The sequence below is a fragment of the Populus nigra genome, chromosome 2 (genome assembly GCF_951802175.1).
Source record: "Populus nigra chromosome 2, ddPopNigr1.1, whole genome shotgun sequence".
Classification (NCBI taxonomy): domain Eukaryota; kingdom Viridiplantae; phylum Streptophyta; class Magnoliopsida; order Malpighiales; family Salicaceae; genus Populus; species Populus nigra.
In genome coordinates this window covers 39,505,539-39,574,680 of record NC_084853.1, presented here as the reverse complement: position 1 = coordinate 39,574,680, position 69,142 = coordinate 39,505,539, and the positions used below count along the sequence as shown (strand labels likewise).

Below are 69,142 nucleotides of genomic sequence, written 5' to 3'. Positions count from 1 at the left end.
GGAACTACTTCTCTAGGAAGAGGTAGAGGACTTGAGGGATTTCAAGGCAGAGGCAGAGGCAAAGGACGCTAACTTCCCTACAATCAAGGAGTACAATTTAATAAGACGAGTGTGGAATGTTACCATTGTCACAATCTTGGCCACTATTAGTATGAATGCCCTGATAAAGAGAAGGAAACCAAGGTAAATTTTGCTGAGACTGAAGGAGAAATGCTCTTGATGGCTTACATCGACAAGAAGGAGAATTCATCAGGTGATACTTGGTATTTAGATTCGGGTTGCAGCAACCACATGTGTGGAAACAAGTCTTTGTTTTATGACTTGGATGAAACATTTAGAGAAACTGTGAAACTTGGGAACAACTCTTGCATGTCTGTCATGGGGAAAGGGGATATCAAATTCCATATGAAAACAACATTGTGCAGACAATTACTAGTGTGTTTTATGTCCCAGATTTGAAAAGTAATCTCATTAGTATGGGCCAACTGCAAGAGAAGGGTTATATCATCATCATCCAACAAAGCCAGTGTCAAATTCATCATCCAGATAAGGGTTTAATAGCAGAACCAAAAATGACAACCAATCTTATGTTCCCTTTGCACTTTCAGGATGACATCCAGAAGTGTCTCTCAACAAAAATGCAAGATTCAACATGGCTGTGACATCTTCGTTATGGTCATTTGAGTTTCAAAGGCTTGAAAACCTTACATGAGAAAAACATGGTGGAAGGACTGCCTAAAATTAATTGTCCTACAGAAATGTGTGAAGATTGTATTGTTGGTAAACAACATCGTGATTCTTTCCCGCAAGGAAAAGCATGGAGAGCTGAGCAAATCTTACAGTTGGTTCATTCAAATATTTGTGGACCAATCAATCCAACATCGAATGGAAACAAAAGGTACTTCATTACCTTTATTGATGATTATAGTCGAAAAACATGGGTTTATTTCTTGCAAGATAAATCTGAAGCTTTTATTATTTTTAAAAGCTTTAAGGCTCGTGTCGAAAAGGAATTTGGCAAGTATATTCAGGCCCTTCTTACGGATCTTGGTGGTGAATTTAACTCACATAATTTTGCAAGTTTTTGTGAATTACATGGAATACACAAGCAACTTACTGCTGCATACATACACACCGTAACAAAATGACGTGGCAGAAAGAAAGAATCAAACGATTATGAACATGGTACGAAACATGTTGGTAAAAAAAAGTATTCCAAAGACTTTTTGGCCAAAAGCAGTCAATTGGAGTGTTCATGTACTCAACCGAAGTCTTACCCTTGCTGTAAAAAACATAACGCCACAAGAAGCTTGGAGTAAAGTCAAGCCATCAGTTAATCACTTCAGAATCTTCGGGTGTATAACATATGCACATGTTCCAGATAAAAGGAGAACAAAGCTTGATAATAAAAGTGTGAAGTGTATCTTTATTGGGGTTAGTGAAGAATCCAAGGCGTACAAGTTATATAATCCCATTACCAAGAAAATAATCATTAGCCGAGACATTCTGTTTGATGAAGAAAACACATGGGACTGGAGCAGTACCGAACAACAATAAAGTTTAATTGATCTAGAGGAAGTTGGCGGAGAAATTAAACAACCATTGCAATCTCCTCTTGAAAGTCAAGAGCCTGAATCACAATGGCAGCTTCCTAGTCAGTTCGTTGGAGAAGTCTCACCAATGTTCTCAGCAAGTGCTTCAATTCTAAATGAAAATTAGGCGTCTAACTCAGAACCACAATGGCAAGGAAAAGACCATTTTGGATGACAGATTATGTGAGTGGAGATGAATTATCTGATGAAGAAACTACTGTTCATTTTGCTTTATTTGCAGGCTCCGATCCTATATTGTTTACAAAAGCAGTGAAAGAAGAAATGTGGAAAAGAGCCATGGATGCAGAGATCCAAGCTATAGAGAAGAATGAGACTTAGGAGTTAACCGATCTTCCTGAAGGGCAAAAAATCATTGGTGTAAAATGGATTTATAAGATAAAGCTGAATGAAAAAGGAGAAATTGACAAGTTCAAAGCAAGGCTGGTTGTGAAAGGCTACAATCAAGAGTATGGAGTTGATTATCAAGAGATTTTTGCACCTGTTGCAAGACAAGATACAATTCGGCTGGTTGTTTCATTAGCTGCACAAAACTCATAGCCTATTTTCCAACTTGATGTGAAATCAGCTTTCCTTAATGGTGAACTAATTGAGCAAGTTTACATTGAGCAGCCCCACGGATATCTGATAAAAGGTGATGAACATAAGGTTTATAAATTGAAGAAGGCTTTATATGGACTGAAACAGGCACCTCGAGCCTGGTATAGTTGTATAGAAGCATACTTTGAAAAGGCAGGTTTCAACAAATATCCATATGAGCACACTCTATTCATCAAGTCTAAAGAAGAGGGTAAAATTTTGATAGTTTGCATATATGTTGATGATCTTATTTTCACGGGCAATGATGAGACTATGTTTATTGATTTTAAGAATTCTATGATGGCTGATTTTGACATGACTGATCTAGGAAAGATGAAATATTTTCTTGGTATAGAAGTAACACAAACAGTTACCGGATTCTTTATTGGGCAAAAGAAATATGCTCAAGAGGTTTTGGAAAGGTTTCACATGGAGAATTGTAATCCAGTTGGGACTCCAACTGAACCAGGATTGAAGCTCTCAAAAGATCTTGATGGAGAGAGGATTGATAGTACCTACTTCAAACAAATTGTTGGAAGTTTAATGTATTTGACAGCCACCCAACCTGATATTATGTATGCGGTGTATCTGATTAGCAGGTATATGGAAAAACCAACAGAGCTGCATCTCAAAGCTGCTAAAAGAGTGTTTCATTACTTGAAAGGAACTACATATTTCAGTATTTTCTACAAGAAAAATGAAGGATCTATTCTGTCTGGTTTCACTGACAGCGATTATGCTGGTGATTTAGATGATAGGCGAAGTACATCAGGCCATGTGTTTATGATGGGTTCAGGTGCCATATCATGGGCATCAAAGAAGCAACAAGTTGTTACACTGTCCACAACTGAAGCAGAGTTCGTAGCTGTAGCAACTTCTGCATGTCAAATAATTTGGTTGAGAAGGATTCTTGAAGAATTACAGTTTTATCAACATGAGCCTACTGTGATTCATTTTGATAATAGTTCAACTATCAAACTCTCCAGGAATCCAGTTTTACATGGAAGAAGTAAGCATATAGATGTGAGGTACTATTTTCTTCATAATCTTGTAACCGAAAAAATCATTGATCTGGTTTATTGTCGAAGTGAAGATCAAGTTGCAGATATCCTGACTAAATCTCTAAAACTGAAAGCATTTGAGAAGTTGCGTGGATTGCTTAGAGTATGTTCAAATCCTTTCTTTAAACTGACTGCATAGATAGCATTTAGTTTAAGGGAGGGTGTTAAGATTTTAGCTGTTTTTTGTAATTCAATAAATTCCTATCAGTTAAGAAGACTGTTGGTTTTTTTTTTCTTATTCATTAGGAAACCCTTGATTATTAAGTGCTGTTAATTGTGGGAATAAATGTCATTTTATTTTCTAGCTTTCAGTTACTTATATTTTATATTTAACTGGAATTCATGTCAAATGAATTATACCGCATAATTTCCCTTTACTCATTCTGCAAACTTAATTTTACAACACCCCCAGGCACCAAGCACTGCTGGGAATGCCATTAATTGTTGGTAAGAAGAATGAAAAATGGAATCAATACTGAAATAAATAATAAAAGAGGCACGAAGATTAAACAAATATTCGCTTCACAATTGAAAAAAAAAAGGAACATATGCAACAACGTAGACTTTAGAAAGTCTATTTGATTTAATAACACAACCATCATCTCATAATAGCAAACAGAATAGGGTATGCCCTATGTTGTTGATCCTCTTGCACCAAGAATACTTGGGAGCTTGAAATGCAACGCCACACAATAGAAGAAAACAAACATGGCCTGCATAGAAACAGGTGCTTATGCAGGCCTCCACAACATATATAGGTAATTCTCTCACAATTACGAAACCCATCTCAATTTATTCATCCCACCATACTCTTAAACGAAAGTCAAGTTGCCCAAGTCTCCATCTTGATCTTCACTAAAAAGAGTTAAGACTTTCCACCGCCAATACTTGATGTAGTTCTAAGCTTAACCTTGGCACGGTTAATGTAATCCGTGAACTTATCTTGTCCTGGACTAGCATGTTGTTTTTCATGCCCAGCATTTGACAAAGTCCTGATCTTAATCCTTGCGCGTTTGATGTAGTCGGTGAACCTATCTTCAATGTGCATCCCTGGTTTATCATTACCTTCTTCCAGCTTATTATGTTGAGGTGATTCAAGCTTGGGATGATTGGCCCTGTTTCCTTGGCTTGGACTCTGTACAACAGCCATGCTAGATGTTTTAGCTTCAGGTTCAATAACCCTGGAAGCGACTTGGGTGGTCTTTGGAATGGGAGGATGTGGAGTGGTTGACTTGGATTTCCCATTTGCTGGAATACTCTGGCTTTGAAAATCGAAGTTGACAGGAACCGTTTCTGCTGCTTCTCTATTTCTAGGCGTGTCATGCCTTTTGGCACTTTCTGCTGACTTGCGATGTTTTTTTGGAGAATATGTCTGGGGTTGGTTATCAATGATTTTCTTAGAAAAAGGTGGTGGTGGTGGTGGTGGTGAAGAATTTGGAGCAGGGCTATCAGGCCTGGGATCTCGTGGGCGACTTGAGATGCGGCGAACTGCTTGGAAAGCTGGAGAGACAGTAACAGCTTTGTATATTTTTTCATACACAACCTTAGGGCAGCTGTTGCTGTTGCTGTTCCTTTCCATGGTGTTTGTGAAAGATACCAAATAAAGAATAAGGTTTCCGTCCACAGATATGAGTTAAAATGTCTCGAGACAACTGCAGTTTAAGTGGGTCGAAGGGCTTGGATTTTATATCAGCATAAACTGGAATCTGAAGGAGAAATTGAGGGCTTGAAGCACTTTAGTTTGGTCTGCAAATAATAATATCTAGAGCCCTATCCTTGTGATTCTCGTGTGAAAACATGTTGCACTTGCAAGAAAATTTGAGGCCAGAGATTCCTATCAATTGCAAAGAGAGAGAACTTTCTAAATTTTTCAAAATGATGTGATGGTGAGGGATCATATTCCCTTCTTTTTTGTTCTCATTTTTTCTCTATAAAGCTAGAATCTGACTGGCACAGCTTATATGAGACTTTCTAGCTGTTCCACACATTCCGATAATGATAGTGCAGTTCGAGGACTTCATAAGCAACAAGTAAGGCATCAGATTCAGCTTGATGTCCATTTCTTAACTTTGCTTGCAAGTTCAGGACCGCTACAATGCCGATACTCCTTGCATCTCTGCAATATGTCTATGGTCTAATGGCCGTTGGATTTGAATCCAGTGAATCTTTTATTATATTTTATTCAAATTCGATGACAAAAATATTCATAAGTATTATGTGAAAAATCAGAATCAACATTTCAGACTTCCTTGAAAGTTCATGTTTTATCATAAAACCCACAATTTTTGAACCAGGTGCAAATTCTTCTAAGTCAGTTCACATGTATGCCCAAGTTTGCATTAAAATGCTTGTTGCTGTAGCAATTAGCATGATCAGTACACATGCGCCAATTAATATGTTGACGTTTTGATCACACGATCACAGACCTGCTTAACATACAGGCGCAACTTGGAAGTGCAAAAGCAGAAATGGGAAAAACTCAATAAATGGGATAAACTCATGTTAAGAGCCTTCCTTGTCCCGTCGTTCTCTGTTACCCTCATGCTTTTCATGGCTGCCTTGGTACGAAGCTTGCTGTGGTTGGGTACCCATTGGCCCTTCAGACGACAATTTTTATTTTATTTATTTTGTTGTAATCTTGATGCTCTCCACAGTAACTTAGGCATCTTTCTTCCATTGGTTTTCATGCCTCTGGTTTCCTGATAATCTTTTTGTCTTACAGGAAAAAGTTGAGAGATAAACTCTCATTACTAGAAGGAATATGCTTCCAAAGCTACAAAAGAAGCTCGACGAAACTCCATCTTAAAAGCTATAATGTCGGGTGGGTAACGTGTTTCATAAAAGCTCCTTTTCCATTCAGTAAAAAATGCATTTTTGCTAGCACCTGCGATTCTTTTCTTAAACTAGTCGACCCCGTCGGTAAACGTTGAAGTTCGAAAAAACTTCACTGTATTTGGACTTTCTTTACAAACAATAACAGGTTGGATTGGGTGTTACCTGTAAGAAAAAATCTTCCATTGCTAAAGTTAATTTAGGGTTTTTTTTTTATGTAGATATTATGTAAAAACAATGGGTTGAGAGAGTTGGGTTTTTTTTTTTTTTTTTTTTGTCTTGAGATGAGAAAAAAAACCCCTCCCTTAAGCTAATTACCTGGAAGGCAACAACAATTCTACTACATAGTGTACCCCGTCATTATGATATAGCATGAGCCCTATAGTAGGGTGGTGATTATAGTTGAAGCATAAATAAAGCTATAACTTGTATAGCTCCACTTGATGGAAAAATAGAAAAATAAAAAGAAACAAGTGATAAAACATGAGGAGAAAGAGAAGAGAAAAAAAATGTGATGGGTAAAGTGAACAAATCCAATAAAGCTTGGTTAGGGCTTAACATAAAAGTCATTGGAGGCCTGATTCAATCGTGGCCTAACCGACTTGGAAGTCTCTATTAAATATTATTTATTTATTATTATCATTATTATTTTTTTCTAAGTAGATTTTTAATATTTATATTGTTAAAATAAAACTTTATTAGAAAACCAAATACGATGGAAAAAACACATATTCAAATATATGGAAAGTATGAATTTATTGTAAGCATGTGAATGTTGTTGACATGTGGTACCATGTTGATTGATATTGTGGCATTCAAACTTGACAATTTTAGGAGAAAAGCATGTTGCTATGTTAGGAATCTTCAAAAGTTTTTCATATACCTAAGTATATGACTATACTAGAGAATCTTAGTTCACCAATGTAATAGTCATGTCACGAAACTTGGCCCACCTTTTATATGGTTGTGCCAAAACTATTCCATTATTATTATCATTGTTATAAGTGGAATCACTACAATAAATACATATTTTCTCTACCCATAATGTGCAAAGAGAAAGGTGATGAACTTGCTCTTCTTTTCTTGATTTCTATTTGCTTTTAAATATGTTTGGTTGGATAAGAAAATCTTTTGGTAAATAAGACTCTCGAGCTCTTACTTTTACCAATGAAAGTAGGGAAGTCAATACTTCCCGTCATGTTGGCGGGAGTAAACGCATTAAATCTTTTCATCGGTGATATTTGTCCTCTATAGCTGCACCTAGCCAACCTTAACCCCATGATTCTTATAAGAGCATTGTAACTACTGATGTTGTTACTTAATTAACCTTAAGCATGAAAAAAAGGTATAACATTAGGATTCCACTTCCTCATGAAAGAATGAGTAGAACACCAGATATAACAACTGGAAATTTTGAGATTATAAATATGAATGTTTAAATTTAGATACTTTTTTTCATTGTCTGTTTTGTTAAATATGTATTTTCCTATTATAACCTATTCGTGAATCAATTACATCCAAATAAGTGGATGACCGTAGCAACTTTTAACAAGTATTTAAAAATTAAGGGTCAAGTTCTCACTATTGAATTGTTTAAATTTTGTTATAGCTTGTGTAGTTTTCCTCAGGCTAAGAAAGGTATGATATGGTTTTATACTTTTTCTAATAAAAGGACACAAAATTCATTGAAATACATTTTTCAATGTAAATCATTGTCAATGAATAATTAGAGAAGTGATTAGGTTATAATGTGTTATAGTGTTTCTATAACCTCTGCTATAAAAATATGGAGATGTTCTTCAGTTTGGAGAGTTTGTTATAAATAACAATGCTCTTTTTTTAAGCCCAAACGAGGTGAATGTATTAAAAAATCTTGGTGATAAATATCAATACTATCTCTTTCGGCTGACTAAAGGATATTCTCTATATGGTAATATTTATGGTATGAGAGATAGTTGCAGTCTTCCTTGCTTTTTGACAATATAATTGTTATACTGATGTTTGAATATGTTATTTACAAGAGGGCTCCACTTTTTTAGACAATGGAAGAAGAATAAAAAAAAATAAGCTTCAAATTCCTCATCATCATCATTATTCTCTAAAGAAACGCAAAAGGAGGGAGAGTCTTAGGAGGATGAATCTCATAAGGAGGAATATGAGGATGAGGAAGCTTATAAAGAGAAAGAGACTACAACAAAAAAACCTAAAGTAGAGATAATAGAAGAAACTCAACATAAGAATGGTGAAACACACACCAATACTGACATGAAAATAGTTGGAAGTAGATATGCTTTACGCCAAAGAAGTAAAAAAAAAAGGTGTAGTTCACAACCTATAGCTTTTAGTTATCCCATGAAAATAGCACCCACACCAAGTTCGGTATTAAGCTTTGTACATGTTATTACCCCAAATCCTATTGCACCAAGTCCTATTAACATTCATGAAGATGTAAAACTATATGGTAGTACCATGTTTAACACTTCTTCTTCTCCTTTTCTTTGGTTTTATTATCCATCCACCTTAAATCTATAAACTATATAACTCCTTGTGTTATTAGTCCTTGATGGGATTCCAGCCTCTTTGAGAGGTAGTCTAAACTCATAGAGAAAGGGATTTTATAACTTTTATATTTAGGGATCATCCTTCCTTCGTGGATGGTATTGATCAAAATATAAATATTTTTGCTATAATATCTCAGTTTTCTCAGGATATAGAACATTATAGAGGTGAAAGTCTATCCCATTAATTAATCAACAACTTGAACCCGTGGGAGTATGAAATACGTTGACCTTTTTATTATCATTTATTATCTTTCCACTACTAATAGATTATTTTTTTAAAGAATTTTCAAATATAGGTATTAGCTCTTCAAAGATAATAAGGACAACATAAGCAGAAAACCAGATTTTTAATATTTGTTAATCAGGAAATTACAACTTGTAAGAAGAAACTTAGATAGAAAAGAGTTTTCGTGAGCTAAAATCAACTTATCATTTCCTGCGTACAAAAATAAAATACTTTTCATATAGAGCTTATATCTTTTCATATTATCATGATGGAGTCCAAAGAAAAAGTGACTAGTTGTAAGAAGATAATTGAGGAGCTTGAGAAAATATCTTTCGATGCTCAAAATGTACTAGCTAGTGTGTAAAATAAACTGGTATATATATAAGATAAGGTGAATCAGTTATAAAGAGAATGATCATGTTTGCAAGCAATAGGAGAAAATCAATCATCTAGAATATATTTGGATTTATCAAATTAATCAAGTAATATCAACTCAACCTTCATATGATTTAATTTTATATTAAAAATATTAGCAATGCTTGGATTTTTTTTACGTTACAAAAATTAATATAGATTGATAAAAGAGAACCCACAACATAGCATGGATCAAATAGATCAAATACAAGTGAACCCACAATATAGCATGGATCAAGTATCATGGATAGAGTATCTAGTATATTTATATTTCTCAAAAAAATTCAATCCTCACTCCTCACTTGTGTTCCAATCCCTAAAACATGCTTTCATGCTGTCACATTAGGGATCAACCGAAGCAATCCCCAATCAAGTTATAATTATTTGATGAGTAACTATTGCTATAGAGTGGCAGACTTCTAAGCAAAATCCCAACTGAGAATTGCGTTTTTATATTTTGGACTAGATGCTTGCCATGAGCATTTTTGGATTAGATCCTTGCACTGACAGAAACGTATTGTTATTTGGTTATTAGCACTGGTAGAAATAAAAATGGCAGCAGTGATGATACAAACAGAAACATTTGTTCAATATTTGGACACCATAGTATACAGAACTGGCTAAGAATCACGTTGGATTACAAAGGAAATCAGGATGTTAATCTTCTTTCTAGAAGAGATTTTGTCTAAGATAACCCAACGACCAGCTGTCTTGAAAATTTCTCCAGATAATGAATGAGTACATTTTCTAAACATGTACATGTACACTGCCAGCTGCAGCACGTCATTTGGATGGCAAGGAATATACAACTAGAAGACATTGCTGTGAAGAAGAGGATTTTTTTTACACCTTCGAAATCTTTGCATGCGCAGAGAATTCATCTCCCAAGTCCCAACCATGCAAGTGTCCCCATAGTACTCGTGCTATTAATCTTGGAAGGAATACTTCAATGGCGGAAAGTCTTCACTACCTGCTCTATCCGTCTTCGACAAAGAGGACAGTTGCTCAATTGCAAACAACATGTTGTACAGCAGCACATATGACCACACCTACAGATCATAATGAATTTGAAAACTCAATCGCTCTGAAATTGAAAAAATTGATGTCTACTCCTGCGAAAAAAGAACGCCCCTTGTTCCTCTTTCCCTTACTCCCGACATGCAACATAAAACAGGCCTGTAAATAAGTAAGAGCCTTCTATTTTTATTTTTTTAATATAGTTTTTTTGGGGGAAGGAGATCTGAATTTAAAACCTCCCAGAAAAAAGAAAGTTATGGCTATCAATTAGGCTATTTCTCAATCACAAGTGTCTTGTATGGAGTATGGTGATGTACAATTTATGATGCAATACCCCCCAATGCATGTCACACTCACACAAAGATGTTATAGTACCAACAAAATAATAAAGATCATATAATCGGGCACCAAGAACTGTGTTAAAGTGCATGCAGCTAGCAATCTCCAATAGCATGAGAAAAACCAAAGAAGTGTCCATGAATTTCGGACACAACTAGATTGCAATTACGTGTGAGAAAAATACAGTTGGTATGAAAAAGCCATTATTTCCAATAAGTAATATAATTTGCAATCTGCAGATGCGTGGTTTTTTTTATGAACAAGTAATTGGGAAAATGCAGCACTTTATACAAGTAATAAGATAAAAATTGAGAAGAATAAGAAACACCTGGGCAGCTCAAGCTGCATGGCAGGTGAGAGAGGGGTGAGTTATATATAAGGAGCGGTACTTGGTTCGGGGGTGCATGTGCATTTAGCGAATGGTGTAGCTGTTGGCTTGAAGTGCTAAGTTTTGGTGAGAGAATTTAGTGAGGAAGAGACTATACCTATAAAATGTGAAAAAATCTCTTCACTGAGTGGAGGTATTCCTAGTCCAGTTACCAATCAACAACAATCGTTTATTAATGAGATGCTTTGTTAGTACACAGATTCAAATGCTCTGATCTGTCTTGACAAAAATTTTCATGTTGGCACTTATATAAGAATGTTAAAAATATTGCAAAAGGTACCATAATCTTTACAAGATTACCAGACTACAGATCTTGAATATAATGTTGGACCAATGTTAACAAGTTGATTGAGGTACTAAATGAGATCAATTCACCAACTGGTTTTGCTTTTTTACTTTGTTTTCAAAAGTTAGTTTGAACAACATTTATATGTGGAACTTTAACTTAGTATTGCTCTATGCATGTAGAGCTTGTTTGGCAGTGTGGTTGCGGGTGCTTTTCAAATAACTTTTCATGCCAAAATGCATGTCAATGATGTTTTTTCATTTTTTAAAAATTATTTTTGACATCAGCACATCAAAACGATCCAAAACGTACAAACCATATTAAATTTTAGCCAAAAAAAAATTTCAAATTTTTTGGGAACGCAGGTTGAACCGCGTTCCCAACATGCTTGTAGTATTGCTCCTCTATGCATGTATGCTCACTGTCTATTCCTTGAGACACACGCAGACAAATCAATAGTGTACTTACGGGAGAAAAACAGCATTGTACTCCTGCTCAAGGCATATCACACATAGATCTGGAATTGGACGTTCTCTCTTGGCACCATCTGAACCGTTCTCAGCCTTGCCATTTGAACCTGAAAAAAAATTCAAAATAAAAGATATCGCATGCAAACTATTTTTCCTTCAAAAATGGACATTATGAGCAACTTACCCTCGTTATCTTGGCCTGATCTCTTAGCAGCGGCAAGAACCCTGCAAGAACCATGCTTTTCAGCTCTATTTGTTACAATCACAAGGAGAAGTCCATATGATAATTCATTCTAAGTATGTTTCAGAATTAATTTGAATAAGGCAATGTGTATATCGCCCTGAGCACCATACAGGCTGGAATCTGGCAAGGAATAGGACAAAATTTCTATTTGGGAATTGCATGCATATAAATATTCAGACAACTAGCATGTCCCTTCCCTTGAAACATTTTGTCATGAATGCCTTCCACCAAAGAAACATACCTGCTCTGCAATTCCCAACGGCGCCTTCTCTCCATGATATACCGTATAACATGCTTGGTGATCAGGAAAGCACCAAAAACTGTCAAACCCAATGAGGCGTACTTATACCACCTGGTACAGAAATATAAGTTCTTTTTTTCAATGGTTTAATGCACAATTAACGTAAATATAAAACGATAAAGCATTATGAGCAGTTAAGAGTGCAGGCAACCTTGCCCACTTCCCCAAATTCCCAATGAGTTCATCAATTGACTTTGGGGATACATAAAAAGGTCCTTTATGAGGACGCTGAATCCGAACTGTTCCAATATCATCTTTGACAGCCTGATCATAAAATGAAGAGCTAAAAAATTAGATGACAGTAAATAAAATAACAAGATACGTTAAATATATAACATGATTGGTTTTCAAATCAAATGCTCAGACACTTCAAAACTATAAGTAAAGGATATTTTCAATACAGCAGGCCATCAAAAATCCACATTCACATGATAACTATTGAGCCTCAACATTGATGCATATTTTCAACATAGAAGCTGAATATCCAGCAATTCTAATATTCACCAGTAACAACAGAGGGAAACCTCATGAACCATTATATCGGATGTATTGTCTTAGCTACCATAATCATTTTCACATTACCATACTGCACGCTGCTGGAAATGTTTGACACCACTTATTGCAATAACAACACGGGTGTAAATAATTTTAATTAGTGAGCAATCGTACCTCGCCAACCACAGTCAATGAAGTACCAGTTGGAAGTACCCTTTCAATTCGCTTAACTCCAAGCATCTGAAATAACAATCATGATAAAACAAACTTGACCCAACAGTACAAGTTCTGATGCATAAATAGAAAAACATAGAACAGGGCAGACCTTGAGGCCTTGGAGATAGTCTAATGTTCCTCGTACAAGTGATCGTCCTGACTCTTCAAACACTTCGCTTCCAACAGTCAACACAAAACCAGAAGCACCTCGGGCCCCCACAACATACACTCGGTCAGTGCCGTCATCCTAATAATGGAAATCCAAAACGGCATGAACAGATTTTCTCTATCAATGATACTCCAGATGATACTTATTCCAACATTTAAGCTGTCATCTTGTTTCCAGAGGCAACAATATAGTTAAACAATCGTGCTCGATCGAGGACTAAAGGCACAAGAAACTATCTCTTACCAGGTACCATGGGACCTCTTTACTCATTGATAGCATTAAGGCTGAGTCCTGAATCCAAGATCCAGCATCATTGTGCTTGAGGAAATGTTGTTCAGCCTGAAATTATAACACAAATAAGAATATTAAAAAAAAAAACGTCAATTGAGCAGTTATACCCTTTCAAATAATGATTATTTAACATTACCGTCTCCTCTACTATAACACCTCTCAACCCGCTAAACTCGCAACTTATTGGAGACTCAGCACCAACTCTTCCAGAGATTGCAACAACCAGTGGTAAGACTTTGCTTTCAATATCCAGCAACTTTGCTGAAAGATGAAAGATTTCAAAAACCCATCATTGCAGATGCAAATGGGCATTCCCTAAACATTCTATAAGACAAAATTAAGAGAATTAAATCAGTTAGTGGTGCATAAGACATACCCAATTCCTTCAGCTGATTGACTTTTGCAACTGACTTAAGAACCTCCGCATCCCTGTAAGCACGCACATAATTAATTATTAACAAAATATAATAAGGAAAAAAAGAGGAATCAAAGAAGGGAGGTACCTGCCGCTGCTCCTGCCAAGTAAATAGAGAGCAGCTCCGCTCAAACAGCAACTGATTCCACCCCATGGGATCATCATCTTCAATCGCCTACCTCAAAGAAAAACCCAAACTAACTAGCTAAAATCATTTCCGTATCAAAGGCAAGGAAATGCGAGAATTGGTGGAAGATTATTATTAGGCGGAGACAAAAGAGAATTAGATGCGAGGAGTAAAGGAGAGGGACAAGGAAAGGAAGAGATTTTTAACAGCTTTTTTTTTGGCCGTGTCTTTCTTCGTGATATCCTAATGGTTCCTAGGGCATTATACTGTTAACTTAAAACGCTTGGGTTTTTTTTACCGTAGAAATCTATAAATGTGGATGACAACGTGCTACATTGTATATTTGTTAAAAATTTATTTTTGTCCTCAAATTTATTTTTTTCCGACGATTTAATTTTAATTGAAGATTAATTAATTTCACCCTGTATTTATAATCTGTACCATTTATCAACCTTATACTCGTCATTTTATTTCAGTAATTTATAATTTGTGTCCTATGTCATTTATATTCACCCATTAATTGCCTTAGTGTTATTTTTTTTTAGTTTAACGTGGGTGTCTGGGCCAGCTTTTATGCACCTCGATTAATCCCACGAACCCTGAAGTTAACGACCATGTAAGCCTCTAGTGGTCATCATATGAGCAACCACATGGCTCGAACCTGAGACCACAGAGGGAGCAAACCTTTTAGTCCCAAACTCTTACCACTGGGCCAGAACCTAGATGATTCCTTAGTGTTATTTTTGCCAAATCCCAGTTGATCGATATTTTTTCATGTACCAAATTTTTTTATTAATTCATCCATGTTTCCTACTGAATTTATCCATCACCATTCATGATGAAATCTCTCTAAATTTTATTGTTTTTTTATTGATTTAAAATTTCACCATTAAACGTTGTTTACCTCTACCGTCAATATTTTTTGTGCTCCAATTTAGAATTTTCACATCAATTTACCAAGACTTTTCATTTTTAATCACAATAATTCCCTCATAATTTTTACTAGTTTGGATTAAAATGACTCGAATTAACACTGATAAACCTGACAAACCCTCGATTCAAGTCATTAGAATGAAATAACCCTATAAAAAGCAAATTGAAAAAAAAATGAATTTTAATTCTTAACTAACGCAATGTTGAAGGACGAAACTGAAAAAAGTCAATTAAAAAAAACAAGTTAGATCATGAAAAGGGGATAACTCCAAAGAAATAAAATTGAAAAAAAAAAATGAAATTCACTCCCTAACTAACACAATGTTGAACGATGAAACTGAAAAAAATTAGACAAGAGGACTAAAAAATAAAATAGTAATCAAAATAATAAGGATCACACTTGACATAAGAAAACAAATGATGGGATAATTTGTTATTTTAGAGAGAGTCGGCATCATAAACCGATGAGAGGATGAGGGAAGAGAGAGGAAATAAAAGAAAAGAAAAGAAAAGAAAAATGGATTTCCAGAGCCACATAGAAGCTAAAAAAGAACATCTATCGCCTCATGAGAATGCAATGTCCAAAACAATTCTAATGATACCAAGAAATGTTGGTTTCGAAGCACATAATAAGTCGTATACACCACGACAATGTGGCGGCCTCACTCATATGCTAGTGAGTGGAACACACGTGCTGACCATTTTTTCCTTTTCTTTCACTTTAGTCTTTGGTTTGTCCTTGATTATAAATTTCACTAGAGTAATCAACAATAACTATAAGTTTTTTTTTATCTAAATTGTCCTTGATTTTTCTTCAATTGCAGTACTATATGATCAATTTGTTAAAATTTATTCAAGAAAAATAAAATTCAATAAAAGAGGACCAAGAATAAAACAGAGAAATCTCATGACCAATCTCAAATTCATGTGAAAAAGTATTTTTCAATCCACGAACTTTTCTTTTTTCTACTTTTATGATCCTTATAGTTTTTAAAATTTTTGTTTTGATTTAAAAGTTTTTTATTTTAGTCAATGGGTTCAAAAGAGGAGAGAGAAACTCAAGGATATAAGTGAAAGAGAGAAAAAGGTCGTTGGTTGGTTATGTTACGGCAACAAAAAAATCAATATTGGCATCAACAAGTTTGATTTAACAAGAGGATTTCCATTAAGATGTTTTTTTTTTTACTTTCAACATGTCTTAAAAAGTGGATCAGATTCAAGAGAGAATTTGTTTTTATCTTGATTTTGTGTTTTAGAACTAATTTAGGGGTGTTTTGAGTTGATAAATTGATTTACTGGGGGTACTAAAAATGCTTATTAGATTTTTTTGGGTCAAATAAGTTAAAAATAGATTTTTGATACCAAAAACCCACTGCTAGATTTTCCAACCACCTATTTAGTGGTTGGATCCTAGGCAAACAGATGACGCATTTTTAATTTTTTTAAAAAAATATAAAATCTGACTTTAAAAGTAATAAGAAAAGGCCAACCATATGAGCCTAGGCTCCCAAACCCATGCGAGGCTAGCCCTTTGTCCAATGGGCCACGAGCAATACAGTTTTTGGTATAATTTTAGGTTTTTTTTAAGACCATGATGGATTTTTATTTAGAAAGTAATGCTTTTAATTTACAAAACATCACGATATTAGGTCAATCATCGATTTTGCGTTGCTAGTGTTTGTTTTTTTTTATTGTATTATTAAATATAAGATAGTTTCAAAAAACACAAAGTTATTAAACTCAATTGAATTCATGACCCGTTGAGCGAGTTTAGCAAGTTAACCAAAGTTATTAAACTCATTTGAGTCTCGAGTCGCGGGTTTGGCAGGTTAACCCAAGTTATTTTTTAAGAAATTGCTTTTTTATTCAAATTCATCCTCCAACGCGGGGTTGATTGGAAATTGAACTGTGTAATTTGTTTTGGTTTGTTTCCTATAGGGTTATCGTGATCTCTAACAAACATCTTGATATTGGGTTGGTGCTTGATTTTGCAAGTATTTTTTCATATAATTAAATAGAAAGTAGTTTCACAAAAAAAAAACAAAGTTATTAAATCCAATGGGACCCCTGACTCAAGTCACATGTATGATAAGTCAAGCAATGTTTACTTAGGTTGATCTAATATGTCATTTTATCAAAGTTTGAAAAAAAAAATCTTCTTGATTATTATTTTTTGTAGTCATACCACTTATTTACTGATCGTTTGAGCTACTTTTACACTTATCAAGTTGACTGGATCACATCAAGAAAACTCCAATGTGATTTACTTTGAAGCCCGGCGAGTCAAGTAGGAGTTGGATCGGGAGGTTTTAAAGTTAACCCTCTATGTCGGGTTTAATGACATCGTCAAATAACTCATTGCGACATAGATATTTTTTTTATATGATAAAAGAAATTAGGAAAATATTTTAACTATATTCTTCAAATGAAGTTTTATTTCTTAGAAGAAATGTATTTTGCACCATAGATATTACACATTTTGGCTATCCTATTTAAAAAAAAAAAATTGATACCCCCGTTTAAAATTGTAGTTTCGTCCCTAGATGAGCACATGTTTATACAAGTCTCTCTCTAATAAGGATGATAAAAAAAAAAGTGCATGTCTAAGTGTGTGTTTAGTAGCATGGTGCATGTGATTTTATAGAAGTGTGTTTGGATAAAAATATTATTAATTTAATGATTTTTTTAGGTTTTTTAATGTTGTCAGTATCAACATTTCAAAATTATTTATCAACACATAATAAAAGCATTAAATTGGTATTCTTGCAACCTGAACACACTTTAAAAATATTCTTAAATATAAGTGTAAATGTATTACCAACATTGCATAAGTGTAGTATTGATGATGTATCAAAATTCGATAAGCTCGTGAATGAAGTTATTTGGTGTTTGAATGGTGGCTAATCATATGTTCTTCTTATTATTTCATTCTCCATAGCCCAGGAAGTTTATGATTGTTGGTGAAAGTCTCAATACCTACAAAATAGTCCTTTACGGTGGGGTTTAGGGATCCTCCGATGATAAAATCAGTGGCTTTTAATTAGGAGAATGTAATAAATATATAAATAAGAGCTTTAAATTTCACAAACAAGGATGTTTGTTCTTATTTTTGTATGATAAATACTCTAAGAGTTAATGTATGAATGCTCGGAGAGTAGAAAGATCTGAACATTTTACCTTGATAGTTCAAAGGGTGTTTATAATCCCTAAACCTTGTCATTTTGATGGAGTGGAGGGATTAAAGAGTTATTTTTCCATGATGATATTAATGAAGGATAAAAATCTCTTACATATTATTAATGAGATAAAAATATGGTAGGCTCTTGGAAGACCTTTTATACATGTACAAATATAGGGAGATGATTATTTCTGATATGAATAATTCATCTTAATGATCTTAAGATAGAACTCGGACCATTTGGGTCTGGCGCATAGCTAAGCTTAAGAGAGATGAGTTTGATAGTTTATTAGCCCAAATTGTTTTGGGTTCAGCACATGGCTGGACCTAAATATATTGAGTTTAACAACTTACCAGATTCATGGTGCCTTGGGCTCAGCACACAGCTGAACCCAAGTATATTGAATCTGGCAAGTTCCCAGACCTATTGGTCATGCCAAAGATAAAAATTTTAAAACTAAGACATGTAATAATAAAAATGGTTATTATCATAGTTTTAAAACTTAGCTCGAGGGTTCATCTGAACCAAAACCTGGGTCATTGGTCGAGGCTTAGGTCACGGGTCAGGTTAACCCGAGTCAACGTAAGAATAAAAGTGGTATTATCATATTTTTAAAATCCAGTTCGAAACCCGGGGCAAGGCCTAGGTCACGGGTCAGGTTGATCTGAGTCAACATAAGAATAAAAATGGTTATTATCATATTTTAAAATCCAATTCAGGATTTGACCCGGGGCAAGGCACATGTCACAAGTGAAGTTGAAAAGTGGTTATTATCATAGTTTTAAAACCAGACTTGAGGGTTGACTTAGGGTAAGGCTCGAGTCACATATCGAGGGGTCAACCTAGGGTGACCTAGATCAATATAAGAATAAAAATTGTTATTATCATAGTTTTAGAATACGATTCAAGATTCTACCCGGTATGAGATTCAAGTGACGAGTTAAAAGGGTCAACCTGGTTAACCCAAATTTTTTAAAAAAAAATAATCAAAGCAACCTTGTTTTGACCTAGAAATCTTTCAAAAAAAAATCAATAGATTTTTTACCCGTATTTTATCCTAGGTCAACCCAAGTTTTTGACTAAGTCAGGTCGAGTCAATCCTTTCTTAATTTTTTAACCTTAATCAGTCCAAGTCCTATGTCAGCCTGGTTCTGGGTCAACCCGCCATGTTAATCATGGTTTTATAACTATTATTATTATTATTATTATTATTATATTATTAATTTCAATACTCAATATAAACTAAAGTAAAAAAAATGTAATTATTTTTTTAAATATGAAAGTTTGATAATAATACATATTAACATTAAAATAGATTTTCTCATATTTTATTTTGTCTTATACACTATTATCAAACATAATTTTAACTATATCTTGTTTTATACTTTATTTCTTTTATTTTTATCTTTTCTATTCGAGGACAGTATAACTTATTGTTATATTAAGGTATACTCTGAAGTACTATTTTGAAATAACTAGCACAATTAAGGACAATCTTAATTTTAGCCTGAAAGTCTGATAAAGTGGCTGGAAAAGAAGTTGTCACATGGCCCTCCGATTACGAATTAAATACGCCATCGACATCATTCTGACCCGCATCAAACATGCAAGGGCCTTGCTTGAAATAATCTTCTAGAGGCAAGTATTTATGAAATTTCTTGTCTAGAGTAATTAATTTATTTGTTAGCAAAAACCATTTTCAGCAAATACTAAAATCATTGAAAGATATGGGAATAAATAAATAAATAAACTTGGCTTGCAATTTAAGAGCTCGGTCTTTAAAATGGACAAATTAAGCCACCTGAATTCCAAATGAAAATGGACATTTGCTGGAAATTTAGTAGATCCAACAATGGCAAAGTTATACCTCTTATGGAAGTTAGGGGCTCCCACAGAATCCATATATGGATTCTGAAACGGTCGGTTCATTGCATCCACTGCAACAAGTTTCAAGAAATGATTTGATCAACTATCTAGTAGGTGGCCCAATGGTAAGAGCTTAGGATCAATGGGTTTGCTCCCCCTGTGGTCTCAGGTTCGAGCCATATAAGTGATAATATGATGATCATTGGAGGCTTATATGGTTGTTAACTTCAAGGCTCATAGGATTAGTCGAGGTATGCGCAGGCTAGCCCGGACTTCCACGTTAATAAAAAAAAAAATTTTGATCATGAGATTGCAGGAGATTATGATGGAAGCAAGAGGTGAATGATGAGATTGATACATTACTTAAGAAATCGATAATCAAGCGGCCATACAGAACCGCCCTTGTGGCTCATGGAAGTAAGTTTGTATATTATAAGGGTTGATGAAGTTTTAAAATCCAAAATTCTTATAATATTAGATAATCAGGTTAATTTTTTAGTTCAAATAATTTGACTCATTTTTTCAGTCAAGAAGTCTGGCGACTTGATATAAAAAGTACAGGTGATTGATGGCTAATACGTGCAAAAGATCATCTTTAATGGATGTGGGGACTCTCAAATATTTAAGTCAGTGTATATATAGAAAGTATACTGATATTTTAGAGAGATAGACTCTGAAAATAATATGCTAAAAATATTAAGAATAAAAAGATTGTGAAACCTTTTCATTTGAAGGATTTATTGTGTATTTATAGCCTAAAAGTTTTTTCTTTTTATGGAGAGAATGGGCTAAAGTATAATTTCACCCTTGTGATATTCTGAGTTGTATTCTACTCAAAATAATACGTATTGGATCAATATAAAATACTAACAGATTCACGTGGGGGCTTGGAAAAATTTTCAATAGAGTGTTAGGCTCCGACAAGTTATTGAAACCCATTAGAAGTGAAAAATAGACTCAAACATATTGGGCTCTAGCGTGATAACCCAAGTCCATATGAATGATGGGATGTATGCCCTGCACTAGCCGGCATAATACCACACCCAGCATTAGGCATACGTCCAATATGGGCTTGAGCTATCATGCTCGAGCCCATGCATCTTGGTAATGGTTGGATTTGGGTGTGCTAGCCCGAGTTTATAGAGATGTTTTTTGGATTTTTTAGAGATTTTTTAGGTATTTCAAGAGGGTTTTTAAACCGTTAAATTTCAGTTCATGAATGCTTAACTAATTCAATCTCTGAGACTGAAAACTGCAGGATAGCTGAAATTCAAAGGGATAACAACAGGCACGAACGAGAAAATGAAGGCCAGAACTGTGTGGATAGCAGAAAATTTAATAGCCATGGCAAGTGATCAGAAAGACGGGGTGGGTAGCAATAATAGGATCATTAGCAAAGAAGAGAAACATGAGCCATCTTTATATGATATTCAAATTTCTTGACTTAGCTGGAAAGCAGAGTCAACATGTACTTTCTAGATAAAATGACCCTTTTCTCTCCTGCCTCATTCTCTGGTTCTAAAAAGTACACGTAGAAAACCTCTTTGCTGGAAAAACCCTAAAATACATTGTAGGTTATTGGCTCAGCTATTTACTTATTTGTTAGGTTTAAAAAATGTTCTTAGATTTTGTCTATACCCGATAATGCCAAGTCACACGCTTATAATAATAATAATAATAATAATAATAATAATAATAATAATAATCTCAAGCCAGCCTTGTAATCATAGATAATTTTTATTAAAAAAAAATTCTAAAAAAATCAGGAATGTATTGTACCCAGGACATAAAACATGGTAAATTAGAATAATGGATTTACTTTTTTTATTATTGATTTTACCTCATTTTTTTTTGTAAAAAATATCTAATTTTTTGAACTTGATCTCATATCATGTGTATCAGGCTAGCAAGTTAACTTAGATTGACTCAAAAAAAAATTTAGATAGTTTTTTTAATTTTTTTTTCAATATCATCATTTGACATTAGATTATTGGGTCTTAAATTTTTTGAATTTTTTTTTATGGAGTTCTCTCAATCTCATATTTTAAATCGCGTGATAATCAAGTTAACTCAAATTAACTCATAGTTTAAGTTTTTTTTTTTGTGTTAAAAAAAGTTAACTCATCATGCAGCATAATACAAAAAAGTTTTTGAAAAGTCGGTTAAAATTGTAAGAAGAAAACTCATTCAATAAATTCTCATGGTTATTTTTTAAAGAGTCTCACTACTAAATTTTTTATAAAAATAAAATATTTCTATCAATTAATCTCATTCATGAAAATATTTCCAACAATTCTAAATCAATTTTTTAATCACGAGAACAGAATGATTGGCAAGTGCTCCAATATAGTCGGCCCAAAACTAAGTTCAGCCCAGGGGAGAGCATGAGGCCGAAGCCTGAACCGGGTCGCAAAACTTACAGTCGGGTCAGGTCGAGAATCCTGACTCGTATGAATCAACTGAAGTGAAAACTAAAACCCCTAAAACCCCAAAGGCTAAAACAGCTCTTGCTCTCCTCTCCGCCCCCCATCTCTCTCCGTCCAACAGACATTTCGTTTCTGAATCGCAACCTAAATGGCTTCGGTGGTTCTTAGAAACCCTAATTCGAAGCGCCTCTTTCCATTCTCCTCACAAATCCACTGCTGCTGCCGAGGATCGGCTTCCACTCACTCCTCAATTTCCGAATCTCTTTCTTCTTCAAATGACAGAACCTCGTCTTCTTCTTGGTGGAGATCCATGGCCACCTTCACGAGAAAGTATGTTCTCTTGATATCTTATCTTATTTCTCTTATTATTGTTGTTTTCTCTTTTGTTTCAAATCGTAGTTTAACTGGGTAGAAATAGAATCTTACGCTAACCCATAAGAGAGTAAAGGGAAAAAATGATGAAGGAAAGGGATGAATGGTGACAGAACGGAGAAAAAAGAGCGACTTGAATAGGTTGTCAATTGTATGACCTCTTGTTATTGTGTTTGCAGTAAACCTCATGTGAATGTGGGAACAATTGGACATGTTGATCACGGCAAGACTACTTTGACTGCAGCTATTACAAAGGTTTGCCTTTTTCATGCATTTTCTGGGTCTTGAAAGCTTTGAGCATTCAATTGGATAGTACCTTAAGTGTTTCTTTGTGTGTAGGTGTTAGCAGAAGAGGGGAAAGCCAAGGCCATTGCTTTTGATGAAATTGACAAGGCCCCTGAAGAGAAAAGGAGAGGAATTACTATTGCTACGGTTGGAATTGCTCCCCCCCCCCCCCCAACACCAATTTTCTGCATGCATTTCATATACCAAAATTCTATTTTTTAAACACTTTAATGAGCACTACGTTTAGTCATTTTAGAAATGCCAAAAATGGATTACTATTTTCGCGGTCTTTTTTTTCTTTTTAATAAAAATATTTGTTTTTTTAATATGATGTTGCAGGCCCATGTGGAGTATGAAACTTCTAAGCGTCACTATGCTCATGTGGACTGCCCTGGACATGCAGATTATGTTAAAGTATGTCATGAATTTAGTTTCTTCTTGGATGAACAATGAAGATACATTTCAATTTTTTGCAGTCTTTGGCTGCATACCATGCTAGGTTCAATTTACATTATTGCGATGATTACATATAAAGAATTAAAGATGCAGGAGGTTCTGGAAACTTGTAGCAAGAGTGATGGGCACATGGCAAGAATACTTTCATATTCTTTGCAGGAACCTTACATCCACGAATAACTGTTGTAACTAATGTTTTGCTAAACCTATGAAAAATGCTGGCAGTTATACATTAGAAATACCGGTGAAGAAAATGTTAGTCATTTATGAAAAGTGGATTGAGAAGTTATTTCTGATTTGACAGACTCGTATTTATTGGAGAACTATTTAAGATTTTTTAACAGTTCTTCGGAGTTTACTGGTTAAGTAATTGAATTCCCTTAAACTCTATTATTGATGCATCCAGTAATGATTCTAATTTATTTGCAGAATATGATTACTGGAGCTGCCCAAATGGATGGTGGAATTCTGGTTGTATCTGCTGCTGATGGGCCCATGCCACAAACTAAGGAACATATTTTGCTTGCCCGCCAGGTTGGCATCTTCTATTAGAATCTAAAGCATATTCAGTTTTCCCTTTGACTCTTGTCTGATAATCCAACCTTGAACTTTCTTCTTCTTCTTTTTCTGAATGTTTTGGCTAGGTTGGTGTACCATCACTTGTATGCTTCCTGAATAAAGTTGATGTTGTATCAGATCCAGAGTTAATAGAGCTTGTGGAAATGGAAGTGCGAGGTATTGTCCTTTTTAGACTGTGTTCATGGAAAGTTATTTCCTGCTTCTGTTTTATTTTATTTGCCACAAGTTCTTCACTAGACATTTGTTTGTGACAGAACTTCTTAATTTCTACAAGTTTCCTGGAGATGAAATCCCTATTGTTCAGGGATCGGCATTGTCTGCTTTACAGGGTACAAATGAGGAAATAGGCAAGAATGCCATTTTAAAATTAATGGATGCTGTGGACGAATACATTCCTGACCCTGTGCGTCAACTTGACAAGCCTTTCTTGATGCCAATAGAAGATGTTTTCTCGATTCAGGTAAAGAAGGGACATTTAGCATACTGTGTTTGGATTATTGCTCACAAGAACTAACTGCATCACTGCAGCAAGCTTTTAGTGTTCTCTTTGTTGTTTTGGGATTTCATTTCCTTAGTTTGTCTTTGAATCTCTTTCCTAATCTGAAATAGGCTGGTGAACTACTGGGTAACCCTGCATTGATGGTGCTGTAAATTTCCTTCTTTTCTTTGTATAAAACTCATGGTTGTATGTTTAAGATGTTTTGACTTTGGATGTCCTTTTGTCTTCATGTCATGCGATATTTGTGGTAAACCGTGCATAATTACTGTCTCATTCTTCACCTGGTATTGCTGTAAGATATCTTTTGCTTGCTCATGAAAAAAGTTGTGCTCTCTGGAATCCAACTTTAATTTCAATTTTTTTTTTATTGAAGGGACGTGGAACTGTTGCGACTGGCCGTGTTGAACAAGGGACCATCAAAGTTGGCGAAGAAGTTGAAATTTTGGGATTATCAAAAGTAAAATCTAACTTGACTATTTATTTTTTATTGCTTGTGAAGCATTTCATTTACTTCCGTTCGAAAACTAGTGCAGCTGTGATTTACTGTACTTCTCATTTGAATATTAACCAACAATTTTGGAGGCGATTGTGCTTTCAGTTTAGTCTGGATATGAAATTTAAGGAGTGCTCTGGCTCTGGATATTATTGTGCTCCTAATACTTGGGTTTTTTTTTTTGCAGGATGGTCCCAAGAAAACCACTGTAACTGGTGTTGAGATGTTCAAGAAATTGTTGGATCAAGGACAGGTAAGACTACAGGTTAAGCACTATTTACAATTTAGGCCAGAGAGTCTTCTTTGCAGCAGTTATTGAACGATTGATGGGTATGTTTATTTTCCTAGGCTGGAGACAATGTAGGTCTTCTTCTTCGTGGCTTGAAACGAGAAGATGTGCAACGTGGACAGGTAAGCGGCAGGCAGGATTAAGAGCCCATTTAGTATTGTGATAGCGGTTGTTTTTCAAAGTGCTTTTCGTTTAAAAATACATCAAAATAAAAAAAAAATTATGTTTTAAAATTTATTTTTGATACCAGTATATTAAAACAATTTGAAAACACAAAGAAAAATTAATTTGAAGCAAAGAAAAAAATAAATAAAAATTCAAATTTTTGCATGAACATTTTCAAAACACAAAAACAAACAAACTCTAAGAGACAAAATTGAAACACTTTTTTTATGGATTGTAGATTCATTTTATCAAATTTATAAAGTGCACTCTTTCTTATTACTAAATATGTGGTTTAGAACAAAAAAAATTTGATCATTGTTGTTTATTCTATGTAAATGTGGCATTTCATTTAATATTATCCGCTTCAATTTGCATTGATACTCTATAAATTTAGCGTTTCATTTAATAACCACTTCAGTTGGCATCATTATGATCGTTGTTGATCACTGCATTAATGAAGAATCTTAAAAAAAAAAGTATGACTTGTATTGATGTTTGAATTTAGGTTTGCTTAACTATCTTTGTTCCCACTTGTTATTTAGGTTATTGCCAAGCCTGGAACTGTGAAGACATCCAAGAGGTTTGAGGCAGAGATATACTCCCTCACGAAGGATGAAGGAGGTCGTCATACTGCCTTTTTCTCCAACTACAGACCTCAGTTTTACTTGCGAACTGCAGATATCACTGGAAAAGTAGAGTTGCCAGAGAATGTTAAGATGGTCATGCCTGGGGACAACGTGACCGCAGTCTTTGAGCTGATCTTACCAGTTCCTCTTGAAACAGGTGTGTTCAGCTAGAACCCTAATTCTGACTTTCTGGTGCAAGTCAGTTATTGATCTTCCTTGGACACAATAACCTGTTTGCTCCTGTCATGCAAACCCTTTGATTGTTATTTTATTATCACTGCGTGAAGTTTTTGGGCATATCACATGTGAGAATGACAGTTGCATGACTGAATGAAGAAACTTGGTGTTGTTTCTTAAATCTGAAAAAAAAGTGATAAATGGTTTGCCCATGCACTGAATTTATTTCTGATTTTCAAATGGTAACTTGAGTGTACTTGAAGTACTCATGTGCCAAATTCTGCACATTTTATCTGTAGCTTTGTTATTGTGGGATTAATATACTGCATGTTCTTGATATGACAGGACAAAGGTTTGCCTTGAGGGAGGGGGGTAGAACAGTTGGAGCGGGGGTAGTCTCAAAAGTGCTTGATTGAGTGTTTGTGATGGTGGACACTAAAAAAGCGGTGGTAAGGACAGATTATTATTTGATTAAAAGAAATGCCATGTGATGAGTTCTTGGACTGCTTCGATGCAATGTTTTCCTAGGTGCTGCTAAAGAGAGATTGTTAGCGGTCTGAAATGGAGTAAATTTAAGAGGATTATTGTCTTCAACCCCATCCATTGCGTACAATTGATCAACGTGGTTTGATCATTTTGTTTCGTCTCTTTTTTTTTTAATAATATCCCTGTCAAAATAGCAATGGTTTTGGACTCGGACACCACGGTAAATCATTTTTGTTTGAAAAATCTTCTTTCCCATTTTTTTCTGGAGTGAATTGTTGGAATAAGGTGTCTAAACGGCCGGCTGAGACTGTAAAAGCTCATTTCAGGAACTGTCTGAATGTCGAAATTACAGTCAGTGTAAAATTACCGAGTCTATTCTAATTTCTATGCTTTGACAGCGAGTCTATTGCAGGATTGGTGCCCGTAACTAGAATGTGGCTAAGAACAGTCTCACAGCATCATGGCGTGATTCCCGCTCAATTTTTTCAAGAGTTTACATTTGCATGATTTCCACTCTCAAAATCCAGATGAAGCTTCTGAAACCTTATTTTTTAATGTCCCCACGGAGAGAGATTCTAAAGCCAGCTGCTGAATAAATAAAATTAAGAATCTCTCTTTCATTAAAATGTTTTTTTTTTTCAAATTAATTTTCCAGTATTTTTTTTAATGTTTTAATATACTATATTAAAAATAAATTTTAAAAAATAAAAAATGTATTACTTTAACACTACTTATCCTCTTTACACAATATTTGCACTGAACTTAATACCTAACAGAAGAGAGTTAAAAATGACCTCTTTAACGCCATTAACAAATTTGTACGGAGGCTTTTATAGGTTTTCTCTGATGAACAAAATATAGGTTCTCCGTTAAAGTTCACATCTCATTCATTTACAAAACCGATCATAGAATCTACAAGAACGACCTGAATGATTATGAGATATCATCCGCCATACCTGTATTAACCACCCAAGCTCAGATGCAGCAGCTGTTTGACTCGAGTCCGCCCATTCAAACATCTGCGCTCTGCCAGTAAACTTGAGCCCATTTAATTATCACTTGCTACAGCATTTGCAGTTCCAGTCTCCACCTCGTCGTATTTTCGAAAAATATTAGGTATTTCCATGACATCATGTTTCACAACTTCCATCACTTGATGCTCATACAAGCCTCAGTACTGCCACTGCCATCACTGTTACAGCTCTGAAGTATATGTCACGAAAACTTTCATTCACGATCCCCATTATTTCCTCATCCTTCAGACCTAACTTGCTTGCATGCTTGCTAATGTAAACAACCGTGTCCTTCAATTTACTCACTGCCCAAGAGAGCCAGACCAGCCCAAGACCAACACTGGTGCTGAACAGTTTAGATGCACAGAAGGATACCCTCCCGCAAGCTACCCTGCAGATGATGGAAAAAAGAAGAGCAAGGCCAGCCCCAGCAATGCCAACAGAGAACTGGTTCAGAAGCTCAGGAAGCTCAGGGCCAGATTTCTTCAGCAACAAGACAGCTGTTTTCCCACGTCGCTTGTCCATCATCAAGGATAGAAGGCTCTCGCATGCATGGAAGTAGTTCCTTTTGTAGAGATCCCTCTCTCTGCCTCCCTTTCTATTATTCTTCTTTTTTCGGGATGGCTTGATTTTTACAGGACTGCCAAAAGAAATAACACTCATTAAATGAGAACAAAAATAAATAAATAAATGAAAAATTACTCTTTCTAATCAAGCTTTTCTATAGCAAGCTGTTTTTGTTCCTCTTTTTCTCCCCCCTTTTGTTTTCTTTATTTTTTGTTAATTAAATAAATGAAAAATCTATCGTTTGGTTTTTTTCACTTTGCAGCAAATTTTTTCAATATTATACTTTGCAGCCTAAAATTTAAATGCAGATAACACTTCACATCGTTAGAAGTTGTTGCCAGAAAAAAGTCAAAAAAAATGTGAATTTATTTACATGACTGCCATTTGAAATAATAACTAAAAAACCCTAAAGCCTAAAAAAATAAAAAATACCACTAAAAAACTTGAAAAAAAATGTAGACAGGGAGAAAGCAAAAGGGAACAAGAAAAAAGAAAAGAAAAAAAGGCAACCCTTCTCTCCCATCTTTGGTACCAAATCCAGCTCCGCCATCAATCCTTCTCCAAAGTTACGCACCAATCTCCCCACATTACCATATAATTTGGATCTTTGGGTCTTTTAATGGTGTCTTTAGAATATCCTTCCTAGCAATCACATCTTGCTCTTTAGGTCCATCACAATTTATTAAACAAGAAATTTATTAAACAAGAAAACTTGAAATGGGAGAAAGCTTCAAGGTGACTGGGGTGATGTTTCCATCTCACCACATGACCACACTTTGAATTTGCTTGGATCAGAACACCAAATATGTCATTTATTCTTCCACTACCATTAATTTATTTAAATTGATTTTATTCTTACACTTTGACATTTAAAATTATTTAAAAGCTAGTTGATAGTACCAAATCCAACTCCACCATCAATTCTTCTCTGAAGTTCTGCACCAGTCTCCCCACATAACAATGTTACCCCATCTCCCCCACCACCAAATCCAACTCCACCATCAATTCTTCTCTGAAGTTCTGCACCAGTCTCCCCACATAACAATGTTGCCCCATCTCCCCCACCAACAAATCCAACTCCACCATCAAGAACCCAATAGATCTACACCAGTAAATGCAGCTCCACCATCAACCATCAAGAACCTAGTATCACCTCTAAATCAATGGCATGTGGGAGCCTTCCTAAAAGATAGAATTGACCTTGTTTCTTTCATTAGGACTTTGCTTATGGGTGAGAGAAAAGACAAGTTGGGATTTTTGGATGACTTTTAGTGAAATTTCTGGTGGGGACTCGTGGTGAGAGAACGATTGTGGGTTTGGAGAGGTTAGGATGCTCAAAATAATTTTCCCAAAATTCTTTTCAGAAATGTGAAAGAAGATACCAATAACAGGGAAGAAAAAAGTGTAATCCAACAAAGTTCTTTAATCTCTAAAGATAATGTTGTGGAGCTTCATAAAAAGGCAAATAAAATAATTTTATAGCAAAAGTAAAATGATAAATGCTCATCTTGAAACTATTGAATTTCTATCCACCAAAACACAAAAGAGTATTGCAAACATAGCACATTCCAAAAAATTTGGCCTCCCTTCACCCACGTGAAACCCACCTAAAAGCAATCCTAATCTATGCCTAAATATTTCAAACCCTCAAACACTAGACTAAACTTTTGAATGAACGCAATATAATCCAAGATAATAAAAAACAGGACAAAGTCTCTCATTTTGGGCATTTTCATGCTGACTTGTCATAAGAGATTGACAAAAAGAAAATGACAAATAAGGTGCTTTTGCAATGAATAGATTCCTACCTCTTCAAAGTAGCAGATGAGGCATCTCCGGCCTTGAAAGATGACCCAGTAATATTAGCATCTACTTTACTTGTATCAAACCTGGTCAATCAAATGATTGCTGAGAAAAGTCTTGGAACTATAACTTGACAATAGTGAGAAGGACATAGAAAACAGGTATAACATAGCATGAAAAATTAGCAACGGCAAGTCTTATTGCAAAAATGGAGATTAGCAGACCATACAGAGCACTATCACCTAATACTGTAGAAAGACTCAAAACCATCTTTTCAGGCACTATTTAGTAGTTTTGGATATGTGGAATCAGTTTTTGCGAATGGAGGTGGGTCATGGGCACTCCAAGTAGAGTGGATGATTTTTCACTCAATGGTATACAATATGGTTTTAAAAGGGAAGACTGGGATACAAAGATCCCGTGGAGAAATGCACAAGCCATAGTGATTAGTTTCTCATACTAGACAATGTTCGTTCCAAAAATAAATCACAGTCCAAAATGTTTTAGGAAATGGCTAATGTCCAGCAGTAAATGACCCCAATAGAAGGAATTTTAGACGCTAGATACAAATTTTAGAAAAAAAAGAACACGGAGTGCAAGGCATCCTTTGCGGGAACAAGAGAGTTTTTCTTTCTTAATAAGGGCTTCAGAAGATGTGGTTTCTATTTGGGGCAACTTAAACTCTAGAAGCAGTTAGCAAGTTTACTAATCGAGTCAATCAGTCAAGATCATAAATTAGGATTTATTATTCCACTTAAAATATAAAAATGAAAAGCAAAACAAGGAATTAACTTTAGTTGAACCTTGAGAAATTTTCAATAGCATAACTAGAAAAGCTGCCTCGTGCTTCTGAGTTAAATACAACCAGGTCTAAATATCAATACCTTGTAAGTTTTGGGATGAGCATCGACTGTTTTTTCCACATAGTTGAGCTATTTGACAAGTAAAACTCAGCAACAGTAGAGAGGACATCCTTCATCTCTGTCCCACTACCCGTTAGCAATACTCGACCATCTGGAAGAACTGTAAGCTTTGAACTACGGGCCATATCTGCCACAAAGTCAACTAGAGATTTTGGGGCATCAAGTTGACCACTTGGATAAATAAGAGGAGAATGTGACAGCTGTTGCGCATCAAACATCACTGTTTGAAGCCCCATCAACTCAGATAGCAGAGATAAATCCAATCCATCTCTTTCTAATTTATTTGACTCGGACATAAGAAACTGCAAGATTTTTTCCTGTCTTGAGCATTTTTCAACTATTCCAAAGCTGAAAAGTACCGAGTCTGGGCGAGCATCTGACAGCAAAACAAGAATGCTACTTAGAATACTTGAGCACTCTGCAACAATATAATATAGATTTAAGCTTCACACATTACATAAAAAAGGATGATGTACAAATCACTTGCCATATCATCCCATTAATTGTCACAGAAAACACACACCAACTTCGACCTCTTCCATAGCCTTCTAATTGTTTGATCATCATAGATTTCCCATTCCATTGACCGATCAAAAACAAACTCTTGTTCTATTGACCACGCTTTCCAAAATCACTACAGTTATCCTCTAAATCTATGGGAGCTACTACTACATTCTTTATCAGGATGTTATGTCACCAGAAGCAACACACTCAAAAATTATATCGCCTTTCATTGCTTTTGTTGCTTAAGTTAACACATGCGCATTACAATAAAAAATAATGGAATGACTTAATTAAGAAATAGAAGTTCTCATGGTACTTTTACTAAAATTCAACTAAACTAAGTCTCAATACCAAACTAGTAGGGTCTGCTGCATGTATCCACCTTCTCAGATCAGTTCTGACATGGATTTTTTTTACAGAAAAAATGACGAAAGATAAGTAACCTCAATACCAAGCTTTTCAAATAAAGGAAGATAAGAACGAAACAAAAGGAAATGAGTCCACAGGGTTGCAAACCTTGCACATCAACGAGTGTAGGTGTTCTAACTGTTGAGTCAATCTCAGTAAACCGATTAGATTCACAGAACCTATTCATGGGTCTCCATGGTTCCTCGTGCTGGTGTAATTTCAGCACAAGAGAATTCAATCTTGTTATCTCTTGTCTTGTTCCCTGACTAGGTAAATAGGGCTGACAATCCTGCATCAATAAAATGTTAACTGTCATTTATTGTTGAACAGACACAAGCTGTCATGAGATGGAACAAAAACCGAGAATAATAGCATTGGCTTATCACCAACTAAGCACCCAATTATAATGTTTTCCTGGGATGATAAAATCTTCTAAATATAATAGTTTTGGTTTTTATTGGATCTGGGAAAGATTGGAAGGCGATTGTGGAGGAGACTAAGATATCTCCACTATTGTACAAGTACAACCTTAACAGAAACATACAGATAAGTCAACAATCAAAACATTGAGTAAAATAATAAATAGATATCAGTATATCGATTTCATAATTTGCACTAAAATTAACAACAAAATGAAATGATTACTTCCAAGTCACAGATAAACTGAAAAAATTATGGAAATGAAAGAGGAGAGGCAATTTGGTACAAGCTAATTTGAGGGTTAAATTTTATTCGATAGGTGGCAGGTTCTTAATGGAGCCCAGTGGCGGAGGCAAGAAATCGAGGCGTTGCATCTGTTACTCCAGATGGGTCTGGCTCACCTAATAAGATCAGGTTTTACTTAATTATGCGTATATCACAATCTGTACCGCGTAATTCTTTTCTAAGAAGAAGATATTAAGGGAAGTAGCTGTAGGCTGCTCAAGCCTGAAATTGCAGGACAAAAACCCTCACTCTCGTTAAACAGCTTAAATTAAGTGTTATCTACTTTGCAGATGGGCAGATAGTAAAGGCTTTTTATCTCTGGAGCCAACAACAGCTTCCTAGCACAGCTCTCAACGGACACAATAGAACCACAGATTCAAAACAAACATGAAACTGAAGCAAAACAAACCAATTTCAAGAACCATTCCAGATGAATCATCCACAAAAACAATCAACAGTGAGCAGAATAACAATCATACCTTGAAAACCCTTTTCTGATCTTGGTGAAAAACAATAGCAGGGGCAGAAGGATAGCCATGAGAAGCCATCAAACAAAGCTTAACCATCATAGAAGAAATCTCTCCTCCTCCTCTGAGAGTTCACAGCACCATATACTTATCCATCCATACCGTAGACCTCAAAATCAAAAACAAAAAAGACTCTAACTTTCTTTTTAGGAGCACCCTGCCCACAAATAAAGAAGAGACATTGATAAGATGAAAATATATTTCTGTGGAATGAAATTGGATAGAAAATCTTCTGGGTCAAAAATCTGTGGCAGACAGAGAGACACAAGATGGCTTGCCTTTGCCTTGAGAATCCAGCTAGGTTTAGGACACTCAAGCAGACAAAATAATATCAATTAATCTTTTTTTTTTGTTTTGTTGTGTCTCGGATTTGGCTTCTCTAGAACTTTCTTTCTCCTTCACTGCATAACACTTTTTAAATCAAGGGAAATAAATAAATTGTAATCGTATTAAATTAAGTTATATTAAAAATTTGATAATCATATTAAACCTAACATGAGCTAACCTATAACTCATGTTGTGAAATTGATTGAACTTAATAGCATTTTTTTAAAATATATTTTTCGTTTAATCACATTACAATAAAAATGTATGCTATCAAAGAAAGTAACCAGATAAATTTAAAAAAATAATGATGATCATGAGCTGGAAAAAAAAACTTGTTAATATTATAAACATATCCCTATATTTCTATTCGAAAATAAAAGAGAAATTAAATGTTATTTAATAAAATAATATCTAAATTATATTCTTAATTAATTTAAAATTTTAATAAATGAGTATATTTTTAATATTTGTAGTTAATTAATTTTGTAGAAAAATAAAATTAAAGAAAAAAAAGAAAAAAAAACATATCAGGTGCTCGGGCTTGCGTAACCCAGCATGATTTGGCCCTCTAAAAAGAGCACGGGCATGTCAGCCTACTAGATCAATCTCACGCACATGACTTTAAATGAAAATCCTTTCACTATCAAGAGTGGAAAAAAAAATTATTAGACGAGAGGTTGTGTATAGCGACAAACGACTTGTTGTTTCCGAGATTCTGAAAAATTAATGAGTGGCCTAAAAATCCATTCTCAGCCCATTTTTTCACCTTGAACACACCATTAAAAAAATCCACAAAACACTTACAAACTTTAGAAACACCCTAGAAAACTCTAAATAAAAATCAACTATATTAATAAAATCTAAATTGACCATAATTTACTTTTCTAGACATGTTTATTGAAAAAATTCATCATTAATGTTCTATTGTCAAATAAAACTTATTAATACCAAATTTCTTTTTTTTTTGTTGAAATGTGGTGAGCTTGAACTTTCTCTTTCATCCATAGTTTTTTTATGATTTTATCTTTTTTTTATTAAATTTAGTGACTGAAAAATAAACAAAATAAATTTTTAAACTAAAGTAAAAACACTAAAAATTTTGAGATTGGCGACACGTTTTCTTCTTGTTTTACATTGTGGTTCTCTGTATTTTGCTTATGTATTTTTATCACAATTTAGGACTTTATCTCATATAATTATGACATGGAAAATTAAATAAAAAAGTAAAAAACAATCAAAAATGTAAAAAAAAGGGGAGTTCAATAAATACGAAAGCATCTGGAAATTAACCTCAAATCTTTTAATATTGTACTGGCAATAATAGATAGATATTTTACGTAAATTTTTTTTGTGGTGGTCTTGATAGATTGCAAACCCTAAAAAATAATTTGTAAATTGATTAAATGTCTAAAAAAAACTCAAATGGTGTTTTGAGTTATTTTCTAATAGAATATTTGTATTATAATAGTGGTTTTTTTTTAAATATTTTTGTTTGAAAATATATTTAAATACATATTTTTTATTTTTAAAAATTTATTATTGAAATTAGTACATCAAAACAATAGAAAAATACTTAAAAAATTAATTTTGAAATAAAATAAATAATTCTCTACCCGAACTGAAAGAACCAAAGAGCCCTTGGGATTTCCGTAAAACCACGATGTGGTTTGTTTACAGTTTACACTGTATAAGCACTTATAATATTCGGCTATTCGGTTTTGATTTTGATAGATTTGATTCCATTTTTTACCATCTAAATCCACGAATGGAATTAAAATTTCTATTTCTTCAAAAAAACTGATTCTTTTAAAATATAAAAAAATAATGTTATAATTTTTTATTCTTTGAGCACTATTGATTAATTTTTAGTCTTTTTTATCAAATTATTTTAAAGAAAGTGATAAATATCATTTCAAAATTCCAATTAAATACAAAATAGTCAGATAATATAGTCCCTGCATTCTCAAATTATACAGTATATTTTCAAAAAAATATTATTTAATTATTGATTACTACACACTCAAATACATCATATCGTGTACAGCATTCTTTAATGGCTAGTGTAATTTTATTTTTATTTTGATTATCAAACTTTAATTTTTTTAATCAAATCCTTTCATTTGATGTTTATGATATTTCATATTTTCTTCTCTTTGTATATTGCTGAGACTTCAAGGTGTTTGATAAAAAATTAGAATTGAATTGGAGACATATTTTTTGAAATGGGATTGAAATTTGCAGTGTAAAAAATAATTAAAAGAACAAGTATCAAGATGAAACCAAAGGGGCTTTGCTTAAATTCATGTGTAAAGGTTAGTTTTAGTCCATAAATTGTCCGTTTAGTCATTTTTTGCACCTTTTATTTTAGAATTTTAAAGAACAACACGTTCTCTGTCTTACAAAAAAAAAAAAAGGAAGGGAAGAGGCTAGGTCTCAAGCCTGGCCTAACATGCCCACTCAAGCCCAAGATTCTTTGTACAAGGCCTGGCATGTTGGTCCACTCGAGTATAAGCGCCTGGCCTATTTTTAGATAGTCCTCTAGTTCTTTTTCTCATAAATTTTAACTAAAACTCAATATAAACAAATAAATTTAATTTATATTTAAAACATTATTATATTAAATATTATTCAATTCTGCCTTCATTTTTTTCTAATCATATTTTTTTTAATTTGATATTTTTATGTTGATTTTTTTTTAGATTGAACTTGATAGTTCATTTTAATAAACTCGAGGAAGGAGGATTCTTTTAAAGTCAAATAAATATCTTGTCATTAGATTGACACTTGATTTTATTAAAAAAAATTGTTTTTTAAAAGATTGAAAATAAAAGGATTATAATAGAAAATTAGAAAAAAAAATCACCTTTCTCTGTTCTTCAAAGGAAGAAGATAGGAAATTAGACATGAAGATTGAGAAGAGGAGAGAAACATAAAAGAAAAAGAAAAGAAAAAAAGAAAAATAGCCCAACAAAAATACACTGGAACTACATTGTCACCAAGCACCGCAGTAAACGGAAGCCCCCTCTAAAGGTTATTCAAACATCAACAATGAAAGTCACCATTGAAGCTTGAAGGAAACCACGCACGTCTCCCCTATATGGCGACCTTCCTCTGCAAGTGTGTGTCACACACGCCACTTTTTGCCATGTTTGTACAATTTAATCTTTAATTCTATAATAATTTTTCAATTCAATCCTTACTCTAACCTTAAACGAGCCCAAAAATAAATAAGAGCAAATAAATAGACAAATGGGTCAACCATATTAGATCATCATGATAGTGCTTATGATCCAAATCATGAATTCAATGGGTTAACCTGGATGGATTGAAGATTAATTTAACATATCATTATTGTAATTTTTTTTAAAAGATTATCTTATTTTATTTAGAAGTCAACTTATTTTTTATTGGTTATTTGGATTATTTTTTGACTTGTCAAGTTAACCAGATCATGTCACGATAATACCCATCCATTTAACTCAAAACTCAATCCATGCAATGAGTTGGGCTATGAAATTTTAAAATTGACCAATTATACTAAATTTATTGATAATATCAAAAAAATAAAATTCACATGATCTAAACATATGAATCCGTGCTTGCATAGTGCAAGCAAGAGAATTATTTCATATTAATAATTGCAAGAGATATATTATGTATACTATTTTGTGTTTGGTTATAATAAAATGAAAAATGAAAAATTATAACTAGAACTGAAAAAAAAGAATTAAATTCTGTTAGATTTCAAAAAAGAAAATTCAAAGAAAACTAACAAAAACAAATGTAAATATTCAGGTGATTCGATTTTTCAGTTTAGACGAATAAAGCTCACCTCTACTCTGCTACAAGTCGGACCATCAATGGAAGGCTAGTTGGTTTAACACCCCTCAACTATTAGCCAACTACAATATAGTCCCTAAACTAAGTCTTTTTCGTTTTCTTCTTATTCGTCATGGTACTCCAAGAAATCTTATCTTTTTATTCACCAGTGATTTTTAAGATATAAATTATGTCATCCGTGTCCAATTTTTTTTTTTTTTTTGTAATTTCTTCTTATTTCGGCATATTGAGAAATATCTCTATCATTCATTCAAGGAGTACCCCACCACTTTACAGACAAATAAAATTAATAAACAAAAATAGAAGTGAAAATGATGCAGATTTTAATATTTGATCATCAATTAATACACGTGGGTCCATTTTAAATTGATCACAAAGTACACAGTGGTGGGTGCTCTGGAATTCCTGAAGATATTTTAAATTTAAAATAATATTGTCCAGGTAAATTTATTGTATTGATTTATAACATAATAAATGCTTGATTCCTTGTGTTATTTTATGGAAGCAGGCGCAGGTCTCTTTTGTGCTACCAGCAATCCAAGAAAAAATAACATCTCATCAACCATCTAGATGATAGGGAGGTGATAAAAGCTTGAAATTATGAGGTTTGTTTTCTCTGTAGTTTCAGGTTCGAGCCTTATAGTTACTCATATGATGGTCACTGGAGACTTACATAATCGTTAATTTTAGGACCCATGAGATTAGTCGAGATGCGTGAAAACTGACCCGAACACCCATGTTGAACTAAAACAAAAAAAAAATAACATCTTATTGAGCACATGAAGATTTATTGCCACTGATCACCCCGTCAGCCTAAACATGGGGTCTACCAGAAGCACTGCAAATCTTATTAATGGTATCTTCAATTGCTGCCGCATCTTGTCTCAGCCTCCATAATATGATACAGGAATGATGATTTTATTTTGGTTGAGTTTAGTTTTTATTTATAAAAATATTTGAATTAAAATTTAGTAAAATATAAAAAAATAAAATTAAAACCGGTTCAAACCAATTAATTTCGATTCAGTTCAATTTAATTATTTTATATTAAAACTGAAATCCAACTGACCGGTTTTAGTTTTGTTATGTTCGATTTGGTTTTAAAGCGGTTTGGTTTGGTTTCGGTTATTTTATATTAAAAACTAAAAATTGCATTGTTTTTTAGAGTTTTTTTGGTTTTTTAAATTGGTTTGATTTCGGTTTGGTTCAGTTTTTTTTTTTTTTCAGTTTGGTATTAAAGCGGTTCGGTTTTGTTTCAGTTATTTTTTTTGTTTCGGTTTTTATTGTATTAATTAGGTTGTTGTTTGTTGCTTGATAGAGTTTTTTAATATAATATTTAAGAGATTATTTTGATCATTCCGGGCTATTTAAATTTCTTGATGATGTTTTGTATAATTTTTGAAAGTAAAACAGAGTAAACTATATGATAAAAGGGTAATTTTTTTTATTATAATAATCATTGTAGTTGTCCATACATGTTTGCTTACATTTCTTGAAATCAACGGGATGGTTTCTTGATTTTTATCAACCATGACCCGAAAAGTCTCATGATCCTCCTCTATGGCAGGTTCCGATTTTTTCGGCGGCAATTTAACTTTTTTTTTAATAAAAAATTATTATTATTATTTTAGTATTTTTGAATTATTTTAATAAATTAATGTAAAAAAAACAAGAGAATCATTTCTATGCTTTGAAACACATGGAAGAGGAGGCGCCCGTAATTCCCACGGAAAGAGATTTTTTCTCTGCTGAACCGTCTTGTGATGAGAGAGATATTTGGAAGTTAGCCGTCAGGCCGTCAGTGTTGACCATTGTGGTCTCTGTTTCTGTAAGAAGACCATTTCACGCTGAACCCTTCTAGAGAAGAAGGATCTGTTTGTTTGTGGGAACAGAACAGAACAGAACAGAACAGAACAGCAGATTGTTTTATTCTTTCACTTCTACTCTTGTAGTTTAAAATATCTCAATGACACCCCTCCAGCGGCGGCAAAGTCCCATTAATAAGAAAAACTAAAATTGAAAAAAGTATGAAAAAGGGTATAATCGGAACGTATTAAAAAACAAGGATAAAATTTGAACAACGATGAGTCTCTAAGGACAAAACTATAATTTTTATTTTTCCTTTCATATCGTATTTCACATCACTTTATGGTCAAAGGAGGTGTTTTTTTTTTCTTTAATAGAAATAAAGAAGCATATCTAAATTCTAATTTCTCGAAAAGAAAAAGAAAAAGAAAGATATATAATATTCTTGATATCCATTAAATTTCAAGTTAAAATCCCCGAAGTTCTTTCTTGATTTATTCTCTCTCTCCTTATGATAAAGCAAAGAACAGCGTAGATCTTTGTTCTAGAAAGCAATTGATTCGAGTTGAGTTGAGCTATGGCGGTGAGTAGTAGTGTATGGGACTTGGTTCTTGAACACACCATGTCAGCTCAGGTCAAGAACAGTGAGCCGCACCTATGGGCGATTCAACTCAGCTCCAGTCTCAACTCTGCAGGCGTTGATTTGCCCTCATTGGAGCTGGCTCGCCTGCTAGTCTCTCACATCTGCTTCGATAATCACGTGCCTATCACGTGGAAGCTCCTCGAGAAGGCCCTCTCCCTCAACCTCGCCCCTCCCTTGCTCGTCCTCGCACTTCTTTCTACCAGGCAACCCATCACCTTCAATAATAATAATAATAATAATATTTTAATTTTATGTTAAAGGGGTGGTTTTGTTTTGTTTAATTCTTGATGTTATCAACAGGGTTGTTCCGAATCGAAAGCTCCACCCAGCAGCTTATAGGCTGTATATGGAACTTGTTAAGAGACATGCCTTTTCTTTTTCAGCACTAATCAATGCCCAAAACTACCAAATGTGAGTTTTTTTTTTTGGATTTCTTTGTCTCTATGAATGCATTGCTAATTATGGTTCTATGTGGTGCATTTTCTGCTACTTCTCTATATGATTCCAAATACTGGCTTTTCTTTAAAACTTGATATTGTTTTTTGGAATAGGCAGATATAGCGAGTCTTAAATTGTGTAGTCATGCAGGGTGACTTATTTTTTTTTGGTTGATGAAACCAAAATGTACTTAATGAAAGAGAGATAATGACGAAATAGAAGGAGACTTAGTAATAGTAGGCTTCGTTTTTGGATTAAAGAGGATACTGCATCAATATCATGCTTGATTTTAACTCTCATTTGGGTTAGAGACGTGAAAGTGGGAGTGAGAGTAGTTTCTCAGCCATTCTCTTTCATAATGAGTTGGTTGACCTTGGTGATCGCCGTAGACAGTGGTGATTTCAGTCTTAGCACTTGAAGTGGACACATAATGGCTCTTCAAGTGGTTTCCTGATGTACTATATATCTTTTATAAAACAATAACGTAATGCAATGTTTGAAACATGAAGGATGTCTTAAAGAAATAATTAGGAAAAAAATTTATAGTTTTGCAATTGGTCCGTGCTTGCATTGTTAAGCAGATGCTTCATTGATGTTCACTCTTGGACCCAGACTTTGAATGTACTTGCTATGGATACTCTTAGGTCCTAGCAATCTTGCCAGTCGTGAATGCCTCAACCGTGGAATTATAAACTTGTCTTTTTTATTTTTTCTCTTCAGCAGAATCTCTAGAAATAACTTTTGCAATAAATAATCTTTCATTTTCTACCTAACAATTAACAAAAATCATGACAGACCATCTTAATCTTGCAATTTTAGTTATTATTTTTTTGTATACTTCTAAACTTCTATAATAAATATTAATTTCATTGTGTTGCGATAACAGGACCATGAAATCAATAGATGATGTTGTTCATCTTTCCCAAATATTTGGCGTGCAATTGTGTGAACCTGGGATTCTTCTGGTTGAATTTGTCTTTTCAATTGTGTGGCAGCTACTTGATGCTTCCTTGGATGATGAAGGGTTGCTGGAACAAAGCTTGGAAAAGAATTCTAGATGGCTGTCGAGACTGCAGGATATGGAAATAGATGGCAATGAGAACTTCAGTGAGAAGAGAAATGAGCACCATGAGGGGTTGCACAAAGTGAATACTACAATGGCTATCGAGCTAATTGAAGAGTTTTTAAAAAACAGAGTAACCTCAAGTATACTTTACTTGGCACGTCAAAACATGTAAGATTTATGCTGTTATGATAATTTTTACTTGTGTTTAATAGGAAAAAGTGAAACAAGCCGTTAAAGTGATTTGCTATGCTCAGTATAAATGATGCCTGGCCTGGTGCAGTCTTGTGAACTGCGGGGTAGTTGCTGATAGAAATTGGAGAATCTTACTGAATGAAACATGATTAATGAAGATCTTCTCTTATCCTTTTAGGCCCTCACATTGGGGAGGCTTCATTGAGCGATTGCAACTGCTTGTAGTGCATTCCACAGCTTTGAGAAACTCAAAACACACAACTCCAGATGCCTTTCTGCAGTTGACATCTGACACCCACAGGGTTTTGTCTCGAGAGGGCAAAACAATATCACACCATGAGTTTCACGCAATCATGTTTTCTGGGTCACTCAAATCTTCTGTTGGTCAATGCCATGGGGCAAGTCACTCTGCGGTTTGGCTACCTATTGACCTATTTTTAGAAGACACTATGGATGGGTCACTAGTGACAACAACTAGTGCAGTAGAAAATCTTATCAGTACGAGTCATTTCTTGTGTTATGCTGAAATCTTTTACAAACCTGTAGTGTAGAACTGTAGGTGATGAAAGAGAATTTATTGTTCCAGTTTTATGTTGCAGGTTTGGTCAAAGCTCTGCAAGCAGTCAATCGTACCACTTGGCATGATACTTTTCTAGGCCTGTGGATTGCAGCGTTACGGCTTGTTCAAAGGGTGGGTACTTGTGCTAACTTGATAAAGGAACTATGGGTGCATGTAAATTTTTTTCAATTTGCTAAAAATTTTAATATCACTCCCTTTGTTATAAAAGTAGAGAAAGAACTGAGGAATCCCCAGAGCACCAATTGTTATTCAGCTGCGAATATTGTCATAAGTACATCTTTTTTCATAAACAACAATTTAGTATATTTGATGTTGAACAAGGGCTTAAACCAGTGCTTCTGAAATGTGTAATGTCTTTAAACACAAACCCAAATGAGAATATAAATGAAAAAGAACTCCCTCAAGTATGAGATATAGCATGCGGTGAATCACAAACAGGGAAAGAAGGCTAAGGTTTGCATGAAAATTGTATCTTTTTTAATATAAACTGTTCGAAGACAATTGCAACTTTTTTAATATACTAGCTTGAATGAGAGAATCATATGATATTAATTTTCCAGAAGCGTTGTTCTCTTTCTTCCAATGGAATTGTACCTTTTTTTGGTGCAAGGATTGCATCAACCTGTTTTAACTTTTATATCATTATGCATCTTTCTTAGTACTTAAACTATTTGCAATCTTTCAGGAAAGGAATACTAGTGAGGGTCTAATGCCCCGCGTTGATACAAGCTTGTCCATGTTATTGTCTATTACAACCCTTGTAGTGACTAATCTTATCGAGGAAGAGGAAAGTGAATTGATTGATGAAACGCAGCAGAACCCTGCCAATCAAAGTAAAGAAAAACAGGGGAAGCTTCAGAAGGGTCTAATTACTTCCCTACAGCTATTGGGTGATTATGAGGGTTTGTTGACTCCGCCTCAGTCAGTTAGCTCAATAGCTAATCAAGCTGCCGCAAAAGCTACAATGTTTATCTCGGGCCTCACTGTCAGAAATGGTTATAGCATGAGTATCAATGACATGCCAGCCAACTGTTGTAAGTGATTACATTCATTAACATTGCAGTTCATATTTCTGAAGGTTGTGTTTGGTGCAGAAACAAGATAGTTCCAATACTGTTGACGAACATGTTTAACTTCCCCTGCTACCATAATGTTTTAACTTGAATTGGCAGCCTGATTTTTTATTTCTGTATTTCTTAGAAAGTTCCCTTGTATATGGGGGTTTCTTTTAAAAAACATTACATGAACTAATTGAACCTTTCAACTTTTTCTTTTTCTTTTTTTATCACTCTTTTCAATTGCTGTTCGCTGTTTCTTTTTCCTCACTTCAGATTTTCGAGGGTCACAAAAACAACACAAATAGTACATTTCTTTAATTTGAACAATTTTTGTTCTTTAATTTTTAATAGGTCCTGTATCTGTTATCTTCCCAAAAATATGGTTATCCATCCTCTTCTCTTCTAGGTCTTTTCTTTTCTTTTTTTCTCAACCTGTTGACCTTCCATGCCAGTCTTTATTGTTTTTACGTGTGGCTCTGAAATGTAGTCTTCTTTTCCTTTTAATTGCTTTGCAGCTGGAAACTTGAGGCATCTGATTGTTGAGGCTTTTATTGCAAGAAATATGTTGGACACGACAGCATATTTATGGCCAGGCTATGTGAATGCTCGTGCCAACCAAGTACCTAGGGGTGTTCCCAGTCAAACAACTGGCTGGTCATCATTGATGAACGGGTCACCTTTAACCCCTTCAATGATAAACATTTTGGTTTCAACTCCTGCTTCCAGGTATGCTGCCAGTGGTTTACTCTTAACAACTATCAATATATTTTGATTCCTATTTTTTTCCCCTTCGTTGTTTTTTGCTTTATTGCATGCATGGTGAACATAATATAGTAATATCATTATAACTGAAACTACAGGAGTTTCCTACCTTATTTTCACAAGAAGACTTGACATTTTGCACAATGGGTCAAATTAAATAATATAAATCATCATAATGTTTTGACTTATTTCTAGATAGCACACTTTCCATTGGTTTTGTTTCTCATAAAAGCTCTCACATTGATTTCTTTGTAGTCTAAACCAGACCCAACTCAAGATTCTAGACTTTTTTCTTCTGAGCAAAATTGTGATGCTTCAAAGCTGCAGTGTTTTTGTATGGAATTGTTTGTTTTATTTCATTTGTGTTCTACAAGTGTTTGGAATTTTTTTAATATTATTCATATTGTATGGTTATAGTAAACGTGATCTAACCAGCTTCATAATTTTCATGCTGTTATGTTAGTAGTCAGAAAAATTATAGTTGAGAGAACGTGTATGTTGAATCCTTAGGTGGTGTTTCTCTTCAGACGCCAGATTTTTGGAGAATCAATATCACTATTTGTTGTTGTCTAAACTTAGTAATTAGCGTGTAGAAATTAGCTCTTGATGTCATTATATTATTGACTGGTGATGCTATTCTATGAATGCCTTAAAAGAGGCTGGTCCAAGATGTGCTTTGTGTTTTATTATGTTGACAGATGCCATATTGGAGGTATTTGAAGGTGGCATGTCCTGTGTACAATTAAGTTGAGAGCTTTTATGATTTATGAATTGTCCTCCATAATGTTGTTATTTCACACTAGGAAAGATTCAAACTGCTGTATGTGTATACCATAAAGGTCTTAGCTGTCTTGTTCAAAATGCAATTCCCTAATCTCCTAAACTGGTCCCAGTTATGCCATTCTTTTTCCTGAAGCCAGGCATGCCATGCTCTCTCTCTCTCTCTCTCTCTCTCTCTCTTGTATTTACCCAGTGATATGGAAACTGAGTTTAAGATGGATTTGATGGAAGCTTACCAGAGGTTGAGAAAATATATGAGATTGCAGTCAATGGTTCTGGTGATGAGAAGATATCTGCTGCTGCTATTCTTTGTGGAGCCTCTTTTGTTCGTGGTTGGAATATACAGGTAATGATCTGGAAGCCCACCCCCACCATAGCCCCCTCTCCAGTTGAAATTATTAATTATTTCTACTTTTGTTTACAGGAACATACAATTCTTTTCATTATAAATTTGCTGTCGCCTCCAGTTCCTGCTGATCACTCTGGGACTGAGAGTCACTTGATAAATTACGCTCCACTTTTAAATGTTCTTCTCGTTGGAATATCATCTGTGGATTGCGTGCAGATTTTGTCCTTACATGGTTTGGTGGGTTGAATTTTAACAACACATCTTTTTCTGTCTAGTGTCTGTGTGTGTAATGCATGTCATTTGCTGACTGGTGCCCTTGTGTCCTTTTTCACATAGAGGAGAAATTTATGAAGTTCTTGAAGAGGTCATCTAATGAAGAGTTTGTCAGTATGGAATATAGAGGGTTCCAATATGCATGGAAACTAAGAAATTATGCCTTTATTTGATTTTGTGAAATCATAAATCATGATGCTGGTCGGATTGCATGGAAAAGAAAATCAATGCAAAAAGCCTAATCGAAATCGAAGATTAGTGCAAAAGGTTAATAGGAATTAAAGAGAAGAACCAAATTGGGAAAATAAATGGAAAATTGTAGTTATTTTGTCTATGAATTGATGTTCAAAATCTGTTGGCAGGTTCCGCTACTTGCTGGTGCATTGATGCCCATCTGTGAGGCCTTTGGCTCTGCTGTTCCCGAGGTCTCATGGACTCTTCCACCAACAGGGGAAGAACTTTCTTGTCACGCAGTGTTTTCTAATGCATTTACACTTCTGCTGAGATTGTGGAGATTTGATCATTCACCTATCGATCATGTGTTGGGAGACATACCACCAGTGGGATCCCATCTAAGCCCTGAATACCTCTTACTTGTACGGAATTCCCTATTAGCGTCCTTTGGACCTTCAACTAGGAGTCAACCCCAACTTAGGAAATACTCAAATATCTTGAGTCTGTCTGTAGAACCAGTATTCATGGATTCTTTCCCGAATTTGAAACTCTGGTACAGAAAACATCTGGAATGTATTGCTTCTACATTTTCTGGCCTTGTACATGGGACTCCTGTTCACCAGATTGTTGATGCACTCCTCAATTTGATGTTCAGAAGGATAAATAGAGGCGTTCAGCCTTCGACTTCTGGAAGCAGTCTTTCTTCTGGCCCTGGTGTTGAAGATGCTCAAGCTAGACTTAAAATACCCGCATGGGATATCTTAGAAGCAACTCCATTTGCACTTGATGCTGCTCTGACAGCCTGTGCCCATGGAAGACTCTCTCCCCGTGAACTGGCTACAGGTTTGCACACCTTGCTCAATGTTTCATTCTGTCAATTTAAGTCTATATGGTTTGAGATCAGTTGGCAAGCATGTGAGGAAGAAGTCGGTGTCTTGAGGGAAAATATGGAAGCTATGTCAAGAGTACTGTTTCGCTATATGTGAGAAATAAATGTGAACAAGCTTTATAAGTAGGAGAGTTGATGTTACTGAGATCTTAAAATGGTTTAACTTTTCCCCTATTCTTTTAAAACTCAACACTGTAATCCCTTTGTGGCTAATGGGGCATATTAGAGCAGAGGATGGTATAGAGGGATTTAATTTCACATTATCATAAATCATCAAATGATTATATTGTTGGTTTGGACGTGAAAAAACTAAAGTTTAGTTGTACTAAAACTTCAAAAATAAATCATCCCTAATTACCATATGCCCATTCAAATCTATTTATGCCTGCTCTTGTTATGACTTATGATAGGGCTTAAAGATCTTGCTGATTTTCTGCCAGCGTCTTTGGCCACTATTGTAAGCTATTTTTCAGCTGAAGTTACACGGGGCATATGGAAGCCAGCTTCTATGAATGGAACTGATTGGCCAAGCCCAGCTGCAAATTTATCCTCTGTTGAGCAACAGATAAAGAAAATACTGGCTGCAACTGGTGTTGATGTCCCAAGCCTTTCTGTAGGTAATCCTTTGTCATACTGATTACCGTTCCTTTTTTTTTTGTAAGGCTATGAAGGGTTTTCAGTTCTTGACAGAGGTAAAATTCTTCATGTACATTCCTCTGAATGCTTAGCTAAAACAAACCACAGTGACCTGTATTTTGTAGATCAATAGCTACACTCTTACAGTTTTAGGTTTGGGATTTCGTATCCTTTTATTAGATGTCAACTGTCTAGGCCATTCATGTGTTAGACCTAGAGATCCTCATATCATGATGAAGCAGGAAGAATGAGTATACACGAGTTGCGTTTAAATTTTTACAGGGGAATTTTTAGAAAAACAAAATCCATTAACAAGGTCTCAAAACTTGTCCTTGCAGGGGGTACTCTGGCTACACTTCCTTTGCCATTAGCTGCCCTAGTAAGCCTCACAATTACTTACAAATTGGACAAAATGTCTGAAAGGTTCCTCACCCTGATTGGCCCAGCCGTGAATGCCCTTGCTGCTGGTTGCTGGCCATGCATGCCCATTATAGCTGCTTTATGGGCACAGAAGGTTAAGCGTTGGAGTGACCACCTTGTGTTCTCTGCTTCTCGTACTGTATTCCACCATAATAGTGATGCTGTAGTTCAGCTTCTGAAGAGTTGCTTCTCATCCACTCTTGGTTTAAGCCCCTCACACATTTCCAGCAATGGTGGTGTGGGTGCCCTTTTAGGTCACGGGTTTGGCCCCCACTTTTCTGGTGGGATCTCTCCTGTTGCCCCTGGAATTCTCTACTTACGAGTGCACCGATCTGTCAGAGATGTCATGTTTATGGCAGAAGAAATTCTCTCGCTTCTAATGCATTCTGTTAGAGATATTGCAAGCAGTGCGTTGCCTAAAGGGGCAATGGAGAAATTGAAGAAAAGCAAACATGGGATGCGATATGGGGAAGTTTCTCTTGCTGCAGCAATGACGCGTGTCAAGCTTGCAGCTTCACTTGGAGCTTCTTTAGTTTGGGTTTCTGGTGGATTAAGTTTGGTTCAATCTTTGATTAATGAAACCTTACCCTCTTGGTTTATATCAGTCCACGGGTCGGAGCAGGAAGGTGGAGAATCTGGAGGTATGGTTGCAATGCTAAGGGGTTTTGCACTTGCGTACTTTGCAATGTTTTGTGGGACATTTGCATGGGGTGTGGACTCAGAATCAGCAGCATCAAAAAAACGGCCAAAGGTGCTCAGGACCCACTTAGAATATCTGGCAAGTGCTCTAGAGGGGAAAATATCGCTTGGTTGTGATTGGGCTACTGCATGGGCGTATGCATCCGGGTTTGTGTGCTTGATGGTGGCTTGCACACCAAAATGGGTGCTTGAGGTTGACGTGGATGTATTGAAGAGGTTGAGCAAGGGGCTGAGGCAATGGAATGAGGAAGAACTGGCTGTGGCCTTGCTGGGACTAGGTGGAGTTGGTACAATGGGCGCAGCAGCTGAACTGATTATTGAAACTGGATTGTAAATTTTGTCGAAAGCATAAAAGCTTGAATGCTAGTTAGAACTTATTTTTGGGATCCTTCTCTGGTAGAGCCAGGTGGGTGCTACTGGGTTCGGTTCAGTTCAGTCCTAGAGAAGAATATTTAAAGCTACTAACATCTTTGGTAAAGTTTCTCAGTATAAAAAAGCTCATTTTCAAACAAGTTCCGTAGGATATTAGGATTGATGCTGTTGTACATTCGTCATAAGGGATTTCACCCTTTATATATATATATATATATATATATAAAATAAATAAATTCTAAACTTTGTTTTACTCTCGATACTCCAGTCTATGTTTGTATACCAATCCTCTTCGTAGTTTTGAGTTTGTTATCTTAATTATTGTTTTTTCTATTTAAGTAGTAATTCTTAGATTTAGAAGCTTCTTCTAATCTTAATTAGCCTTTTGGATCTGCTCAATCTATTTGTTATTTTTTTTATGTAATTAATTTATAATCGTGTGACGTTTTATTGGTTGTGAGAAGGAATTTAATCTTCTAATCTCGATATATAAAAATCGACTTAAAATATTACTAACCATTTAGGCCAAAATGAACAAGAACAACTAAAAGAACATAAACTTAAAAAGACACTGAAGAGCAGTGCCATCAAGTAATGGGTTAATGGTACATTTGGTCTCTCAATTCTAGATTTTGTCTTGATTTAGTCCCCCTAATATTTGTTTTTGTCCCATGTAATTCCTCACTCTAATTTATGTAATTGCAGAATGATTATTTTCATCTTTGTGTTCAAGAGTGTAAGCTAGTGGTTAGTCAAAATATAAGGAAAATTGGGAGACAATCTGAAAAGAAAATATATCAGCAAAATCTGTTTGATTTTAGATAAATTACCTGTGCGATCCAAATTTTTAATTTTACACTTGATTGTAAACTCAAAATCCTACCCATATGCACACGTGCAAGTTGATAGAGGGGCCTAAATAACCAAAATAGAAAAGTGCAAGGACTGGTATGTTTAAGATTTTAGTGGATTGATTGAAAATTTTAAAATCAGTGTAAAAAGGAAAAAAAAAATAGAAACTTCGGCGAGCCCGTGTAATTTACTCATCTGTGTCTCACTTTATCCTTTTGAGCCCAACTGTGTTGTCTGTCTGTCTGATTCTAACAAAGGGATGGAGGCCAAGGTGTTACCGCTAACATGCACGCCGCCTCTCTTGCCATCTATTCCGTTTCAAGCTAATATGCGCACTGTCTACTTCAAGCCCAGAAGCCTAAGCTGCTGCGCAGGTTAGTCTTGATCTTCCTATTATCTGCTCACGTTAAAGATTCCAAGTTTTGGGTTTAGTTTTGATATGGTTTCTTTTTTGTAATAACAATGAAAAGCTATGAGAAAGAGCACAGCCAAGACCAAAAAAGGAGAAGAGCAGCTTCTTGACGGAATGCCGAAGGAGTATTATGATGAGGTACGTACCTACCTTTCTATCCTTCAAGTTTGATAATTTCTTGACGTGGGTCAATTAGATTAGCGCAAAAGGTTGGAATTTTAGTGATTAAAAAGTTAACTGGGTAGGAATGGCAAGCCCAACAACGAGAAAAGACCAAGGAGTTAGAAAGACTACGTAAACAAGAAGATGATGAAGAAGAAAGGATGGTTGAAAACTATCGTGAAATTGGTATACGGTTGAAGGGGTATCCTGAAGAAGATGTTAAGAAAGCAAAGAAACTGGTTTCAAGCTTTATCAGAGCTGAAGAAGAAGTAGAAGAGGTAATTAAAGACCGTCTTTGTGCATTTCTTTGAGTGATAGCATTCTCGTTGGTAATTAATGTTTGATGGCTGCTGGTTATCTGATTCTATGCAGAAAATTGAGGAAGCTGCTGAGAAAGGAGAACTCACTGAACTTGTTCTAATGGTCATATGGAATCGCCTTGATCTTGCTCGGCGCGATGTGAGTGGTTATATATTCTACATATATTTCTTTGGCTTATAATCTTTTTGCGTAAAGAGTGACCTTGGTGAATGGTGTGCTCGTTACAATTACATACTCCATGCCTGCTGTATAAGCCTGTGTGTGCGAGATCAATATTGATAAAGTTATTGATCTGCTTTTCTAGGATGAAAAGGATGCTATTCGAAGTCTTGATCTTTTGTACAGAAGAATTGAGGTATGGAATTTTTCGTTAAGCATGTAATAGCTGAAGGGATTGGTTCCGATGTGGAATTGTGCAAGTGATTTTTTTGGTTTAAAAACTTCTGTAGAAAACTTCAGAAAATAATTGCTAAAGGTTAATCAACACCTATACAATCAGCTCCTTAACGGGCAAGATTTCATTGTGAGGAATTTGCAAAATAAGCAGCCTAGTAAATCAGCTGCTTCTGTCTATAAATGCAGTACACTTCCAATTCCCTTTTGATTTGGAGTTGTAACCTTCTTATAACTTCAGCTGTTTTTGAGTTTCTTGCTTTCTTGTTTACCTAAAAGAATCACACAAGATATTTAGACAGAGATTCTGAAACGAGAGGCTACTCCTGCCATGAGACTGCTGAATGATCTTTTGAATATGCACGATGGATTTAATGATGATGAATGGATGAAAGAATGCAGAAAACGCATGATTGACACCTTTCCACGGGAGGACCCATTTAGCATTCTTGCTCCACCTGGGTTTGACATTGATCAGGTATACGACAAGTCATACAAATTTCATGGGTTAAGATTTTGCATATTTTATGATAGACACAGCTAGCGTTTATGTTGTTTTTTTTTTCCTCGATCTAGAAGTGCACTTGATGTTCTGTTTCAAACACATTATATTGAGATGGCCAGTTTCTCTTTCCATCAGCATGCAGGGCCAGTAAGACCACCACTAGAAGCTGATGATATTCTCTTGAGGGTAGATTTTGTAAGAGAGGTTGATGCTTTGCTTCAAGAGGTTCGGCAAGAACAAAGTGAAGAGCAGAATGTAGAAGGGTTTGATCCTGAATCTGTTGCAAGCAAACTGAAGCAACAGGAGAAGCAAAGAACAATACACAAAGTAGAAGCTCTGCTAGACCTGGCCATTAGTTTAAAATGGTAGCCACATACGTTGTTGTTTTCTTGAAAAGCTTAGGGAAAAGAAAAACTACGAGACCTCCTGCCTTTTGGATTGTGTCTACCTCTAAAACCAATGACGTGATAACGAGTTCCATAATCAAAGAACTTAAAGCACAGCTTGTATCCATAGGTCGATGTAACTATAATGGAAGAATAGTTATATTTGTACTAAATGAAGATTTGTCAAGGAACCTTGTGTACACAGACATTCATTTGGAGCTAATATACATGATGGTAGGGATTCTTCCTGAAAATTGAAGCTTTATCTTTCCATTTAAATATCCATTTTGAGCCTTGCTACATTATCTACGTTTCCTCTTAATCTCTTGTAAATTTATAGTTCTCAATAAAAAATGAATTAGTTTGCAAAACACCAGGCATGCGCCTAGCTTCTTGGCTTCACTGCTTTCAAATAAAGCAAAAGGTGAGTGCGAAACGGATCTATAGGAACATGCAGTTGTAGCCTGGGGTTTAACGAAAGGTAAAAAGAATTACAAATAATATTTTCATTGAAAGAAACTAAAAGTATGCACTCGCTGTGTTGGAAAGACATCCTTATTTTCCGCATTTCCATCCCATATAAAATTACTCGACAACACACGAGCTCTGATCCTCAACGATCATGGATGTTGGCTTCAAGTAGTATGCAGCTGTGAGATTTCATTTCACGAGACTGCTAAATGACAGGTTCACCACCCTTTGAGAAGAACCCTGAGAATGGAAGAGCTGGATCAACCAAGCGATGCCATGCCATCCCTTCAGGGATTTCAGGTAGAGGGACACTCTCTGAATGTCCTGCTGCAATGAAAGCAATGAACATGTCACCCTCTAAAAGGGAAGATTCTGAGCTCAATCCGTTCTCTGGTTTGTCAACCTTCAATGTCGTGACAAGGAACTTGCAGGATAGATCCTCCCATCCTGGTGGATTCTGGTCATTTCCATGCCTGTTAATACTTTCTTCCTTCTTAAAGCTCCTCTTCTTAAGGTCACTTCTCATTCTCAACGAACTAAAAAATGAGGTGAACTGAGTAGTTTGGATACCAAAACCCTTTGAAAACGCATACCAATCAAAAGGTTTTCTGAAGCCACATGAACTGGAACCTCCAGAAGATTGGCCGCATTCAACTCCCATGTTAAGAACAGGAACACCTAGCGAAACGGATAAAACAAAGAGACAGTTACGGATTTGTTTCAAGTCGTTTTTCAAGGATGGTGGTTTTTTTGGGTCATTCTTCTCCACAATTCCAGCTTAATTCTGTAGCTAACTCACTGCCACTGAAGCTGACCATGTCAACAACAGGAATTCCAAAATTCCTGGTGACAAAATTGAAAGAGAAAGCTGGGCCTTGTCCACTCGAAAAGATGTCCCGACTCCCACAAAGCCGTGTTGCAAGGTCACTGTTAAGAAGACCTTCGCCCCTCAAAAAATTCCTTACATCTTGACAAAGTTCCGCATTTATTTTAGCCCATCTCTTCCAATGAGGAAAGGTGGTTTCCTTTGGCTCCAGGTCTCTGGGATCCCAACAATCTGGGATGATCTTCGTCTTTGAGAGCAATGGATCAAAGGCTATTGCTTCAACCAAGAGAGGAAGAGACAAATATTCACCACCAAACGACCTCAACAGAGATGAGGCATTTATGAAACCAAACCCATCTATTTGAAACTCAGTAACCCGGTGCCGAGGACTCTAAAGTTTAAAATCATCTTCGTAGTGCGCACAAACTAGTTCGAATATCCCATAAAAAAAGAAAAAAAAAGAAAAGGTACCTGCAACATCACTGGAAATCTGGCTAGAGCTGTCTTCCGTAAACGCATCACATTCGCCCGATAAGCAACTAGTTTTTCCATTACCGAGTTACAGCGAACTCTAATCAATCAGTTGGTTTTCAGTAATATTGATTTTATTTATATAAATATATTTTATTTATTAATAAATAATTATTTGTTTTTAATAATTATCTTATAAATCTAAAATTTAATTGATAAAATCAAAATACTTTCCAAATAAAATTATAAAAAATTTATTTTAAAACAATGCTCCTAAATGTTAATGACTAATATTATTTAAGAATAAATATTAATTAAAATTATTGAAACTTCTATATATTATATTTTTTTTATTTATAAAAATAAGCAATTGTTTTTATAAATCAAAGTATAAATGATATTTAAAACTGATATGTAGTTGCTTGTCAAATGACAAGTATATTAAACTAATCCGCATGAGATTTCATATGGAGCAATTACTTGTTTATGAAAAGGCTTGTATGATGGTTTTGTAAGTGATTCTTAGACTTAAAATCACTGAGTTATCTTATATATAAAATTTTATGTTTTGATCCTGTTATATGTTGTCTTACTTAAGAGTAACAAATAAGCATATATTAAATATAATATGATCTATATGAGAGCATTTAAGTAATTATGAGAGGATTTATTATTCTAAGTGAATTAAAAAAATATTTTATATGTTTTCAAATAGTATTGATTGTAAATCCATGTGTAAGGAGGAATGAAATTTGAAAAGAATTTTAAATCTTATTCAAAAAATCAATAACTATGAAATTGAGAACAAATATAATTTAACAAAGTAGACACATTCTATGCTATAATATTTAAATCAAAATATTATTGATAAATAAATAATAATTACACTAAGAAACTGATCATTAAAAGATTAAGTCAAACTACTTATAACTTTCTTAATATTTAGAGGATCATGATATATTGCTAGACATTATACTTGATTTCCAAATATAAATCAGTTAATTATTAAATTAATAATAAATTAATTTGTTTAGTCCTATTTTATTTAGTATTATGATTTATATTTGAGTTAATTTACTAAAAAACATAATGAGTTACATATATAAGAATCAATGGTCAGAGATTAAAATGGAATGACTAATCAAGTGTGACTTAATTGTAAATAAGTTTTAGAAATTGAGAATTAAAGTGTAATTTATCCATGAAATTATAATTCCAGACCTAAAAAAATTAAGAAGGGACTTAATTAAATAAATTTCTAAAATTATTCTGAAATGATATATGTAATACTATTCATGGATAAATTTATATTTTACTATTTATAAAAATTTCAAGTTTTCTAAATTAAATGCTATGTCCTATTTTTTGGACAACAAATAACACATGATACAATATAATACAAAAACATTTAAACATAAAGGAAAAAGCAAGCACTTAAAATTATAACAATCTTTCGACAATAATTGCTAAAAACTGCACACTTGAACTAATTATAATTTTTCACAACTCAATCTTGAAATAATTATTTTAAAATAAAAAAATATAGGATAGTAAACCACTTTAAATTTGTTTAATTGTTTAATAGTATCCTTAGACTCTATTTTTTTTTAATGTACTATTTCTATTGCATTTATATGTTTTGGTAACCTACCACAAATATCATCATTCCAAAGCATTGCATAACAGTTCCAGATATTTCAACAGTAGGCGAGTTATATTATCTGTGACAGAATTAATGAAAATCTTAGCATATGGATCAAAAAGAACACGTTCTGCATCGAATTTAGCTCCGTCACCCTGAAGAGCAGCAGCAGCTCCTTTGCATCGACAACCATAGCTCATAAAAGTCCAAGCACTCTCCGGTGAGGCAAGACAGATATCACCTGATCGTTTAACAAATGGATACAGATCAAGCTCTAGGGCCGGCTCTGGCGATGTACTATCATCATACAAGCAGAGAACGCAACCCGCTGCATTTCCTGAAAAAGAAGAAGAAGCAAGATTCATATAACCATCAGTAGAAAAGGAAACACCCAGAGGAGCAGGATATCCGGGATCAAATCCAACCGGAACACAAAAATTGGCCTTGCTATGGTTCCTGATTTCCGCGCCACTCGATTTGAGTTTGAGCACAAACGATAGATAGAAGGGGGTTTGTGTAGCCTCAAACCCCAACTCAATAGCAAGCCTACGAACAGAGTCCTGTATGAATGGGGTCTTTGTGGCCCTGGCATCAGAGGATGGATCAAAAGGCATGAAACACGACGAATCAGACGTGTATATGCCGCCCCAAATAAGCATCAGTCTAACATTATCACTAGCACCCAATTAAGTTGTTGGTCAAGTAATTTATTGCTTGCTTGAAGTAAACAACATCTGATCAGCAGGCTGAGAAGAAACTCTGGATCTAGCACAGAAAACACTCTTGAACCTCCCTCCACATCCATCATCCCAAACCCTATTGTGGGCGTGGCTTTTTTTTCTTTTCTTCTGCGGACATACTGAACAGATGTAGATGATTCCATGAGTTACAGAGGCATGATGGGGCTGTTGCAAGTAAGGTAGAGAGCTGCCATGATTAGAAAATAAAACAGAGAAAGAAATGGAGAGGAACATTAATTTATATGAATTATCCATTGAAATGATAAAAATAAATTAAGTTAGGGACTAATTTGTAGTTATCTTTTTTGTTAATAAAAACGTTATAGCGCAAATAAAAATAAAATAATTTTTTTTATACATATAAAAAATAATATTGGTAGGTCACGTGTAGATTGCAAACACTATTCTCTGCTCTCCAATGACCAATAAACTCTAAGCTCGACACCTCATCCTTCCGCACCAAGCGCACGTTAGCCCACTTTCCCCGTTCTAAATTAAAACCTCCAGTACAGCTGCAAACAATCTACTTTTGAAGCGCACTTTAGCCGCTCCTCTTCCTCACCAAACCCTCTCTCCCCCACAGACACGAAATAGAAGAGAAATAGAAAAAGAAAAAAACTCCCAAATCCAAAGAAATTAGGGTTTCCACATAATTAAATAAATTAAATACACTGAGTTAAACCAGCAACTCGGCTTCTCGCTTTCTGTTTGTGTGTTTCAATGCCTGTTAATTACTTGGCGAAATCGTGTCTTGAAAACCCTAGACAGTGCCAGAGTGGTCCTTTTTGCGGCCGATTTTGGCATATCTAATTTGATTTGAGAGATGGCGCCCAGTCGCAGGAAAGGTGCCGCCGGAAAAGCAGCTGCTGCCGCCGCCGCTCGCCGTCAATGGAAGGTGGGCGATCTCGTCCTTGCCAAAGTCAAAGGCTTTCCTGCTTGGCCTGCCACAGTATGTTTCTCTCTTTATTTTTGGTTGCATGTTACTTTATTTTCCGATGCTTTGTTTGCCACTTTTAAATTTTTTTGTGTGCCTAAGCTAAGTATTAGCTGCTTATTAAGTGGGGTTATTGTTGATGCCAGGTAAGTGAGCCGGAGAAGTGGGGCTATCCGAATCCAGCTGATTGGAAGAAAATACTCGTCTATTTCTTTGGAACCCAGCAAATGTGAGTGTAACTACTGCAGATACTCCTTATGCAATATGATCTTCTGATGGTTTTTTTTGCTCCTGCGTATGAGCGTTTTTTTGGGTTATCTATCATCTCGAGTTTATGGAAGTTGATTTTATGATTTGATATGATTTTGCTTGTATAATTGGTCTAGTCTAGTGTCATCTTTTGTTCAATGCAATTTTTTTTTTGTAATTTATAGTCATTTACTAGAGTCGTAGGACAAAGCAAGTTGTTTATCTGGTCTCTTGACTCAAGGTACTTAGATATTTAAAGGAGACTTAGAAAGGGACAACTAGAATTGTGTTTTATAGTTAGATATTCTTCATCTTGCCTGAATGTTTAATGTGAATTATTTTGTTTTGACTGTCAGCAATGATAAGAAAGTATGTGGAAATTTATCTTGTAAGTGTTTCTTGTTTGTCCATATTATAATGTTTATACAATGACGGCTTTTAACTTTTTCTGTATTGGGGAACTATTACTTTTGAGTACATATTTTTTTCTTTTCCAAAGGGAGATTGCAATCAGTTGAGCGAATTGACTTAGTATATTTGAAATCATGTGGCAAACAATAGGCCTTTGTAGCATGTTTCATTGTTGATAAAGCTGTTTTTTTCTGGGTGTAGTTGTTGAATTAATTTTAGGTTCTGGTATGAACAAGAACAATGATTTCCTGTATAAACTCTTTGTTTGAGTTGTCATAACCCAGAAGTGACAAATAGTGTTTCCTTGGAAGCTTGCGTGGAGAGTTGAACTCTCTGTTAGTATATGAAAAGGGATGATGTTGCCTATAATTATTCCTTTTCTTTTTTTTTTCTCGTTACCATTGAGTAAATTATAAAGGCCATTGCATCAGTCACTACTTTTATCTGGTAGTCTTTTTTTCTTATATTTGTCAAATATGGTTTTGGGTTTTCCTTTGTCTCTTTTTATTGATAAACAAAACTCTAATAAAAGAGGACCTAAGAATTGCAAAAATAAGAACCTTATTTACATGAAAGTGAATCCACAACTTCTAATATCTGAATGAGCATCTTTAACCCCACAACACAGCCTTTTGCTTTACATGAATGGATCATCCTTTCAGCAAAATTGATTTAAATGATTGTGCCGAAGCAACTGTTATGTAAATGGTGGTGGTAGTTTGGCTTCTTGTTCATATATATATATATATATAATATTCATACATGCGTATAGATATTTATATACGTGTGCCATATCTTCACTTTTCTTCTGATTATTGAAGCTCTTAGTAGGATGATAGTTAAAGAAATAAGGAAGGTTTTTGATGGTTTTAGCTCAGGCAGAAATGGGTAGACTGTCTTGGCATCTTGTCCTTTGCTGATGGTACTTTAGTCTTCTTTGGGATGGATCCTACTGAAACATTACTTTAAAGATCCATTCTTCTATGAGATGGTATCTGGGATCAAAATTGATTTGTATTGGTTGAATGGTTCCTGCTAGAGGAAAAGTTGATGACAACTTCTTGACTCATCTGGGTTGTAGGATGGAGAATCTTCCAATTTTATCTTTTTGAGCCTACCTTTGATAGCCAAATGCAAAGACAAGAAAGTGTGGAACTTGTTCTAGCAAATTCGGGAGAAAGCTTGTGTGGTGGAAAAAGGCATTATATGACTTTAAAGGAGGTTTACTCATAAAGGGTGAACTCTGAAACCTCCCTATTCATTCCTTGTTTTATTTCCATTTTTGTGTGCTATTTCTTATGGACTAAAGGATGCTGGAGAAGGGTTTTCGGGAAAATATAGGGGAGAATTTCTTTTGTGATTGTTAATGGACTAGAAGCTTAAGGTGGATGGTTTATTCTACTCGGGGTTTCTATTATGTTGTGGCAATTCAATTGATCGAAAGTTCATGCTTAGATAGGTGGTGTTTTTGTAGAAGCAAAAATGATCCGTGGGTTGTATACCTTTTGCTCTTTGGGGTTTTTTCATAGCAGTGGAGCGAAAGAGAATTGGATGTGAAAGAAATTACTCTCAAACCTTTGAAGAGTTTCCCTTGATAATATGGCATGTTGGACAACTTTTTGCTAGTGAAGATGAGTCTCAGTTTTAAACCAACTATGATGTGTAATAAATGTACATCATAGTTTCTTTAAATATCTTCCTACACGAAAATCATAAAGATATAACCACAACTATGATTTAGAACAACAAGCTAGAGTTATTTGGGTACAATTCTGGAGTCTATGAACAGTTATGTCAGCATAATTTAGGGTTTAATGTTAGAGGTATAAATAAAGGAAGAGATGGAATCCCATCTAGGGACCAATGGAATCTTGGCTATGATTGCGTTACAATGTAAAAACTGAAAAAAATTGATTGCTGGAAAATTATTTGAAAAATATTGGCACATTAAAAGACTAGATCACTGTATGTAGCACTAAAATTCTTAGTATCCTTGTTTAATGGGAACTCAGTCTCCTAATTCCACAAACCACAGCTATTCCCATGTAACAAGGAAAAAGATGAAGGAAAAAAAAGCTACTTGGTTAAGGACTAATAACAAGTAAGAAATTTACATGTAAAATAGAATCCTTGTCCCAGCTAATTTCATGCTGATTCCAGAAACAACCTTGACTCGTAAAATAAATGGAAATGCACAAATGCTAATATTTTTGTTGGCCACTTCAAAATCATAGACATGCAACTCCCATCCATTGAAAAATAGTTATACGTATTGAGGAAACAAGTCTCTTTCAATTGATCTCTGTACTACCCTACAAATCCTCAAAATTGAAAAGATATGTTCACGCAGCTCTAGTTTAATTGTAATGCAAAAGCATGTGGCAAACTGATTTAACTACTTTTTGACTAAGAAACATCTATTGATATCCATTTGTAGAGATTATTAATTGTCAAATTCTTTCCCTAAAAAAGAAAGTAATATCAGAGGGTATGGCCATCTTTTGAACCTTCATGTTGGTATAAATAGCCTCCAGTTCTGCTCTTATAAGCATCTTATATAAAAATCTATCACAAAACATCCCCTTCTAGATGGCTTTTTAAGAGCTTGATTCTCGCCATCATCATTAAAATTGCATGATGAACAATGTCAAGAGAGTAGCGAAAGATTCCATCTCCCAATCTTGCTTGCACTGGTGAATTATGATGCAGAGATGATGCCAAAGAGAACGGGATAGCTGTCTTTAACATTTTTTTTTTTTATTTCATACCACTTTCAACATTAGACATAAATCAAGCTTGAAATGCTTCTACCCTTTCTTGTTAGTTTTCTACTCTTAATGAGACTGTCTTAGCTCCTTCAAAATACAGTTGTTATGAACATCCTCATGTTTGGCTGCATTGAAGTCCAGCAGTTTTGGAGCCATTTCCCCAATGGAAAATGTGGTTCACCTGTAGGGTTATGAGTAGGGATATGAACTGCATATCGGTTGATTCCATTGTTAAGGATTGTTGAGCTTGATACTCTGTCTATTGGGATATTTTGGGTCATATTTTCTCTCAGTCATCTGCTGTTGGTTATTATCCTTTGATTTCTCTAGTTTCTTTTTGGGTGCTTCCTAGTCTAATCAATGTTCTTGGAGACAATCCTTAGAAGGTAGGCTTTCAATGGGGATTTTGCAGTTATCCCCTGTTTAGTTTCCAACTTTGAGAATGCATAATTCTGTATGTTGTAATCCTTGTTTAAATGGTCTTTCTTCTCTCTTTTAGCTTGTTCCAAGCCTATCATTTCTAATTGATTTTGACAAGAGACAATTGATAGAATTTTTAATGATGGCTTAGCAGTTATCAGTAAAGTGATTCTATGGCTATTTGGTTTCTAAATGTTCAATAATGTATAATTGCAGATCTCACAATTCTTGTCTAAATGGTCTCTCTTTTTTCTTTCCTTTTGCTTTGCGAGGTTTCAGATGGTATGTCTCTCAATAGTCTGTCTGCATCCAGTTTCTTTTTTTTTACATGTTCTATGCTGCGTTCATTTTTAATCAGAAAAGAGGTATTCCTTTGGAATTCGAAGCACATTGGATGGTGGAGAAACAAATTATTGGAAAGTTTATTTTTACCTGTACAAAATAGTGTCTTGAATATCTAGGTATAAGTTGGGTAACTTTTTAAAATTTCCTTTTCTTATCCTGTGGTTAAAAGTAAGCAGGAGAAATAAACAGAAAGTCAATAGTAACGTTATCATTTCTTTCTGGATTTGCTGTTCTTGCAGGGTAAGAGCCTTTGTGATGTAGGGCATATTTAGATTATCCTACGAAGGATTTTGGGTGTGCTGGGGTTTGGAGAATTAGGGATTTTAGAGGTGAATTCCGGGTTTGATTTATGTGGAATTGGGATTGATCAAGGATACTTTTTGGGTGGAATTGTTCCATTATTAAAATTCCCATGGTTACATAGGTAGGTGCTCCTTTTACAGGCACCAAATCCTTAGCTGTCTTAAACTAAATAGGCAAAATAAAACAAGCATGAATAAAAAATCCATATTAACATCCTTGCTCCTAAAGAAACTAAGATTCCCAAATATAGTAGCTTTACAGGATATATCAAAATATACGCAATCACAGATTGAATAACATTAATTTCTGAACTTCTCTATCTTTGACTGCATCACCTTGCATCCAAATCTAAATACATGATTGTGTAGATTGTATATATGCCTATGAATTTGTTAACATATCAGCATTTAGGTTTTGTGCCATACAATATTGCATTGTGCTTGTCTAACTTCCTTCTTGTACTTGAAATACTAATTTATGGATGTCATTTTTTTGATCTTTGAGGTTGTATCTTTCCTTTGTGATATTCTTCTTGTTTGGGCTGATTTTAGCTAAATGTGTTATTTCTCCCCCCGAATGCTGTTCTTAAGAGCTTTTTTAGAATGCAGTTAATTAAGACTGTTTTGTTTGGATGAATATGTTGTTAATACAGAGCCTTCTGCAACCCTGCTGATGTTGAACCATTTACTGAAGAGAAGAAACAAACACTGTTGATGAAACGCCAGGGGAGGGGTGCAGATTTTGTTCGTGCAGTGCAAGAGATCATTGATAGTTATGAGAAGTTAAAGAAACAGGATCGAGTTGTTTTGAGCTCCGACGATGGCCCTACTCATGCAAATGGTGGGAATTCATTAGAGTCTTCAAATCACTTTGAGGTGAAGGATCAAAGAGAAACTTCAGAAGCAACTATTACAGGTAGAAATGATCTGAGTCTTCAAATTGATGATGCTTCTGCTGAAGCAAAAATTGGTTCTTTGCATCACAAAGATGTGATATTGGAGCAACCTCCTGATAATGTGGTGATTAGAGAAAAGCCTATAATCACCACCTACACTTCAAGGAAAAGATCTGGAAGTTTACGATCTAGGAAACGTATCATGCAGGAAAAAGCACCTTCAATTGAAAGGTCTAGAAGCTCTTCCCGGTTGGAGTCCAGTAGATTTCAAAACTTCATGATGCCACCAGATGATGGTAATAAGAGTTCAGGAGATATGTCAATTGATTGTATCCAGGACAGATCTTTGCGAAGCACTAGGCAAATCAAGAAATCACCAGATGATTCTGAGTGTGACAATGCAGATTCATCTGCTTTTGTTTCTAATGTCAGCATCGAAGATAATGGTTCTGAAATTATCACAGCTGACTCTGATTCCCTTAGCTTGAATGAAGGTAGCACTCTGGATAGTGGTTCTAGACTCGAGACCTCTGAAACTGCTGTTCAATGTTTGGAGGGAGATATTGAGTTGAGCAGAGGGCTTGATTTCCAAATAAAGAATGTTGTTATAAGAAAGAAAAGGAAACAAAACAGAAAGCGAGCAACTGATGAAGTGGCTGAGCCAACAGTCAGACTGGAAACAGAGGCAGATGTGGATGTAGGATTGCATGATAATAACCAAAATTCCCAATTTGCATGTAAAAATTTGAATATAACTCAAATTAAAGACGATGGAGATGAGCACTTGCCACTAGTGAAACGAGCTAGAGTTAGAATGGGCAAACAATCATCTTTGGAGGAGGAACACAATAATTTTACGCTAGCTGAAGAACGAAGACCAAATGAAGTTGCCTTCAATGCAATGGAGGAAGACAATAGCTTTTTTCAACCTGAAGAAAGAACATCTCTTGAAGCTGGAGTTAATACATTGGAGCCGATTAGCTCCTCCTCAAATTGCAACAGTGATATTGTTGCTCATAGAGATTCGTTGGCGGTGAGGGGGATTTTTAGTAATGTCTCACCCTCAAAGAATTGCACTCCAATTCAAGCAGATAAGTCCCAGCTTTTGAGAGTTAAGGAAATCCAATCCTTTTGCAGTTCTGCTGACAGTGAATCTGCTTTACCTCCATCTAAACGTCTTCATCGTGCTTTGGAAGCCATGTCAGCGAATGCTACTGAAGGTCAAGCTTTTATTGAAACATCAACCGTGAAAACAGTTATCATGGGTAGTTCCATTTCTTCAATAAGGAGTGCTTCTGATATGGTGACTGTAAGTAAAGAAAACAGTGATTCAGAAGAGCAGATCGTAGACTCTCCTGGCAACATGGTTTCTTCATTCTCATCTGGCTCCAAGAAAATTTTAGAGGAATCCAATAAATCGTCATTGGATGTCAAAATTTGCAATGAACCTGGAAGCATCAAGGGTCCAGGGCTTTGCAAAGAGGTCTTTCCAGAGGCTACAGACCAAGGTGCTGACAAAGATCTCAGTGGATTATGTTTTGAAACTGGCAATACTTGTATTTCTACTCAAGCCCAATCTCCATTGCATTTGATGCCTAATCTTGATAGAAGACAAGCCAGTCTGCTATCCTGTCATGGTTCATTAGGTCAGTTGTTGCTTCCAAAAGATGAAGGCAATTCTGATGACACTGAATTAAAAGACTTTGGGGATGGAAATGCTAATAAAGAACTTCGTACTTCCAAAGATTCTGGGATGAGTCCAAATATTATCTCTCAGGCTGATGACGCAGCTAAAGTTTCCCCTCAAAGTGGTGCAAATCTCCTTCGATTCACTGCAGAGGAAGTTGGCTATGAGGATTCTGAGACTGTTAGGCCTCAAATTGATTCTGACAGCCAAGCTAATGGCATGTAAGTGTTATTTTCCTTTTGGTTCTGTGCTGTCTGTGTTGGTATGCTTTTACCTGTTACAATTTCAGTAAGAACTAGGCATTTTTTACCCTCTATCGAAAAAAGTTCTTTATCCCTGGTGTTAAGGCATGAGATTCCATCACTGTTCCTTGTCATTTATTTTGTTTTCAATTCATCATTTTTGTGCTTAAGTTTCGTAATTTTTGTCTTAGATGTGAGTTGGCAAAAGATGTAAACTGTGACCAGCGACAGAAGGAAGCTAGTCATGTTTCTTTTTCCGAATATCATTTGGATGACAAGGATGACTTGGCCCAGTCAAGTCTGCCTCCAGCTGATAGAGTAGAATGTCCTGCACAAATATTTACTCCTAATGCCTCAGTCCACGTGTCTACTTCAGAAAGTGTTAATTTTATTCAAAACAGTGGGTCTTCTAGTCCTAATTCCCTTTCACACCCAAAGAAAATTGTGAGCACTTCGGTTTCTGATGAAGATAAAATTGAGTCAGCAGTGCCTCAAAGACCAAAATCAGTTGGGAAATGGAATAATTGTGCAGAAGCACACGCAGCTTTGTCATCCTTTGAAGCAATACTTGGATCATTAACAAGGACAAAGGAGAGCATTAGTCGAGCAACACGCATGGCTATTGACTGTGCAAAGTTTGGTGTATCTGCTAAGGTATGATGATGATGCTTAGCCATGTGATTTAGATTTTTTGTTGTTAGCTCATTCTGTCAAGAGATTATGATATGCCAGCTAAATAAAATAAATTTTAGTTTGGCTAACATACATGTAGATTTGAGATTTCTTAAAAAGTGAAGTGGGGGGTTGATGCCTGATTTACCTTTTTCATTGATTCTTCCAAGAATAAGTCTGTAGATCAGGTGTGGACAGCAGTATGTCTTTGCAAACATTTCTGAAGTCAATATGCATGAAATATACTGACACTTGAGTTTTTTTAACAGGGATTTAGTTAGCATTAACGATATTTTTACTCGTTTTCTACACTTGCATTGAGCAAAGTTCATGTTAGAATCCGAATGTTCACTCATTTTCATTGGAGATGAGGCTCCATGAAGTTTATTTGTATCTTTTTTCATGACAATTTAGTTGAAATGGAAGTGTAAACATGTGATCCAGTTTTCTGATGATCTTTTGATATAATACTACTCAAAAACTTAGGTGGTGGAGATTCTTGCTCGTAGTTTGGAAAGTGAGTCAAATTTACATAAAAGGGTGGATTTATTCTTTCTTGTGGATTCCATTGCCCAGTGCTCTCGAGGTTTAAAAGGTGAAGTGCTTGTTATTTTTAAGTTGTATGTCTTTGTGGTATATGTGATGTTGATCTCCAGTTCCATTTTCAGGTGATGTTGGTGGTATATATCCATCGGCTATTCAAACTGTACTGCCACGCCTACTTTCAGCTGCTGCTCCTCCTGGAAGTTTTGCACAAGAAAATCGGAGACAGTGTTTGAAGGCAAGCCTTGGAAACTTCTAGTGCATTTTGTCCTTGATTTTTTTTCCCGTTCATGTGTTACCCTTTGATATTTATTTTATAGGTTTTGAGGCTTTGGCTGGAAAGACGGATTCTTTCTGAATCCATTATTCGCCATCACATTTGGGAACTTGATATACTTGGTGGTTCATCTTCTGCTGGCCTATATTCTCGTCGCTCAGCAAGAACAGAAAGAGCTTTAGATGATCCTGTTAGAGACATGGAGGGTATGCTTGTGGATGAATACGGAAGGTTTGAGTCCTGCTAATGTATCTTTTGCTTGTAGAGTAGTTCCCAAAATCTGTACACCTGTTTTATATTGAGATGGTTCTTGTTGCCTCAGCAATTCAAGTTTCCAGCTTCCGGGATTTTGTATGCCCCGCATGCTTAAGGATGAAGATGACGGAAGTGATTCTGATGGAGGGTTTGAGGCTGTCACCCCAGAACATTATGCTGAAGCTCCTGAATATCAGGAGTTTACTCCTGCAGTAGAGAAGCATACACATATCTTGGAAGATGTTGATGGTGAGCTTGAAATGGAGGATGTGGCCCCCTCTTGTGAGGCTGAAATGAGTTCAACCAGTGGCATTGGTGGAGGTGATGCTGCATGTAATTCACACAATCAGCTTGAACAGTGCTTACCACAGCCCTTCGCCCCTCCTCTTCCACAGGATGTGCCGCCGTCATCACCACCATTGCCATCATCACCACCACCACCGCCGCCTCCCCCACCTCCTCCTGCCGCACCCTGTTCATCTGCAATGCCTGATTCTTATACTAGTGGTGTTGATTCAAATATTTATACAAATTCACATGTATGTGCCCATAGTTGATCGCATTTTCTTTCACATATTAGTTCAACTGTCAGTATTAATATATAGAAGGTGGAATGTATTAGGCTCCGCTTTCATTTCTGATTCAGATCAAATTTGCAGGATTTGCAAGATGACTCGAGACAACCTTTGACTCAGAATTCTGTTCCACCAAGAATCAACCCTTCATTGTCCAATGCAGTGCTTTGTCGTACACCTGAATGTAGAGATCAGATGCAGGTGCAGCATTGTGACTCGACCAGATCTTTCAGCAATTATCCTGTATGTCAATCAAATAATGTTCATCGCAATGATGGTCCTAGCTTCCATCATAAAGCATATCCTCCAAGGCCGCAACACCCTCCTCCCTCGAATCAGTTTTCTTATGTTCAGGCAAACCAACATGTGAAGTCTCGAAGAGAAATCCCACCCCCTTCCTACTTCAACAGATTCCAGCATTCACATGATTTTGATTGTGGAAACTTTTATAATAACCATGAAAGAATGAGACCTGGCCCATACGAGCTTAATGATGGCTGGAGATTTCCTGCCCCCTTTCCTGGTATGTTTAGTATTTTATGAGAGGTTGCAGGGATTAATGGAAGCTTTGTTCTCTACTGTGGTAATAATTGTTGCATCTTATTGTCTGCCATCCACTATTTTTTCTCTGCCTAGGTCCAAGATATCCTGACAAAGCCAAAGCATCCTATGCACCTGTTCCTTATGATGGCCCTCCACAGGAACCAAGTAGATTACCGCATCAAGAGTGGGATTTTCATGCCCAGGGGATGTATCACAGAAACTTTATGCCTTCTAGACCTCCTCCTGAATGTGCAATTCCAGTGACAAATAGAGGTGCGTTAATTTTTCATGAGATCTTGTCAAGTTTGAAAATAAAACCAATATTACGGTTTTCCCAACACTATAAGAATTATTAATAATGGGAAGATCCTTTTCTTTTAAAAACTACATGGAAGTTCATATTAGTACAGGCTATAAGAATTTGTGTCTTGTTTCAGCTCCGAGCATTTGGCGGCCAAGATGAGATTGTTATCAGAGTGTTGGGATTGGTATGTAATCATCATATCTGCTTTGTTTTGCAAATTTATAAATGCTATCATCTTATTGATTTACTCACTGCTTTATATTTGCCAGGAAGGATCCATTTTTTATCTGCTTTTTTGCGGCTTGTTCAAAAGAGTGAGTGAGGCTACCTGGTTCTATATTGATTTCTCCCCACGGATTTCGTCTGGAAGAGGCTTTACAACAGATGATTGGGGTGTGACCTACTGAATGGGGTTGTATATATATGTATCCTGTCAACTTTTCAGCAAATGCAGAGAGTAGATGACATCCTGTCAACTTTTCAGCAAATGCAGAGAGTAGATGACAGCCATTAAGAAGGGGACGTGGAAGCTGTAACTTAACATTAGGCTGTCATGTATCAATTCCCAATTTTTCTTTTATTGTCGGTATAATTTATTTATTAAAAGGCCTCTAGAGAAATTCTGTAAAAAAATTTACCAGGGCCATTGGTTAGAACTCGTCACTTTTTATCTGGTATACAAGGAAAATTAGATCAGACTTTTTGGGGATTTCTCTCTGTTCGTGTTATTCAAGAAACATTTTTCAGCCTTGGTGCATGGTTGACGTTGCTGTAGTTTTTATGGTTATGGCTAAAAAAATAGGTTTTTTTTTTTAATTATGATTTTAAAAAATAGATTTTAAAAAATATGTTTAGTTAAAAGTAATGTAAGATAGATTTTTTTGCTTTTAAAATAAATAAAAATCTTGTGTTTATAAACAAAAAATAAATTATTTTAATTTTAACGAAACTACAATATAAAATTTAATTAGTGGGGTCTAATGTAAAAGTAAAAACTATTTAATAAATTAAGTAGAAGCTAATGATATTTATTTCAAAAAAAAATATTTAGTTTGATCTATTAATTTGTGAAACTTGTGAAAAAAAGGATAAAAAAATAATCATTTAAAAGGAACAAAAAAAGCTATATTAAAACAAATAAAAATATCATGACTTGAATATAACATGTTTATATTTATAGAATTGATTTAACTTAATTCAAAACTAATTTTTTAAAAGCTAAATTTACCAAAGAAATTAAAAAAATAAAAAAATATAGAAAATAAATAAAAAATTAACAAAGTTCAATATTTAATTAAATCAAATGTTAAAAAATAAAATAAAATAAAAACATAAACATAAAATAAATTTAAAAAATAAAAAATAAATTGAATAGATATTTAAAATTTTAAAAGCTTAAGCATGAAAATTGAGGGCGCAGGGAAAAAAATCATTAATATATATATATATATATATATATATATATATATATATATATATATATATATATATATAACACTTTGATCTATTAGTATCCCTTCAAATCTGTGTATTAAATATTTAAAAATTTAAAAAGTTATCAGCTTTAATAAGATTCTTTTTACTTGGAAGTTGTATGTCCCATCAATGAGCAACTTTATACCTTTCCCATGAGATTTATCTGTCCCTTGTAGAACTGTTAGGATTCATTGTAGCTAAGTGGCTTATTCTTATTAAAAGAGCTGTCATTTAAAAAATAAAATGACAACATGCTCTCAATGCACTGTTTGATTAGATTTTTAAAGATATAAGATGACATAAAAGGTTATTTATCTAAATATAAAGGTGAAAAATTTTTCTATTAATAACCCTATTCATTATTGCTTTCATCTTTTCTCTGTTTTTTACTTTGTAGCTTTTATAAAATAGTTTTGTTAAAAAGAATCTCTAAGCT

At 35.0% G+C, this 69,142-nt stretch overlaps 7 protein-coding genes and 1 pseudogene across 10 annotated transcripts; 4 read left to right on the top strand and 4 right to left on the bottom strand.

Annotated features, from left to right (window-relative positions):
• Window positions 1–3,755: 3,755 nt before the first annotated feature.
• Window positions 3,756–4,969, bottom strand: LOC133683114 (CASP-like protein 4U1). The gene has a single exon (XM_062106638.1). It carries the CDS (start codon window positions 4,827–4,829, stop codon window positions 4,116–4,118), a length of 714 nt encoding a protein of 237 aa, XP_061962622.1. The 5' UTR covers window positions 4,830–4,969; the 3' UTR covers window positions 3,756–4,115.
• Window positions 4,970–9,787: 4,818 nt separating this feature from the next.
• On the bottom strand, window positions 9,788–14,306 carry LOC133682814 (E3 ubiquitin-protein ligase SP1). Its single transcript, XM_062106343.1, has 11 exons — window positions 14,003–14,306; window positions 13,876–13,928; window positions 13,636–13,760; window positions 13,452–13,547; window positions 13,149–13,286; window positions 12,998–13,063; window positions 12,480–12,592; window positions 12,269–12,379; window positions 11,968–12,008; window positions 11,782–11,890; window positions 9,788–10,332 (listed from the first exon to the last, which is right to left on the bottom strand). The coding sequence occupies exons 1-11, from the start codon at window positions 14,077–14,079 to the stop codon at window positions 10,230–10,232; spliced, it is 1,032 nt and encodes a 343-aa protein (XP_061962327.1). The 5' UTR covers window positions 14,080–14,306; the 3' UTR covers window positions 9,788–10,229.
• Window positions 14,307–22,481: 8,175 nt separating this feature from the next.
• LOC133683097 (elongation factor Tu, mitochondrial) lies at window positions 22,482–27,115 on the top strand. The gene is made up of 12 exons (XM_062106618.1): window positions 22,482–22,775; window positions 22,997–23,072; window positions 23,157–23,249; window positions 23,442–23,516; window positions 23,988–24,092; window positions 24,203–24,293; window positions 24,392–24,597; window positions 25,010–25,093; window positions 25,317–25,382; window positions 25,478–25,540; window positions 26,126–26,366; window positions 26,732–27,115. The coding sequence occupies exons 1-12, from the start codon at window positions 22,594–22,596 to the stop codon at window positions 26,800–26,802; spliced, it is 1,353 nt and encodes a 450-aa protein (XP_061962602.1). The 5' UTR covers window positions 22,482–22,593; the 3' UTR covers window positions 26,803–27,115.
• A 564-nt stretch (window positions 27,116–27,679) lies between these two features.
• On the bottom strand, window positions 27,680–33,676 carry LOC133683098 (uncharacterized). 2 transcript variants are annotated; one of them, XM_062106619.1, is made up of 6 exons: window positions 33,601–33,615; window positions 33,275–33,479; window positions 32,199–32,379; window positions 31,140–31,596; window positions 30,261–30,341; window positions 27,680–28,525 (listed from the first exon to the last, which is right to left on the bottom strand). In XM_062106619.1, the coding sequence occupies exons 2-6, from the start codon at window positions 33,362–33,364 to the stop codon at window positions 28,033–28,035; spliced, it is 1,302 nt and encodes a 433-aa protein (XP_061962603.1). In that variant the 5' UTR covers window positions 33,365–33,479; window positions 33,601–33,615; the 3' UTR covers window positions 27,680–28,032. The 2 variants fall into 2 exon arrangements, with proteins under 2 accessions (XP_061962603.1, XP_061962604.1); XM_062106620.1 differs by having other exon boundaries at window positions 31,140–31,554; window positions 33,275–33,676.
• A 6,011-nt stretch (window positions 33,677–39,687) lies between these two features.
• On the top strand, window positions 39,688–48,841 carry LOC133682733 (mediator of RNA polymerase II transcription subunit 33B). 2 transcript variants are annotated; one of them, XM_062106236.1, is made up of 12 exons: window positions 39,688–40,141; window positions 40,239–40,349; window positions 41,263–41,610; window positions 41,813–42,132; window positions 42,234–42,325; window positions 42,900–43,248; window positions 43,788–43,998; window positions 45,046–45,160; window positions 45,239–45,400; window positions 45,799–46,453; window positions 46,910–47,116; window positions 47,474–48,841. In XM_062106236.1, exons 1-12 carry the CDS (start codon window positions 39,873–39,875, stop codon window positions 48,586–48,588), a joined length of 3,954 nt encoding a protein of 1,317 aa, XP_061962220.1. In that variant the 5' UTR covers window positions 39,688–39,872; the 3' UTR covers window positions 48,589–48,841. The 2 variants fall into 2 exon arrangements, with proteins under 2 accessions (XP_061962220.1, XP_061962221.1); XM_062106237.1 differs by lacking the exon at window positions 39,688–40,141 and having other exon boundaries at window positions 40,236–40,349; window positions 41,372–41,610.
• Window positions 48,842–49,643: 802 nt separating this feature from the next.
• Window positions 49,644–51,911, top strand: LOC133682734 (protein PALE CRESS, chloroplastic). Its single transcript, XM_062106238.1, has 7 exons — window positions 49,644–49,852; window positions 49,949–50,028; window positions 50,136–50,330; window positions 50,425–50,511; window positions 50,678–50,728; window positions 51,065–51,244; window positions 51,407–51,911. Exons 1-7 carry the CDS (start codon window positions 49,738–49,740, stop codon window positions 51,638–51,640), a joined length of 942 nt encoding a protein of 313 aa, XP_061962222.1. The 5' UTR covers window positions 49,644–49,737; the 3' UTR covers window positions 51,641–51,911.
• Window positions 51,912–52,145: 234 nt separating this feature from the next.
• Window positions 52,146–55,753, bottom strand: LOC133682970 (isoamylase 2, chloroplastic-like; annotated as a pseudogene).
• Window positions 55,754–56,229: 476 nt separating this feature from the next.
• LOC133682418 (protein HUA2-LIKE 2) lies at window positions 56,230–67,939 on the top strand. Of its 2 annotated transcripts, none has more exons than XM_062105765.1 (12): window positions 56,230–56,756; window positions 56,888–56,970; window positions 61,890–64,040; window positions 64,253–64,715; window positions 65,220–65,328; window positions 65,402–65,514; window positions 65,597–65,784; window positions 65,876–66,347; window positions 66,468–66,906; window positions 67,020–67,199; window positions 67,364–67,414; window positions 67,504–67,939. In XM_062105765.1, the coding sequence occupies exons 1-11, from the start codon at window positions 56,631–56,633 to the stop codon at window positions 67,387–67,389; spliced, it is 4,350 nt and encodes a 1,449-aa protein (XP_061961749.1). In that variant the 5' UTR covers window positions 56,230–56,630; the 3' UTR covers window positions 67,390–67,414; window positions 67,504–67,939. The 2 variants fall into 2 exon arrangements, with proteins under 2 accessions (XP_061961749.1, XP_061961748.1); XM_062105764.1 differs by having other exon boundaries at window positions 56,231–56,756; window positions 67,500–67,939.
• Window positions 67,940–69,142: the final 1,203 nt, after the last annotated feature.

What these genes read in the sequence shown, in the direction of transcription:
- LOC133682418 (XM_062105765.1), top strand. Translation starts at nt 56,631, where the DNA reads ATGGCGCCCAGTCGCAGGAAAGGTGCCGCCGGAAAAGCAGCTGCTGCC. An exon ending in GACAGCCAAGCTAATGGCAT is followed by an intron (nt 64,041 to 64,252) that starts GTAAGTGTTATT and finishes TTTTTGTCTTAG; the next exon opens with ATGTGAGTTGGCAAAAGATG. An exon ending in ATCGGAGACAGTGTTTGAAG is followed by an intron (nt 65,515 to 65,596) that starts GCAAGCCTTGGA and finishes TTTATTTTATAG; the next exon opens with GTTTTGAGGCTTTGGCTGGA.
- LOC133682733 (XM_062106236.1), top strand. Translation starts at nt 39,873, where the DNA reads ATGGCGGTGAGTAGTAGTGTATGGGACTTGGTTCTTGAACACACCATG. An exon ending in CTCGCACTTCTTTCTACCAG is followed by an intron (nt 40,142 to 40,238) that starts GCAACCCATCAC and finishes TGTTATCAACAG; the next exon opens with GGTTGTTCCGAATCGAAAGC. An exon ending in GTTTCAACTCCTGCTTCCAG is followed by an intron (nt 43,999 to 45,045) that starts GTATGCTGCCAG and finishes ATTTGATGGAAG; the next exon opens with CTTACCAGAGGTTGAGAAAA.
- LOC133682814 (XM_062106343.1), bottom strand. Translation starts at nt 14,079, where the DNA reads ATGATGATCCCATGGGGTGGAATCAGTTGCTGTTTGAGCGGAGCTGCT. An exon ending in CAATCAGCTGAAGGAATTGG is followed by an intron (nt 13,761 to 13,875) that starts GTATGTCTTATG and finishes TTCATCTTTCAG; the next exon opens with CAAAGTTGCTGGATATTGAA. An exon ending in ATCAGGCCAAGATAACGAGG is followed by an intron (nt 11,891 to 11,967) that starts GTAAGTTGCTCA and finishes ATTTTTTTTCAG; the next exon opens with GTTCAAATGGCAAGGCTGAG.
- LOC133683097 (XM_062106618.1), top strand. Translation starts at nt 22,594, where the DNA reads ATGGCTTCGGTGGTTCTTAGAAACCCTAATTCGAAGCGCCTCTTTCCA. An exon ending in GAGGAATTACTATTGCTACG is followed by an intron (nt 23,250 to 23,441) that starts GTTGGAATTGCT and finishes ATGATGTTGCAG; the next exon opens with GCCCATGTGGAGTATGAAAC. An exon ending in AAATTTTGGGATTATCAAAA is followed by an intron (nt 25,094 to 25,316) that starts GTAAAATCTAAC and finishes TTTTTTTTGCAG; the next exon opens with GATGGTCCCAAGAAAACCAC.
- LOC133683114 (XM_062106638.1), bottom strand. Translation starts at nt 4,829, where the DNA reads ATGGAAAGGAACAGCAACAGCAACAGCTGCCCTAAGGTTGTGTATGAA.
- LOC133683098 (XM_062106619.1), bottom strand. Translation starts at nt 33,364, where the DNA reads ATGATGGTTAAGCTTTGTTTGATGGCTTCTCATGGCTATCCTTCTGCC. An exon ending in ATCAGAAAAGGGTTTTCAAG is followed by an intron (nt 32,380 to 33,274) that starts GTATGATTGTTA and finishes TTATTGATGCAG; the next exon opens with GATTGTCAGCCCTATTTACC. An exon ending in TCATCTGCTACTTTGAAGAG is followed by an intron (nt 28,526 to 30,260) that starts GTAGGAATCTAT and finishes TTCTTTTGGCAG; the next exon opens with TCCTGTAAAAATCAAGCCAT.
- LOC133682734 (XM_062106238.1), top strand. Translation starts at nt 49,738, where the DNA reads ATGGAGGCCAAGGTGTTACCGCTAACATGCACGCCGCCTCTCTTGCCA. An exon ending in CGAAGGAGTATTATGATGAG is followed by an intron (nt 50,029 to 50,135) that starts GTACGTACCTAC and finishes TTAACTGGGTAG; the next exon opens with GAATGGCAAGCCCAACAACG. An exon ending in CTGGGTTTGACATTGATCAG is followed by an intron (nt 51,245 to 51,406) that starts GTATACGACAAG and finishes TCTTTCCATCAG; the next exon opens with CATGCAGGGCCAGTAAGACC.